The following is a 72,089-nucleotide window of genomic DNA, read 5'->3' as shown; positions in this document are numbered from 1 at the left end:
CTTGATCAAACTCAGTATTAAGATTGACAACCGCCTACTGGAATGCCGCCTAGAGAAGGTCAGCATCCCGAACCTCGCTAGCCTCACTAGATCTAGTCTGCCATCTCCTGGTGCCCTCACCCCAGCCCAAATCTATGCAGCTTGGCCAAGCCCAGCCTCGTCTCTCTGAAGCAGAGAAAATTGACATCGAGTCTGTACTGTGGTGAACTGGGACACTTCACATCAAGCTGCCCTGTGAAAGCTTGGTCTGTGTTTCCAGTCAGGAAATGGCAAACCTAGACCTGGGCCTGCCCAAGGGCCTGGGTTGGTGTCTTCCCCCTCACTCTGGTATTTCACACTAACACAGGTCTGCCAGGACTTTGGCAACAGCCTTCCAACTCCTGTTCATTTTCCTACACCCCGCTATGTTGGAGGTTAACCTAGAAGTTCTAGTGCAGTGGTTCTCAAGCTGTGAGTCACAATCTCAAAGTGGATTACAAGTTTGTTTTAATGGGGTCGCCTAGACAAAGACAAATGACACAATAATAATAGTAATAAAAGTTATTTTATTTTCTAATGGGTCACTTTCTCTACTCAGGCACGTGTCTGTCAGAACTGTCTGAAATGGTTACCTAGCAACTGACTCAGCACACTGTGGTTGAAGCTAGTTTGAAAAGTTGCTTGTAGAAATCATTTTAGCAATGGACCATTTTCTAAAGAAAAGTGGTGGAAAGGGGGGTAAGGAAGGGGAATTGATTGCCACTTGCAGCAAAAGAAGAGCTGACAATGAGGAACCAAACAGTGAAAAACTAAGAAATTGCAATTATGATTTGAAGTATTTGGAATCGGGATTTATATGGACTGTTTTGAGCAGGACCCACAGCCACAGTGTGTGGCAAAGTTCTGGCAAAGGAGAGTTTAAAACCGTCTAAAATGTTGCGGCACTTGCAGACACGGCATAGTTCTCTTCAGACAAAACCACGCTATTTTTTTTTTCAACCAAAAGCTGAGAGAGCTACAGGCCAGAAGACAGTACTGAAAATGGCAGTAACTGCAAATGAGAAAGCTGTTGCTGCATCTTTTGCTGCGTCACACTGGACAGCTAAAACTGGGAAAACACACACTATTGGAGAAACTTTTTTTCTGCCATGTGCCAAGGAAATGATTTTGAGTATGTTGGGGCAAAGTTCAGCAACTCAACTTGATTAGATTCCCCTGTCTAACCGACACTATTGCCAGGAGTATTCACAGTATGGCAAATGACGTGACTAAATGAGTGATCAAGCAAAATCCTTTTTTTTTCTCATTCAACTTGACAAAATTACAGACGTGTTGGGTGCCGCTCAGATTCTGACATACATAAAATTTGAGAATGATGAAAAACTCCAAGAGGAATTTCTGTTCTGCCAGCCATTACAACAGCGTGCTACAGATGAACAGCTCTTTGCACATTTGGGTGCTTTTCTCTCTGATTGGAATGCTTGGAACAGCAATGCTGTGTAGGAATTCGCAGTGATGGTGTTTGTGCAATGAGTGGAAAAAACTGTGGGCTAGTCACCCGAGTGCAGGCTGTTGCTCCGCAAGCAGTTTGGACTCACCATATTATATACAGAGGCAAGCCCTAGTTGCAAAAAAAAAAAAAAAAAAAAAAAGCCACCCGTTATAAACAAGTTCTTAGTGAAGCTGTTCGCATAGTTAACTTTATCAAAAGTAGCTCAACACATGTATGTCTGTTTGGAGTTTTGTGTGATGAGATGTGACAGGAGCCGAGCATCATCAGTTACTTTAATACATCGAAGTTGGGTGGTTGTCTCAAAGAAAGGTTCTCAATCGTTTGTTTGAGCTCAGAGAGGAAGTGAGAATTTTTCTTTCAGACAAAGATTCCCCACTGGCTGAAAAGTTTGCAGATACCAAGAAGCTTGCTTTACTAATTTACCTGGCAGACTTTTGTGAATGCCTAAATGTTTTAAATACCTCATTTCAAGGGCACGATGCTTCCGTCTTTTCTCTCAGTGACAAAATTGAAAGTTTCCCTGTGGTAAGCTCATGTGGCCAGTGGCAATTTTGAAGTGTTTTTTTTGGCTTTTAGGTTTTTTTAGTGGGATGACTTTTTCGATGAAAATGCCTTGCCAAAGCATGACTTACAATCTATTATCTTCAGGCTCCTGGAAAGCCATAAACTACAGTTTCGGGAGTACTTCCCTGAAAAGGATTGGAAAACAGAGGCATGATTAGAAATCCCTTTAATGAAGAAGTGACTGCAAGTGCTATTATGTCACTTACAGTAAAAGAAACATTTATGGACCTTTCTTGTGAGGAAACATTGATGCTGAGATTCTCTAAGAAACCTCTTGCTGACTTCTGGATTTCTTTGCTGTCATCTGCAGCATTGAAAGCACTCATGCTGTTTTCATCCACCTACCTGTGTGAAGCTGGGAACTGCAGCCAATGGGAGCTGCAGGGGTGGTGCCTGCAGGCAGGGGTAGCGCGCAGAGCCCCCTGGCCCCTCCATCTAGCAGTTACAGGAACACCCAACCCCCTACCCCAACCCTGAGGTCCCTCCCACACCCAAACTGCTTTTAGAAAGGTTAATTTTTTAGTATACTTTTAGAAAGGTTAGTTTTTTGTAACCTCAACTGAACAGAAAACTGATTAAATACTGTAAAAAAAATAGACACCCCTAAAGTATGGCCTAAAGATAGAAACTGCTTGAAATGAATTCTTGTTAAATTGACATTGCTTGAATGACTGTAGAAGTAAAAGACAGATAAGGTGGGTGAAATATTATCTTTTATTGGACCAACTTCTGCTGGTGGGAGACACAAGCTTTCGAGTGTACACAGAGCTCTTCTTCAGGTCTTGGGAATGTACTCAGAGTGTCTCAGCTAAATACAAGGTGGAACATTCTGAAGGCTCCCTTATCATATGAAGGATTGTCAGGAACAACAAGCCCTTGGCAAGTCAATAAATTAGCTTCATCAACCTGGATATTACAGAATTTTTTCATTCCATATTTGCGGATTTCTTCAAGCTCCTTCATCAGCCTCTTGCTGGCCACCATGAAGTAAAAAGTCAGCCATCCTATCCATGATGCCAAAACAGAACCATGAAAATTTGTAATAAACCAATGCCATCTACTGGACATCAGTGAAACCAGCTGAAAAAAGCTGAACCATCATCAAATTTGGAGCACATTTGGCCGTCATCTAACAAAATACTAGGGGTATCCAGGGATTTCCCTACACCCCACCCCCTGAACTCTCCCCTCCCCCCCAGTTTTATGAACTAATTACATGCAGTGTTGCCAATTTAGTGATTGTTTGGACATTTGAATTGAAATTGAAACATTAATACACACTTTAAAAGCATATAAAGTGTATGATAAAATACATGTATCTGAAAAAGTATAATAGATTTGAAAAGTATGAACATAGACTAGCTTCCTTATACAGCTTTTGTTTTTCTGACAATGTCAGTGCATTCATTTCGGTGATGTTGGCCAACCTAATAATTTCAAATGATGATTTGTAAGCAAAGTCTAAATGAGCTCTTCCTGACAGCTAGTGATGAGCTGCGGACTTAGGGGGAAAGGCTTCATGACCAGATTATATTTACATTCACACCTAGGTATCCAGCAAACTAAGCTGTGTTGCCCAAGTGATAGATTTTGGCTGGGGTTGGGTTACAAATCACTTGAATGTGTGTGTGGCGGGGAGGGTAATGAAATGTTGTTATTCTTATTTTATGAGTAAAGTGCAGTAGAACCGTACTTAGCCTGTGCTGATTGAGAGCATCAAGAGAGAGGGTGGGGCTAGGTGTTTTGCTTGAGTTACAAGTACTATTTGACCTGCCCCTCTCCACTGTTTAAAGACAGAGCTGATTAGGCTCCATAGGTAGTCTTTGTTTTGTTAAGTGACCACTACAGCTGGAATCACTGATAATCAGGTCTAAGTGCTTAGACCTGCTGTGACACAGTGTTTCTATGGAAGAGACGGCCCAGTCTGCACTAGCGGCAAGGTTCCCCGCACTGAGAGCTCAGCTGAAATCACTGAGAGCTGGGTGGAACCTCAAGAGACCAACTCGCAGGGGTCACGGTGGCAGGTGGTGACAGTGCAGGGCCATTGGCAACAGAGCGATGGAGTGAATGGTGGCACAACAAACAACAGTGGCCAGAGCGAACAGTGAGCAGCTGGAGGAACGAGCAAGGTGCCTTCTTGCCCCCACCTGGGAGGTAAACTCATGTGAATTCTGTGAATGTGAAACTCTGAATTCTGATCTCCACTGACCAAGGACAACACTGGTGAGTGTTAATGAGGCCATTAAGAATGCTGAAGACACAACACAGTTCATGCGAACAAACATGGCTGTGGCATCATACTTCCTATTTAAGCAAGAGATACCACATAACATTGGCCTCCAGTTTGTAGTAAGTGCATTGTCACTTGTTCATCCTGAAGTTGAACACTGGTTCCGAACAAGACCAGCAAATGCACACTATCTTTCTGCAAGAAACTCAGCTGACAGGCTAGAAGCATGTGGTGCAAAAGTGAAAGACTCAACAATTGAAAAAGTGAAGAATTCTCTCACCACTTCAAAACATTTGCATACATGGCTCATGAATGCACCAATGCAAACAGGCATCAAGTATTAAGTCATTGTGTATGTTATCTTGATGTCAGTGGTAGGCCAGTAGATGCATTTCTAGATGTTCAAGTTATAGAAGACACATTGGCTGCATCTGTGACAACCCACATCTTAGAAGAGTTAAATGCTTCTCAACTGGACCCCAAACAGATGGCTGCTTGTGCATTTGATGGAGCTGCAAACTTCTCAGGTAGACATGGTGGAGTACAAGTTTTGCTCAGATAAAAGTGTAACCCTAATGTCTCCTATACACACTGCAGGGGCCATCTACTCCAACTAGTGGTGGTACAAGCTGCAGACTCTTCAAAAGACATTTTAAAAGCTATAAATTTAATGTCTTCATTATATTCTTTTTTCAGCAAGAGTCCAAAAAGATTGAATATCTTGGAAAATATAGAAGATACACTGGGACTGAAGTTCAAATTAGTCCAACCTGGGAAAACCCTCTGGCTTTCTCATGAGCAATCCTTGGCTGTTGTTTTAAAATTACTCCAGCCATTATTACTGACTTTGGAAAGTATATTCCAAGATGCGATGGATCTAAGTAGTGAGGCTGGTGGATTACTTTTGCTACTACGTTCAGAGAAGACTATTGCCATTCTCTCTCTTGTAAGTCTACAGTTGAAACCACTTGGATCATTAAACAATGCCATCCAGGCATCTGCTACAACAGTAGTAAATCTTTGTCGAGCAACAGAAGCTAAATTTGGATCAGAGAGCTATCCATTGAAAAAGAACTGGAAGAAGCAAAGACTTCAGTCAGAAGTTGACTAAGGAAGGCATTTATATTGAATCCTTAAGTGCAGAGGACAAGAAGCGTTTGTTAAGACAACTGAAAAAGTACACAGACTTGATTCTTAAAAATCTACAACAGTGACTTCTAGATTCTACTCAACCTCCATGTAGCTTTTACAGATCCCTGTCCTATAAACCACTGACAGTTGAGTGGAGTGAGGCACTACCAGCATTGGGGCTTCCATGTGCTCAGGACATAATAGAGAATTTGAACACAGAGTGGAATATCATACGACGAATGAATGAAGATTTGACTTCAACTTCTTTTTTAACATCCCCAGTGGCTCGACGCAATCTTTATGCTATGTTTCCTGGGATGAAAGAAGCAGGAATTCATCTCTTGCTACTCCCAGTCACAACAGCTACAGTTGAGTGTTCTTTTTCATCATTGAATATAAGTTTGTGTTCTGAAAGAAGTCGCCTTCTGCATGATCATGTGACTGAACTAATGAGCATATCAATTGAAGGAATGAAAGTACTGGACACAGGAGAAACCACCAAAGATGAACACACTGCATTCAAGAAGTTCATTAACAGAGCTGAGAAAAATTATAACAAGAAACCAAGAAGGATGTAGAAATAGTGCTTCATAGAAGGCTTGAGTAGCCAACTTTAATTTGTGTGATGATTTTAAAACATGAGTTAAATCTAATAAAATGGTCATGAAACATTTTTCAGTTTTTACTATGGTGCCATACAGCCCACCTTCACCCTCACGGTCTTACCACTCATTGGCCCCGATTTCCTCCCTCACCCCCCATAAATTTGAACACCCTCCCCTAATTTCAATTCCTGGGGAAAACACTGGGGGCATCTCTCCCTCCAACCACATCTATCCCCTGAAGAGGATATTTAAAAAACCTAAGAGGACACGAAAAACTCTAGAAGAGCACGCCTCTGCAATTGCACGTCATTGCAACCTGTCCCAGAACCCTGGGGGGGGGAAATGGGATGGGGGTGGCTACAGTCTCCAGAAGCTGTTCACTTGCCAAGTGTCTGGACAAGGGAGACTGAACTATCATTTCAGAAAAAGCAGATAAAAAATGATGAACCTTAAAAGCAATTAAGTGAGCAGTACCGTCCTTCACAGCATGCCACAGCACCTGTGTAAAAAAGGAGAAGGGGGAGGTTTTAGATAGTGGTGTTTTTTCAATATTAAAGTATGCTTTGAAGTTTGTTATTGGCTCTTTAGGCTCTAGAAGTCCCACTAAGAAGTTATGGGATTTAGCTAAAGATATAGTGAAAGTGCTCTGCTGTAACTAAAGTCCAGGTTGCAAGTAGTGCAGAGAAGGACTGTGAGCAGGCAGTAGGCTCTGTGGACGTCCCTAGGCTGAGGAGAGGCCCTAACCACTGAACTACTGGAGGCCCACAACCTTTGTTGGAAAATTCCTTTGTGTTGTCATTCCACATTTTCTTTTTTCAAGACAATAAGCAAAGCCCTGAGGCAAGGGCTATGAACTGACTTGGACTGGCTGGTTATTTCTCCATACTGGTGAGCCAGCCCATTCGCCTACATGTGGTCAAGAAGATGGGCAGATACAATAACCCCTCAGGGTGGGGTGGAGAGAAGAGGAAACTGCCTGTCAGGAAACATGGAAGAGATAGCATGACTTATCAGTGATGCAGGAACAACAGGCATTCAAGCAGGAGCAGCAGTGATGGTTTCAGACCTTCTTATAGCAGTATCTGAACAGCAAGCCACAGAAGCCTGGAACTCCAGACCAACCCCACAGAAGTGGGGAAGTTTTGCTGGTGGTTGGTCCCTCATGCATCCCACAGGGTGTACCGAGGTATTGTTAAGGAACAGGGTGAAGTTAGGAGGAGGAAGGACGTTGGGAGCAGGGGAACTAATATCTCTGTGCATCAGGCCCTGAAGGAAGAGAGCCAGGATTAAGAGAAATCAGTCCGGCTGGGGGGTGGGGGTGGGGGGTTTAAAGGCCCAAAAGAGTGGACAATAGCCAAGAGGAGACAAGGAGGGGACAAGGAGGCATTCTTCTGATGCAAGAAGGTGAACCAGATTAGAGACCCCAGATGCCAAGTGACTGAAGGACTATTCTAATGTTGGCTACCAGTGGGTTACTGTTTGACTGGCAGATAAAAGACTTAAGATGCTATAATGCTGAAAGGGGCTGGTTACTGGAAGGAGCCTGACTGGAGGAACAGGCCTCTATCACAAGTACTCACCCAGGGAGCCCTGACAGGGTCCTCTGGGATTGGCATGTTTTGTACCTCAGGTACAGACACAGAGAGGGCTGCACTCTTAGGCCTTGTCTACAAAGGAAAGCTTTTTGATATAGCTTTAGTTTTTTTCACCATGAGCTGCCTTACGTCCAACACCACAAACTATTTTTTTATTTATCTGGCACCTTATCCCACTTTAATCAATGAGCTTTAGAAGTGACATCTATTTTCGAATGAATTATACAGCTGTAAGGTTTGTGTGGCTGCATCACTATTTAAAATTAACTATGCCACTTCAGGCGTCTTCCAACTGCTATCACACTCACCATTGCCTTCACATTGGATTGACCTGTCTGACTGCCTGTGTGCCTTCCACAGCTCCAGGGTCATCTAGACTTGGCATCATCTGTCTGTTTAAAAAATGCTAGCACACACTCATACCTGCCCATTTGTAATTCAAGGTCATGTCAAGGTCACCTGCCAAGGGTTCATTATAGCAATTGCGTCCATATTTCTACACGGTCCCATCCAGAAGTCTTAGATTTCCTTGCTCTTTAGGGAGAGGAGCATGTCCAGTTCCATCTTTCCAAGAGTCAGTGCAAACATTTATGTGTACATATTGCAACAAGTGCTGGAAATTCCCAGGATATAGCCCAGTGTGATGCCAGAGCTAAAGAACTCTGGCAGAATTACAAAAACATTAAAGACAAAAACAAGACCTCAAGTAACACTCCCACTGCATGTACTTACTATGAGGAGCTAAACCAGATTATTGCCAAGGAGGCCACCACAGAATCCTAGTACAGTAGACACTTGTTTGCAGCCACACCTTGTAAGAGCAACTGCCACTTATGAGCAACATTTCCCCTGGGAACACTTTCTCTACCATGAATTGTCCACTTTGGAACAGCATCATAGCTGCCACATAAGAGCAATATTTGTAATGTCATGACATCACATCCTCTGCTTACTTGCATCATTTTTTGTGGCAAAAACAGACAAAATGCCAAGAAGTCTCTCACTGAAAGAAAAAGTACAGATAGTCCAAGACTGTCAAATGCCAGGGGCTACTCAAAACCAACGTGCAGTCAAGTGGGAGTTGCACAGATTGGCTGTATGCAGAATGTGTAAGCAGCAGGATAAGCTTTTGGCTAAATACAAAGACAGACAGTTTAATAACTGCCGTAAACACGGGCATGAAGGAAAAGTCCCTGATGTCAACCAGGCTCTCTTTATATGGTTCAAGGAAAAGAGGGCACAGGGAGCACTGCTTGCTGGACTCGCAATCAAGGAAAAAGCCCCTCAGCTTGCCGCTTTACTTAGATTGAATGATTGGTTGATTTACCAAATGGAAGAAACACTTCAATGTTGCTTACAAAAAAGAGTCTAGCAAAAAACATTTGGTGGACAAACCAGCAGCTGAGCAGTGGCAGTGTGAAAAACTTCCTCACATTCTTGAAAAGTTTTCCCTGTTTGACATCTACAATGCTGACAAAACAGCACTTTATCTGAAAGGGCTCTGCGACAGAGGACATGTAGAAAAAAAAAATGAAAAGCTAAAAGGAGGGAATGCTTCAAAGGGCAGGAAACTGCGCTCATCTGTGCCAACATGGATGGGAGTGACAAATGCCCACCGTTTATGATCGGGAAGTCAAAATGACCCACATGCTTTCTGAAGGATTTCAGTAAACTTCCCCTCAATTTTGTCAGCTCAGCAAATGCCAGGATGACAGGTGAGATTTTCATCAACCGACTAAAAAAGTGGGATTGTCAGCTTCGCTTGCAGCATCATAAAGTATGCCTTTTACTGGATAACTGCTCTACACACCTATTGATTGAGGTGTGATTAAGAATATGAAGGGACATTACCGATCAAAAAATCACAAATTGGATTTTTGTAGCTCTTGATGCAGACCCCAACACCAGCTGTTCAGACAGTCCTGAAAACTTTAAATTTGCTAGCTTGTGTTCATTTTGTTGCTGAGGCATGGCAAGATGTAAAAGCTGACAACAATTTCCAACTATCTCAGGAAAGACAAATGTGTTGTGTCGGTGGAAAGTGTGCAAGACAAGAATATTGAAGAGTCTGATGATCCCCTAAATGATGTTCCACTTCCAGTCAACATGGAAAAAGAGGACTTAGTAGCTGCTGTGGCTATGACTGAAGATTTGCTCACATTCAGAGAGCTAACTGTTGAGAAATTATTGAGCGCTGCAGCAAGCATAGGCACCAAATCTGTGGCTGCTCAGGGGCACAAGCACACACGGAGAAAAAATAGGGGGTGCTCAGCACCCATGGAGCTGACTGGGACTGCTGGTCTAGGGGCCCTGGCCCTGTACCCCCAATCAGTTATTGAGTGGGGTTGACCCTGCACCCCCAATCAGCTGTTGAGGGGGCAGGCTCTGTATTCCCCCTCAGCTGTTGAGGGGGCTGCCCTGCCACTCCCTCCTCTCTGCCCCTCCATTGCCCTTAAGGCAGGAGGGGGCGTAAAGGAGTAAGCAGCAGACAGGAGATGCTCAAGGGAGGGGGTTGTGACACTGCATCCCATATTCTTCATAGTTGTATGAATATAATTATGACATAATTATGATGCATTTTGTACAAGATGGGGCATGTGAGATGTCATTGGAAAAGTTACGATTTGCTGAAAATGATTATCCTATTTGTATTCATGTATTGTTTTTGTATCTGAAGTTATGAATATTGATTAGGGATCTGTATTTCAAATGGGCTTACTCTGGAAACACCCACAGCCAGTCTTTCAGGTACAACAATGAAGAAGTCAGATGGGGCTGATGGCCCATCAGAAAAGACAATGGACTGTGGAATAGCTTAACCTTCTTGTGGGCATTCTGGCCAATCTATAAGCAATGGCAGCTATAACATTGCAAGGGCATGTGACCAGACCACATGTCTCTGGACTCCAACTTGGGATGTCAGTATTTTTCCACAAACTGGTCTGGGAACCAAATTTTGAAACAAAGGGTTCCTGCCCTATATTAAAGCTATATAAGGCAGGGAGTGACCATCATCTGTTGTTCATCACTCCCCACAAAAGAAGACTCCTGGAAACACCTGAGAAACAAAGACTGATGTGGGGGAAGTGCTGGACCCAGGCTAAAGGGATTTCTAGCCCATGTATGAAAGACCTGGGAATTCCAAGCTATAAAGCAAGTACAACTTGTCCCTTAAGAATCTGCAGCCTGCTAGTATCATCAGCCAGGGTGAGAATTTGCTAATTCGTATCCTATCTTTCAGGTTTCTTAGATATTTTTTTGTTTATTTATTAGGTAATCTGCTTTGATCTGTTTGCTATCACTTATAATCACTTAAAATCTCTCTTTTGTAGTTAATAAACTTGTTTTTGCTTTATCTAAACCACTGAGTTGGAGTGAAGTGTCTGGGACATCATAGTTCAAGGGGCAAAGGCTGTTGCATATTCCGTTCCATGGGGGGCAGGAGAAGAGAACTCTATGATCTTACACTGTACAGTTCTCTGTGCAGCACAAGACGGTATAATTTTGGGTTTATGCTCCAGAGAGGGTACATGTCTGGAGAGCTGAGAATTACCTTGGCTTTAGCCTTTCTACTGTTGGTTCATGCACTGGCCAGTTAGAGAGCCTGTACGTAACTGCAGCTGGCTGTGTCCCTACCTGTGTGAATGCTGGTGGAAGTGTAAGACCAGGAGTGGGTCTGCAGCTTGTCACAACAGCACAGGGAGAGGGAAAGGGGTCAGAGGGTTCAGTGGTACCCCAGTTTCAGACAGCACCCCAGAGGAACCCATCACAGGAGTCTCAGGGGTGAAGGCACAGCACAACTGGGAAGAGGTGGAGTGGGTGGTTGTTTTAAAAGTTATTTTAGGAATATTCTGCTGTTTACAATGCTTGCATGTGTTTAGTATAAATATTTGGTTTCTAATAAACTGTGTCCGGTTTCAAAGTAGCAGCCGTGTTAGTCTTCATTCGCAAAAAGAAAAGGAGTACTTGCGGCACCTTAGAGACTAACTAATTTATTTGAGCATAAGCTTTCGTGAGCTACAGCTCACTTCATCAGATGCATCATTGGGAACAGCAGCAGGGCTAAGCAACCTCCTCTCCCAAGGGAGAGCAATGGCCGACGCGTGGACTCATGGACGTAGATTGGCACAGCAGGATTGGGGTCGTTATTCAGCGTTTCTGCAGCGTCGTCCGGCATACGTCCCCCCCCGGGCACCCAGGGATGGACGGGCAGGCGGCCAGGAATCGCTCTCGGCGAAGGCCCGACCCTCGCTCGCGTTCTGCCCCAGAATTTTGCAGGCCCGGAAGCTACCGGAGGGCCGCTCTCTCGAGCAGGGCTCAAGCACCCCCACCCTGAGCAACCAGGGTGCCCAGGCTCTCCTACGCTGCCGGCTATTTGCCCTCAGCCCCTTGTAGCCAGTCACTCCTCACCCCGCCTGTGAGGAACCACCGCATGCTGCCCTCCAACAGCGCCCCTGACGCCGAGTCCCCCCCGCTCAGCCCGCCCCTGGCGGGGCCCCATATACCGAAGTCCAACCACCCCCTGAACGACTAGTAAAGAACACTCCGCTAAGCTCCCTGTATTTATAGGCCCGGGTGCACTGCGCAAGCGCATAGCAAAGCCCCAGCACTCTCGCTCACTTCCTGTTGCCCTGGGACCGTTTCCGGGTCACTCGTCGTGGCCACGCCCCTTGGTGCTAGTGTGGTGCGCAGCGTACTGCCGCAGCCTCTCGTTCCCGCCGGAAACTTTTCTTCAGGAGCGTTGGTAGCCGAGCGCGAGGGACTCCCCGGGGGGGCGGGGCCATGGCGGGAGGTGCCGGGCTGCGAGGCCGCCGCTGCCGCTTTGCCTCCTGGCTCTGGCTGCGCCCCTGCTCCGGCCGCTGAGGGTCCCTGGGAGCTAGAGCCCCAGGCATGGCCTCCCCGCCGCTCCCGGAGGCGGGCGCCGAGCTGCGGGCCCTCCAAGGGAAGGTGGAGGTGCTGGAGGCGGAGCTGGGGTGCTGTCGGAGCCAGCTGGAGCAGGTGCAGAGGCTGCTGCGCCACACGGAGCGGCTCTATCGGGAGGCCCAGGAGAGCAACGGGGCGCTACAGACACAGGTACCGACCCCGTCTCAGGCCGCTGCGGGTCCCTCCCCTCGCCACTCACCGAGCCTCCCCCTGTCACCCGGGCACGCCCTCCCCTCACCTCTGGGGCTGCTCCCCTTCCCGCACTGGCGCGGCCCTTTCCTTAGCAGCCAGACGCCTCATCAGTCCCTGAGTATTCAGGGTTTTCCCTCAGAGATCCGGGTCTGCATGCCCAGCCCCATGCTCCCTCTGGCTCTTGACAGGCTGTGGGTCTTGTTAGTCTCTCATGTCGCTGAGCTGTTTTCCTCAGCTGCAGCACCAGACAACCATAAGCTCTAACATTCTCCAGTTCACAGAAAGTCCTACAGAGATATTTGATCTAATTTAGCTTCTCAAGTTGAGTGCCCAGCACTGGAACTTAGTTCCAGCATTTTTGAAACCATCACTTACAAGTACATTCTATATAGTATTCAGACTTACAAACCTGGTTCCTTAATCGAAAGGGAAGATTACACTAGGGAGAGGCAAGAGAAGGAAAAAGATAGAAGACAGCCTGGTAAAGATTTGGGGCAGTATGGGTCACAGAGATTTTTATAGTGTTGATACATCACTAGCTGTGGTATACTAAAATGATAAACATTATCCTTTAGGGTCACATGAAAAGTGCATGTTTGAATTTTAGTCTTGTACCTTACAAAACAGTTAGTGGTTTGGTCGCTTCCTTCACATTTCCTTCTTTAATCAGTATAATTTTAATATGACCGGAATGTCATCTTTGTTATGACACCCACTTGTCTAATACGTGGGAGTCTCAAGAAACTAAAATCAGTTATGGTATCTATGATAGACCTAAATAGTTGTTTCTGTACAATATATGCAAGAAAATAGAGCAGTACAGTTTTCTGAGATGGATAATTATAATGGCTTTGATTTAATAGTTTTTATAATGCACGCTTTTTCCTGCAGGTCGAAGAGCTGAGTAAGGAAGTCCATGATAGGAAGAAAAAAGAGAGAGAGACATCTAGTGTAGAAGTGCAAACTGAAGACTATGATTCTTGGCAACAGTCAGGTAACCAGTGGAAATTGCACTGGAAGCAGTGGAAAGAAAGATCCTTAACACTTTCATTAATCAGTTAAATTAGTTCACTGACTTAACTAACTCCCTAAATATTGTTCTCCATTTCTTATTAATTTGAAGTTTATTTTATATGCGCATGTAGCTCCCCTTCCTGTCCTGCATCAAACACAACTTCTTGTCATTGCCTTTAAGGCCTTTCACTATTAAGCCCTGTCATTGTCTGTGAAATAAAACTGCTGATCCAGGCTTTGTACTGCTGGTGATTAGTTTCAGTTGTCCAGTTTTCTGCTTCTCCTTCAAGCAGTCATGCTGCCTTCTATGCATGCAGAAATACTTCTTCATCAAAATTTGGAAAGCTACCTGTGAAGAACTGAGAATGTGATTCTACAATTTTTGAACTCTGTGAGATTATGAACCCCATGTGTCTGTCAGATTGCAAACTCTGTTTTGAATGTGCACCCTTCGGTCCTTCTCCAGGTTGTGTTTGCCTCCATGTTAGGTTGGCATTGGAAAGGCTGGTGACAAAAGAATAACAGTGGGGGGGAGTTGACCATTAAATACCCAATAGTTGCTAATTTGCTAAAAGACTGGTCCCTGCACGGAAGAACTAGTTTAATGGGGGAGGTCTCATTGGTAAGTCACCTAACAGGGATTTGTGCTCATGTGAGGAAGCTGGCAAGGGGGTCGCTGGACCTGGGGCTAAAGGTTTTAAAAGGGTAGAAACTGATTGCTCAAGGGTCCATTTTGTCAAGTTCAGGAGGGAAAAGGCACCCCGCATATAGAAGCCTCATGAGGAAGGAGGGCCCTGTCTGCTTTCCAGAGTCTGGATGGCCCAAGGGACTCGGACCACAGCCTAAAGACCCCAGGGGATCCAGAGCAGAGCGGCTTGGTTTTCCCCTCCGAGCAGTCCTAGTCAATGATTGGGAAGGGGCACTTACTAGGATCTAGGGTACCATCCCCTTATCCTCTTTTAAATCCCCCTTTAAAAACAACCTCTGCTGCGATGCATTTAGATAACTATTGTCTGGCATTGATTAGGCAAATGTTGAGTTGCGCTTTAAGCTTTTCTACTAAAGACAGTTCATTTTATTATTGTTTCATCATCCCAGTCCATTCTGTTTTATCCACTTATTATGTGCTGTCTGATTTCTAGATTTTGAGCTTCCAGGGCAAGGAGCTCAGCTCTTTTTGTTTGTTTTTGTTTTGTTTTGTTTGACTTCTCTGTGCAGTGCCTAGCACAATGATAATGCTGATCTTTAATGGAGGCTCCTAGACACTAGCATAATAGAAGAATAAATAACAGGATTACTTGTGCATACACTTCAGCAGTTGCAGAAGTACACTTAAGAAAGTTTTCATTTGCTCAACAAAAGTGGGGTAAACCCAAAATGGTGCATACAACCTGGAAATTGAGGCTACTTAGCCTATTTGTGAAAAGTGAAGCATATGTATTAGGGTCGTCAGGCTGATTTGTGTAAAATGTTACTTTGCTAATTTATGCAATTTAAACTTTTTTCTACAGATTATTACAATTATCAGAATTATTGTAACAACATTGATGCTCAAGATAACGCATCTGAACTATCACTGCAGCAGAACCATGAGAATGAAGGTCCCAATCCTAATTCTACAGAGCAGACTCAGGCAGGTGGTGATATTCATTCACACATTGGTAGCACAGAACTTGCTGAATGTGGACAAGGGGATAACTTAATCGAGAATTTACAGGTAGTAGAACTGTGTGTTTTGAAATACTTTTGGAGTCCTTAATCTGACAACATGTCTATGATTTTGAAAGTCTAGCTTCAGTTCCAATATTACTGTCTGAGATAGCTGTTTCAGTGATCCAGTACTGAAGATTGTTTATAAATTTTTCTCCTTTGTGCAATAAAACTAGGGTCCCAGTTCTGCAATCAGGTCCGCCAGTATGGATCTGGGTGCAGGATTGGGGCTAGGTTGTAAAGGTGTATGCACATTTTAAAGCAAGAAAATTTTAAGAAGCACAGAATTTAGATTAGGAGCTATAATTGCAGCATGTTTTTACACAAAGAACATCCTTCTAATCTGCATTATGTAGAACCATAAACTCACAACATCATTTATAATTTTTTTTTTTAAAGCAGTCACATAACCTTGTATCCTCTATGGATAGTAGTCCTCTGATTTAACCATCTCTGTAAAGCTGGAACCAAATGAGATTTTTTTTTCTTTTAAGGAACAATTTAAAGAAAGTGTGTGCGTGTGGTAGCATGGGCCTTGCCTGGCATGGCCTGGAAGCATGAAAAGTAGCCCAGTCAGAAATATTTGCAAAACGTGTGCAGGTAGGTTGGAGGTGTAGCTGGAGAGGTATACAGGAGTGGACAAGGAAATTGAGATTGCAGTCAGAGGTACTGCATTGGAGGCGAGTGTGGGAAGAAGCCCCAGACATGTGGGGAAAGAGAAAGTGTAGCAACCTGCAAGGGGAAAAAGGGATGCTTTTAGATGCGTTGAAGATAGATGGAATTAATGGATCGAACAGTGGTAAGGCTCTGACAGTGAATAGGAACTGCAAAGGAGAAGGCTCTTGTATCATTAGTTGTGAAATTGTGGGAAAAGCCTGGAAGAGAGGGTCCGTATTAGAAGATGGGGGAAGTAGCAGAGGAGAAAGGGAGAGACATAAGGTCTGAGGTATCTTATCTAAGGCCATGTCTGCACTTACAAGCGTGCAGCAACACAACTGTACCAATACAGCTGTGCCACTGTAAGATCATTTGTGTAGCCACATTATGCCAACAGGAGAGAGTTCTGCCATTGACATAATAAAACCAGCTCAATGAGCGGTGCTAGCTATGTCGGTGAGAGACATAGCTTATGCTGGCAAAACTTACGTCACTCAGGGTGTCATGGTTTTTTTTAAAGTTTTGCCGACATAAGTGTCAGTGTAGACATGGCCAAAGAATTGATACTCACCATAGTATCTGAAGTTGGCTGCAACTAGTATACACAGTTTAAAAACAAAGCAGTTATTTTTTAAATGGATCCTGAAATGAATGGGGATCAGAGGGGAGTTTGAGAAAAGGTGTGTGTTGTGGTTATACTTCTTTTGTATGCTTGAGAAGGTAGACAGTAGCATTATGTGCATGCTGGAAACTGGAGAGCTAGAATTTGAAAGGTTCTAGAGAAAGGAACTTCATCAGTTAATGGGAGAGGGGATGAAACCATGAATGGGGGATCTCAGCAAAGGTGGACTCAAACCAGTGATATTGATGTTTGTTATAGAGTTTATGGTCACTTTCTATTAGGGGTACATTTATAAATAGTTAGATGATCTATGAAAGTTTTAATAAGTGATAGATACTGGTATAACAGAACATATTCTAGATGGTTATATGCAACCCAGTGACCTGGATATCAGTCTCTAACACATACTACTCATGTCTATAACATACTTATAACCTCTATTACTGATTTATTAACCTTTTATAAACTAAGAAATGTACCCTTCATATAGTGTGTGACTCTATTTATAAATTACTCAGATAACATGGTGATGAGCACATAAATGCATAGGTAGGCCTATATGGGCATAGTTGCAGTGCTCATAAGGATTATGTCGATTACTTTATTGGATTGAAAGTACTTACACTCAAATCTTCTATCAGCAGAATAGGTATAGCATGGGCATTTGGCAGTGCCAGCTCTCCCACTTCTCTATGCTGTCAGTTTGCCTTACCCCCTGATGTAGGTAGACTATATATCGGGATAAGAAATGAGTTCACTCTTTGCCTGTCAGTCTTGCACCTCTCAAAGTATCTCAGTTGTGGTGCTGGTTTTGCAATCTAGTACTTAAACGCTGAACTGAGAACCAATGTTTATTTTATAAAGGTCACTGTGGGGCCAACAGATGGTAACTTTCTTCACTACTGTCAGTAACCTGAGTCACTTTTGAATTGAGTAATGAAAAATGAAAGGCTTTGGGTGGAGTTCTGGCCCCACTGACGTTAGTGGGAGTATTGACATTGTCGTCAGTGCAGTCAGCATTTCAACCTCTTTTTCTCCACTAACAATCCTCTGAGACCTCCATATCCCTGAGGCACTAGATTTGTATCAGTTCATTAACATTGATATTTCTTTAAAATGCTGAAGTGTGTGACAATGGAAGAATAAAAGCTGACCTTTCTTGTAGCAGGCAACTTACTTTTTTTATTATCTGATCTTAGGAACCAGAAGATACTTCATTAGCAGAAGGTACATTAGCAGAAAGCTTGAGAGCTGCTGCAGAAGCTGCTGTATCACAGACTGGGTTTATTTATGATGAGACTACTGGATTGTATTATGACCATAGCACTGGATTCTACTATAATTCGGTAAGTTTCTTTTTCAAAATTGTTGCTGTTTTACATATATGGATCTGTTCTATTTGCCTGATATAATAAAAGTTGGAGTAATAAAGATTGATGGAATCAACAGAGAACTAAGACCTGAGCTGATTTTATAATTTAAAGTAAATATTGAGTGTGCAAATATCCTGAGAAATAATTTGAAAAGAAAAGGAAAATTTCATCTCCAAGCACGTTTTTTTCTAAACAGAGTGACAAAACTGGAGTAACACTTGTTTTCAGTGGTTTAACTCTAGACTGAAACCAATGCAACAGAGGTCAGATGCTGCTAAATATTTTTCATGGGACATAAAGCTGTTTAAGTGGTACACTCTGAGAAAAAATCACACAAATGTGTCCCTTGATGTGAACAATATAAATCATGTTTACCGTGTGCTAAGGAACTCTTAATAGTGTTTTCCATAATTTTTGCATTATTAAGTTGATGGTGTTACGGTTTCTGTGAACCAGTTGAAATTCACTGTAGTTCAAAGATCAGTGCAAACACTTACTCTCAAATTGTCAGGTTCCTCATACATGCAATTGCAGTGTTTTGTGCAATCATCCAGTTCACATATGCGGTTTTAAAAGTGCAATTGCTGAATGATGATAAATGCCAGTATGAAAAGCAAATGTAGGCCTTTATCTAGTTCCTTTCAGACCTTGTGTACTGTTAACATTTTTGTACTATTAACAAAGATGTCTCTTAAGGAGAAAATTATTTCTGTAGCAAATTATTCTACAATAGCAAAGCTTCTGTTGGAATCTTTATTTTAAAATTAGACTTAGAAACATGAGCTTAAAAATAAGTCAAATTTTGAACAAAACAGATTGTAGTAGCCTACCCTGAGTCATTGAGATTTCTCTGCTACCAAAAGCCTATTCAGAGAAAGTGTAGGAAACCGTTCCATTTAGCTGGATGCTCTTATGATTAATTGAAAATAATTTTGGGAGAAAATAAAAAAGAATATCAAGAGTATGTCTACACTACAGATTACTTCAGTATAATTTACATTGCTCAGGGGTGTGAATAATCCACACCCCTAAGCAACATAAATTATACTGACCTAAGTGTGCAGGCAGGAGTTATTAAAAGTCAACAGAGAGCTTAGAGCTTCTTCACCAGAAGTGCTGGAGTGGTGCTGTTGTGCCACTGTGATGATGTAGTGTAGACATAGCCAAAGACCTCAGGCAAAGTGGATCAAACTGCTTCAAGAGTTATTCAGCTTCAGCAATATAGATGAGTCTTCATTTATGAATGTGGATGTCTTTTTCTTTTGTAAGGCGTCTATTTTGCTATGAATGTAAAAGCATACATGTTAATCTTAATGGAAGTCCTATACTGAAGGAAGACTAGACTCTTAAATTTGCAACACTGCATGGGCAAACTCAGTCATATGCTTTAGCAATGTATGTAATGCTCATGAAAAGTGCTATACTGACAGCACTAGAAAGTGTAGGACAGCTACAGCATAGACATTGGTTTTACAAGCTTTCTAACACACTCACCATTTTGGCTCAACCCTGCACCACCTGTTTTATTCTCTGCATCTAGGGATGCTTATTCCTAATGTTTTATTTTTCAGTATTGTTAATGTGTTATTGATGTGATAGGATGCAATCCTGTAAACATTTGAAGCCAGTGGGGCTACTCACAGAAGTAAAGGTAAGCCTGTGTATAAATGTTTGCAAGATTGGGATCATAGGGTCCAGCCTCATTCTGCATTACAGTTACTTGACCCTTTACTTGTGTTTTCTTGTCTAATGACTGTCACTATAGTAATATGTAATAGAATTTAGCGCATTGTTACATTTATATGAACTTCACGCACAGTTCTTTATTAATTTGATGTTTCACTAGGCAGTACATAAATCTGATTAAAGGATGCATTTTGCTTTGTTTTTCTTTTTAAAGGAAAATCAACTTTATTATGATCCAACCACTGGAATTTATTACTATTGTGATGTTGAAAGTGGCCGATATCAGTTTCATTCACGAGTGGATCTGCAGTCTTACCAGGCTTCAACCACTCAGACTAAGGATAAAAAAGGGAAAAAGAAAAGAAAAGATCCAGAGTGGATTACTGCAAATGAATATAAGGTAATTTATTTCAGATTTGTAAATATTTATCAAAGGCAAAAATTATTTTTCTGTGAGCAACTTGTGATTGTGTGGATTTTGTGAACTGAAGGAATGATATGTATCCAAAATGTCATCAATGCATCACTAAAAGTTAAGAATTAACACTAGAAAGTGTTAAAATAATTTTATGATTGAAGGGGCTAAAGTGGGGGCCTTAAGTCAGGACATCTTTGTTTTTCCGAGTTTGAACTGTAATTGCAGCGCAAAGTATATACAACACTTTAAACTCTCACATGAGCCATAACTCTGCAGTAGATACGTACAACAAGGTGAATTGAGGAAGAGAGTGCTTTTATGTTAAACACTAATGTTACCTTAATGTGTGTGTTTTTAAGTTCTTTTTTTGTGTACAAAAACGTAGGAAAACTTTAAGAAAAATCAATGTGAATACCTTTATCCCACAAGCCCATTCCATTGACCTCATCTTGAATCTATAGTCATTTGGATCCAATCTGATCTTCATAGAATTATTTTAATTAATTTTATATCCCACCTTTCTATTCCAATACCATTTGTTCAGGCCATCTTTGTTATCTACTGTGTCAACTGAACTATTGCAATATACATCTTAATACTTACACACTGATTTCAGTGGCTGTTTATTAAGAAAAGTTTAGCTCCTCTTTGACTATATTTTGTCTCCCAAATGCTAAAACAGTTTACTGTGTACTACATTATAAGTAGACATTTTGAACTTATACTTAGGCATATTATCATTTTCAAGTTGTGGTACAAGTTCTGTTGCCATTGATGCTCATAGCAGAATTAAAGAAACATCTCCTGATGCATACCAGTATTTGCTATGTCAAATGATTGTTGCAGAGGAACACCATTTGAATTGTAAATTAAGTTTTTTCTACTACTAATTTAATGATACATGTTGATTACCTCTGTTCACAGTGCTTGCTAGTTTGCATTTCTAAAACAGAATGCGGTGTTATCTATTTTCCTCCATGAAATTACATGAGCATCTCAGATTTCAGACAGTCATGTTGTCTAAAACCTAGAATAAACAAAATTAATGCTTTTTACTGTAGGGATTTTCAACCTTCTTGAATCAAGTCCCCCAACTAGCATTATTCTTTTTTACTTGGAGCCCTTCCCACTCACCCTACCCTTACAATAGTGAGTGGGATACTGCCACCTAGTGTTGCTAATGCATTTGTTCAGAAGGTATCAGGCAAATTACTTAAAATGCAAGTCAAATGGTACTATAAAAAAACACCCCATCCCTGTATTAGTGCTGCCGATGTCAGTCAGCGTGAGAAGTTTGGGCTTGTTTGGTATTGGAACTAGGATCCATGCAAGGTTCAGTGTTTGAAAGGTCATCTACTTGAAGATGTTTTCTGTACTTTGTCTTCAATGCTGTAAGTCTGGAAAACCCAACTTTGCATGGGTATGATGAAGCAAAAGGTAGAAAGAGTAGAGAGCTCTGGGAATTTCTCTGTAATTGAAAGCCAGAAGTTTGAGAGAGAAAAAGTGCCAAAATGGTCCTCCTGTCTGCTGTTGCATTTCAGCTCAGTTTGTTGTTCTTCTGCCTCCCCTGAAAGATGGCTTTAACCTACAAAAATGAGCAGATCATAAGCCCAGGCAAATGAGCTGCAGTCTTTCAGTCCCGTCACATGTTCAACAACGGCAGCTTGTAAATCATCATAATTAGGCTTGAAAGGATTAGATTTTTATCAGTAAATGTCAGTTTTACCATATACACACATACCAATGAAAAATATTTCTATCAATAATAATTGAAATTTACAGAGAGGCAAAGTAAGAAAATGGCTCCTTGAAAACTTATTAGAGTTTGGTTTAATGAATTTACTTTGTTTATTTTGACATCATGTTGACAACTCATGTTTTAATGATTATAAAGCTGGAATATCAACATCTGTCACTAAATAACTCTTGTTTGGACCCCCCATAATTTTTCACAAGTGTGCACATTTAAATAGCTAAAAGTAAAAGCTTAAAATAAACAGACGTTAGCCACTACATTATAAAAGAATAAAAATCAAGTTCTGCCAAGCCTAATTGCCACCCCACAATCGTAAAGGAAATCTGAAAATGTGGGAAATGTTGTAGTTTCCACTTGCAAATCAAGAGGCTCACATGTCCTGTTTCTGAATAGAATTTGTTAATTTATCTGATAGGAGGAGATTCTTCACTTGCATAGATGCATTTAGTGAATTCAGATGGTTGAAAACTTTAACAAAGTAAGCAAATAGAGGCAGCCAAGGGCAGTCATGAAGGTCTTTGCATCAGTTAAGATGATTTTAACCCCTTCACATAACTCAAAAAGGCGAAGTATTCTTCCTCTTGATAACTACCTTTGGTTTGGAGTAGTAGGTGGTGATTATTGTCATGCTGTCTGGAGTGGCTCACAACCATGACAACCAACCTCAGGGCTGACTCAGAAAGCAGGGCAGAAACCCCAAACTGGTTGTATGCTCTATAATTAGATTTCACCAACCCAATAACAAGGAGAACTCAATTTGCTCAATATAACAGTCTTACTGTGAACTGTCACTGCAAATCCCAAGGCAGCAAATGAATATTATCTAGCACAGTGGCTCTCAACCTTTCCAGACTAGCGTATCCCTTTCAAGAGTCTGAATTGTCTTACAGACACCCAAGTTACACCTCACTTAAAAACTACTTGCTTACAAAATCAGACATAAAAATACAAAAGTGGTCACAGCACATTTTACTGAAAAATTGCTTACTTCCTCATTTTTACCATATAATTATAAAATAAATCAATTGGAATATAAATACTGTATTTACATTTCACTGTATAGTATAGAGAGCAATACATATAAATGATTGTATGAAATTTTAGATTGTACTGACTTGGCTAATGCTTTTTATGTAGCCTGTTGTAAAACTAGGCAAATATCAAGATGAGTTGATGTACCCCGTGGAAGACCTCTGCGTACCCCCAGGGGTACGTGTACCCCTGGTTGAGAACCACTGATCTAGCATTTCAGATTTCTGTTGCCTGGTGTATGTTGAAAGGGGTTGGCAAAAAAGTTCTTCAGAAGTGACTCAGTGCACAAAACTGACATAAACAAGCAGTTGTACAGCTCTAGCAATATCTGTTGTCTTCTCAAGTTGGATTGCATTGTATTGACTCATCTTAATATATTTCAACACTTGATGTTTCACACCACTGAGTTCTGAAATTCTGCAACTCACTGTGTTTGACAATGGAATGGCACCATTCTGCACAGCTGAGCTTTCCCCAGACATAATGGAACAAATCTCCTTTGCAACTGGCAAAATCAGTGTGTCTGCTGTGGTTTGAGGCTTATTAGTATGACACGGCACAACAAGCTTTCAGATGCTTTGCAGGCAGTGTAGCATGCTTACTCATAGTACTTTTTGGCTGCTTTAATGCTTTGAGACTTCCTTTGAAAAAGTCAGGTGGCTACCATTTAGTCCACGATGTTTCATCTCAATTTGCAAGATTTCAAGCTGCCATTAGCCAGTACATCACCACAGACCATGCTTTGTGGATGGGGTTCATCTGCAGGGCCAATAAATGTAAATCCTGTTTCCAAGTAACTTTCTTCATATTTCCAAACTTTTTGTTTCTTCAAAGTTGAAGCACTAGTACAATCACCATCTCTTTTCACGCCACAAAAACTGATCCATTTTATGTACTGTACAAGGCAGCTATTTCTAATGATTAAGCACTAGAAGAACTGCAAAAGTAGATGCTCCAAATGCCTGAAGGAGAGGAAAGGTATAAACCTCAGGTCTCCGGCCCCCAACTACTTACAATACCAGGTGGCAACCCCAGAAAATAGACTCCATTATCTGTTTGCAGTTATTTCCCTGAGCTAAATCCGAAGATAGAGTACTTAACCGTATCCACAAGACACTCAGGCCTAAAGTTATGAAAATGGCCTCCAGTTCTGTGGGTGCTGTTATTTACACCTGCAGTTGCATACACTTAGTAATGATCTGATTGTACCTGTAGGTTACTTCACCAGGCATTTGAAGGGCACAGACTTCAGGTTCCTGGCTCTACTCGTCCAGTTACCTACAACACTTGGTGGCAACACAGGGGTTCAGCCCATTGCCTCCCCTTTCTTAGCCTTAGGTCTGGCAATGCCCAGGGCCTCTGGGCTTGGAGAGCTACAGAGGTGCCCACATTGGCAATACCTGGAATTGTGGGAGGGGGCAAAGGGCGGGCGCAGCTTCTTGTACAATAAAGGGCTCTTAATGGTAACTCCAGCCACTCCCTGCTCCATTTCAGCCTCTGGGTAGTAGCAGCATTAAGGCTATAGGCTGTGGAGGGGAATACCCGTAATGGCTAGGGCTCTGGACAGGGATTCTGGGAGTGGGGGGTTGAGTAAAGGGCTCTGGCCCTACTTCCATGCAAGCCACACACCCTTAACCTGCAGGCTTGATGCTTTGAGCTCTCCTGAGGGATTGGAACCTTTAATGGCGTTGCAACCAAATGCGCCAGGTTGCTTTGCCATTCACTCAAGTTTGGCCTGGCTGTCCTTCCACACTCCACGTGGTAGCAGTGATCCAAAGGCATGTCATGCTCAGTAGTTACATAGAAACATTTCAGTTGTTTGGGAGAATTGTTAATAAAATAAAAACATTTTGTATCAGAAAGCAAGGGAAAATTACCTTTGGGGGGAAGTGGAGTGGCAGAATTTTATTCAGTTAATGTGGATCTGATAATTTTTCATAGCAAACTTGGAGTTAATTTGTTTGGAACAGGCGCTTAAAATAGTGTTGCTTTGTCATAAGGGTCAGATCCGTATTGCCTAAAATATAGTGTTACAAATAATGGTCTTAAAGTGTTTTACTTTGTCAGTAAGTACATGTACACTTAAATTCTGGATCGTTATCTAGCATATATCATACATTGCTACTAGAAACAGCCTTTTATTTACATTCTCTGCTTTTTTTGTAAGAAAAATGTTTTTTTCACAAATAACTTGGAGGGTACTCTAGCTGAAGCAACTAAGATATTATTTGCCTTGCTCTCCTTCAGACTCCCTCCAGTTTTCAGTTTGAGAGACAAGGTGGAGAAGGATGAGACTTCCTTTTTTAGGCATCCTGCTGTTTTGAGAGACCTGTCCAAAGTATGCACAAATTTACTGAGTATAGTTGTGCTCCATCTTTATTAGAAGACCATCTCCATTAAGGAACCAATTTTTGTTAGACCCCTTTGGTAGCTTCTTAATACAGGTTTCACAGTACAATTAATCTCTAGTTTTCTTTCATTCTAGGTGAAGAGGCCGCTAGTTGACCCCCTTTACAGCGCTAGTGGAAGTAGTTCCTTACCTAGAACAGTTGCCATGAGTAAAGTAGATTCCCACTCTGGAATATCAGAGGCAGCAGGCCATCCCAGTCTGAAAGCATGCATTTGGCAGCTAGCACGGTTGAATAGCACAGTGAACTCTTAGGCTTGTGGGAGGGAAGCTAGTGAAGGGGGCATTTGAAAGTAGTCGTATTTTGTACAAATGTCCAAATCAGTAGTAATGTGAAAGCATAACTCTACTGATGCCACTTCTCCCCCAGTATATTACAGATGCATAGCTTAATTCAGCTAATGACAGGCTGCAAGATTGAAAAGTCATAATGGTAAATGCTTGTCTGTTGGGGGGGGTGGGAGGGGGGAAGAGTAGACCACTTAGTTAGTTCTGAGTGATAAAGTGTTTCACATATCTAACAATATTTACAAGAATAAGACACCATAAAAGTTGTTAAGGCAACCCTTTACCCTAACTAGCAAAAGCATATCAACACATCTTGGTGCTTTTCCACATTCCCCTTGTTGTCGCCCTCCACTTCTGCTGTGTAATCATATTCCATATGGCCCCTTGGATTGAATGAATTTGATTTTTAGTCAGATATTTTATATATGAAATCTTGTTAGCAAGTGAAATCTTGTATGGAGGTTGGATGGTATAGTCAAAAGGCAGGAGTAAACATTCACAATTTATGATGTGGTCTATGTTAGATGCTTTTTAGCTATGTACCTTGGTCAAGCAGGCAAATCAGTTTACAACTTGATTGGGCAACAAGATATGCATTAACATGAAAAAAACCCAAAGTAGATAAGATAGGCAGTGCACAATTTTCTTAAATGTAGATGTTGTATCTTTATGAGCACAATAATTAAGGAGAAATGGTGTTTCCAAAGTTAACAGCAGTTACTTTTTGCTGTTTTGTAAATACAAGCAAATGGCAAAACATAAATAGAAAATGAAGTGTAAAAATAGTCTTATATTCAAAATTTATATTGAAAATAGTCACTGAAAGGTTTTTTGACCATTTTTATATAATTACATAAAACTTTATTATTGTGGTGTTCTTAAGCATCTTATCTAGTTGAGTTGCAATACTTCCATTTTCCATCTTATTATGTAAAGAAATGTATTGAGTAATAAGAAAATTTCCAGCTTGTGTAGAAATTGACAGCACTTGTTACATAAATACTAGGGAAGATTTTCCTGTTGTAAAACTTACCTTATAATTAATTAGCTGCTGCTGTCATAAGTCATTAGTTCATGTCCATAAGGTATGTGGTGTTTCTTGGCAGCATTGCATGTCTAGTCTTCTTTTTTTTTTTTTAAGGCATAAGAGAGTCAATTTATAGTAATTATTTTAGCATTTTAAAGATGTCTTTTTAATCTGAAAATGAACCAGGGTTGTTTGTAACTAGTAATGTTTTATGGTTCCAGTGTTGTATCTTATGCAGATAGCTTTGCTACTAAATCTTGCTTTTGAACCATTATCTTTGCCAGATACCTTACTTTAAATACTATTTGAAAAAGTCATATCTCTTGTCCTGCACGCCAACTTTATGTATCCGTATATACAAATTTAGATCTACTCCGCTTTCCTGTCACTCTAGAGATCAGAGAATATATTTTGCATAGTCAAGGGATGTTGATTCATGTCTCTTTGTCTTATAAAGCATTCTTTTAAGAGAAAAGCAATTTAAATTTTCCCAACTTTATACTGTAATCAGTCCTATCGCTTGATATCAGGAATCCTAAACAGTGTATTATAATTAAATTATGACAAAACATCAGGCACAGCCAAGACAATGAGGTTTTTTTTTCTCCAGGGTAGGTAATAGAAACTTACAGGTTGCCTACAAATATTCATTGGACTAGTAATGTTAGTTATCTTGAAAATGAAATTATTATTTCTGGTTATTTCACAGTGAGTTACCAATTACTTTAAAGTGCAGTTTTACTCTGAAAAGTGACTGAAAAAAGCAACTTCTTACTCAATAGACCAGGTCCATGTTTTCAGTCATAGTTAGCCAGTAACGTAAAGAGATACATTTTTATTACAGTTTACTTTACATTTCTCTCTTGCAGAGTCAATATAGCTGGGAGAATGAGCTGGATTTTATTTTCATTTGCACATCGTTAACAGAATTGGTAACTTAAATTCTGAATACAGAATCTTTATTTCTGGTGAAACATAAGTCAGAAGGAACCCAGCTTGACTTGCAGATTCCAGGATGAGTTAGCAGATTTAAAAAAAATACAGGAAGAGAAGGAATTTTTAATTAGACGGTTTAAAACTCCTGTACAAACAGATTAGCTCTCAAAGGTTAATTGACAAACAACAAACCTAGAGCTGCATCCATCCTATATAACAATGACTTTTCAGAGTTGAAGTGCACTTTAGTTATTAGCTTATTAAATATAAACAATTTTGTTTATAGTACATATTTTTATATAAGTATTAAAAGAGAGGGTTCAAAATACAGAAAGTAAGGAAATTCAGAGTTGCGACAGTATAGGTTGAGTTACTCTAGGTATACTATGACATACAGTACTAATACAGTAGGTTTTTTCCACAGACGTGATGAATGAATTCTTACCAATTTATTCCATTTAAACCATTTTTCTTCAGAGTTCAGTAGTTAATCTAATAAAGGCAGTAAATTGACTAATTTCTCTCATTTATTCTTCTCAACCACATTTCTTTTAATATTTGTTTTTGCAGCCACAGTGATGAAATACATTTATTGACTATAGTCTCAAAAAATCTAAACACGCATCAGTTTATTTTCAGCAAGTCAGGACATTTTCCTAACACCATAGTAATGAGCAATATATTCCCAACATTTGAAATGTTCCTTAAAGAGACACATACGTGTAGGCATACAAAAGGTTAACTGTCTTTTTTTAAAAAAAAAAAAAATCCCACACTTTTACATATGTTGGAGAAAAAAAATTACATAATAAAAAGCCAAAGAAGGCTTCTACTAAAATATTATGCTTTTATTGCAAAAAATATTGAAAGAATTTTTTGCATCTTTAATATCACCTATAACACAAAGCTGTTTAATTTTTGTATAAATAACAGAAATGTATTCTAGTTCCTTTTAGATCTCCACAGTCACTTATTACAGACATTTTTTTCTTTGCAGGCATGAAACTGAGAATTTTGCCCAAGAAATTTGTTTTTAATAGATAATCCTAACGTCTGTCTCTGATAGGACACAGAATCAGATAAACTTAGTTCTTGACCAATAAGGGCTTGGTGCAATACATATTGAAGTCAATTGAAGTTTTTCTTTTTACTTCAGTGGGCATTGGATCAGGTTTCTATTTCTTCTGGCTGTGAGGGGTTGAAAATGAATAATATTGGGTGAGGATCCTCTTCATACATGGAAAAAACTTTTAAAAGTAAGTGAATTTGGGAGAACAAAAAACAGAACCTTTAAAAACTGAACAAGGATTGAATAAATGATAAACATAGGTCTCTGATACTATAACTAGAACCATGGGTTCCACACAGGTGCAAAGATGATGTCTCTGTGTGGCTCTATTTGCTGGATTGGGGCCTGAGCGACTACACAAACTTACTAATTTGAGGCCTGTTGGCTGCATCCAGTTTCTTATGCAATTTGTTCATGAAAAATACATTAGTAGCTTTTATTTGATCACAATAGAAACTAGTTTTGATTGTGTCTGTGTCCTACATTTTTATCTTGATGCCATGCTGATTCTACAGTTCAGTTCTCTGACAGAATTCAATAGGCTATCTCAAAACCAGATGCATCTTTGCTATCTCTCGAGGAGACAGCATTTAATAGCAAGTATTTCCCATAGAGCTCTTGAAACAGATGATATTTTTTACAGTGTGCAGTTTACTATTTGCTGCTATTCATCCTGTCTTTAGGTACATCAGTTGACAGAAACCATGGCTAATCTGAAGATTTCTTCTTTTGAATTGGCAGCTTCTGGTGAAGGTAGAGTTGAGACACCAAACATGTTAGTCTGTGGATGTTTACCTTTAACCTTGATAGATTTAAAAAATTCTTAGTAGCTGGGTAGTTGCTGTTTAAATGTTTTTTTACCTGGAGGAAATAGGATTAAATTTATTGCACCTATTTGCCATAAATCAAATCCGGTTTTTAAATTATTTTCTAATTGAATTGAAATGTACAAATCCAGACATCTGCAGAAAACTTTGACAAGCCTTCTGTCTAAATTATAGTTGCCAAAAGAAATATTAAGCATCCTGCTACATCAATATATGGTGTCTTGACTAACCAAGAATCACCTTTGATGTTCTTATGGTAACAGTCACATTTGTGCTGCTTGCTCTGTAAAGGTGCCTGCCAAAAGGACTCGGGTGGGGTTTTGGCCCCCACCCCGACTTTTTTTTTTTTTTAATACATTGAAAACTCGGCTTCTGGGTTGCTGGAAGATGGTGATAACTGGAGAATTAGTGGAATGGTGGCATCAAACAAGTGGAAGCTTAGCTATATGATTCTCCATGCCTTGTCACCAGGCTGGGAATGAGCATCTTATAAATCCTCCAGTAGAAAAATGAGAAATCTGCAGTTTACGTTTCTCTGAATCTTAAGGAATTGACATTTGTCTCAGCTTTTGCAAATGAAGTACTGGTTCTTTCCTCTAAGCAGTGGTTATGTTGAATGAAGTCTGATTATTAATCTAGTACATGTGTTCAGGCACATTTACAGGGACGTTATGTTCTGCATCAATACTACAACTGATATATAATGAAAAGGCTTCTTCTGCACCATTACTCTTTTGTATGTCATTGCTTTTGCATTTTTTCAGATGCCATAAGATGCCTTTGTACTTTAAGAATGAATTGAAGAGTGTCTCCAGGTTTAACATTACAGAGCACCAGAGCATGAAGGAAGGAACAAAATTTATTCCTTTTAAGAATGAAAAGGTGGAAGCTGCCATCTTTAAATAAATAAATAAAACCCAGATCTTTACAAAAATATTGGATTAACCAACAAAACCATAAATATCCCATGCGTCCTTGATTCCTAAATGTATTTGTTGCTGTACCCAAAGCGTGCCAGGAGCTTTATGAACAAGTATAAAGTCATGTGCCTTTCCCAAAGAACTTAGTCTGAGTGTCTGATCCTGTGCAGGGATTTACAAGCATGGACCCTTATGCTCACAGAGTTCCATTGTCTTCAATACTTTGCTTCAGCAGTAGTCTACACATGCATAAGGATCCATGCTTGTAGGTCACTTTGCAGGATCAGGACTAAGTTAGTGTTTGTGAGGGCTCAGCATCATGCAGGATCAGGTCTCAAATAAGAACTTTTCAACAGGGGTATTCACTATATATCATGAATAACATTGCACTTTGTTTTTGTACATTTGAAACAACCAGTCAATAAATTCTTGACCCTGCTGCCATGAATTTTAGTAATAGCAGAATTGGGCCAATAAATTGTAAATTAAAAATGTAACTGTAAATTCACTTTTTTGTTGGTTTAAAGATGATCTGCAAATATCTACACTTACTTAAATAAACAGGCTTTCTATTAAGTACTGAATGCTCTCATTTAAAACAGCTGAATTGGGATGTTTCAGTACATTCCTAAAGCTGACTTTGCTTTTTTCTTTTACATGGCATAATGTGCTGAAAGCCATCTATACTTGGTGATTTGAGGCAGTTAGTTGGCATGTAATACTACATTTTTGTCAGGAGGAGGGGAAGATTGCCCTTAGATAAGAATTTGTTAATGTATGTATATTCAGTTGCTTTCCTTTTTTAAACTGAGTAGTCTGTTACTGCTGAGATCAGAAGATTGTATAAGTTTTATGTTTATATTGGCATTGATACTTTTAAAAAAAATAATATTGCTCAGGATGCCTGTCATGCTTTTTCTTAACGTTTGATCTGCATACAAGAATTTAAAATGTGTATTGCAGTTTTCATCCAAGAGTATCTAATCTTACTGGCCAGGAAACTGTCTATTTTCTAATATACAACATCTGAAGGGATGCTAAAACAATATCTTCACATATTTGCATAAATACTAAAGTGAACAATTTGTGTATAAACGTCTTTATGATTTAATTGACCAAAGAAGCTTCTAACATAATTCTCTCTCAGGCACTTGTGACCTGTGTAACCTCTTCACCAAGCAGGTTGCCACATTGCTAATTACAATTTTAAATAAACTTTAAAAACTCTGATTCCTAATGACCCTCTCATCTTGTCCGTCCCTAGCTGCTGGAGCCAGCCATGGCCACTTGAAGCACAAGCATCCTCAGGAAGGGCTGCATGGAAAAGATGGTACAGTCTGAGCTGTATCAATCTTTTGTGCCTTGTTTATGTGGGGCTGGAACAGGAATGATTTGCATTCATTCCCTCCCTCTCACCACAGGCAGGCCTACATCTTCTCCACCCAAGGAGGAAGACATGGTGTTGCTGAGGCAATCAAGTGAATCCCTCTTGGGGCTGGTCTACACTATACAGGTTGACACAAGGCAGCTTATGTCGACCTAATTATGTCAGTGCCTACACTACAGCCTTCCTCTAACCGTTCTAAGTGCCCTACTACACTAACATCATAACTCCACCTCCACGAGTGGCGTAAGGCTTACGTTGGTATAGTTAAGGCAATGCAATGTCTATGTAGACACTGTATCCATTACATTGGCGGTCTTGTCAATTTCACAGCAGGAGCCATGAAATTGACAAGAAAGCCAGGCAGGGAGAGCCCAGCTGTCCTCTGCTCCCTGGGGAAATATGCGGCTTCGGACCCTGCTCTTTTCCAGGAGCCAGGCAACCTTGTGAATTTCACAGCTTGGTGAGCCTTGGGTGGTGCAGGGGTGAGAAGGCCCAGCCGACTTCACCTAGGGAACGGTGAGGATGCTCACCAATGACCCTAGGAGGGTAGTGTGCACATGTACTGTGGTGGCTGTAAGTCGACCTAATATCGGTCAACATAGGTTTGTAATGTAGACACACCCTTTGATGCAGAAAGGGGAAAATTTGTGCTCTGAGAGACACCCCCACCCTTCCTATGCAGATCTAAGTGATGCAGTGTGGTGGTCCTTTGGTTGGAACAGTCTAAGGTTCTTCTATAATTGCTGTGTAATGAGAATTTAATGTGTGTTGAGTGGAAAAGCTCTTTGAAAATGTTTTAAAGTTCTCAAACAGCTAAATGTGCATGTAGACTTAAATGTTCTTCGCTGCCTAGTTGGTTGAGGCCAAGGCTGGGAGGCAGGAATTCTTGTGTTCTAATGACAGTTCTGCCATCGACCAGCTGTGTGGCCTTGAGCAAGTTACTTTACCTCTCTATTCTTGTTTCCACATTTATAAAATGAAAAGTCAACCTAATGAACTACTTTCACAGGGTTTACATTAAGATTAATTCATGTTTATATAGTACCTTGAAATCTAAAGTGCTATTTATAAGGGATAAATAATCTTTTAAAAAAATACTTGAAAGGCACTTTTTTCCATTGTTTATGTGCTCTGTTTCAAGAGTATTGGATTTATTGCAAAACATCTATTCTGAGTTCAGGGTTCCAAATAAGTAAATAATTTGGGATCTTAAATATTTTTCATTTACTTGATAAAGCTTTTCTGTTCACTTAAGTGTCAGGGTTGATAGATTCAGAATTATGACAACAGTTTTTCTTAAATACTCTGGAAAGTTTGTAATTCTTTGTGCTGATTTAATATTTTGTCTTCCTTCACAAGACCATCAAAAATTTCTCAAAATCTAATGAATGTCATAAGCCAAACACTGATGGACAAACATGCAATAAAGCTGTGTGTGTATGTGTAATAGAGAAAAGTCTTTCAGTAAGGAAATAGATTTTTAGTATGAATCTTCTGTGGCGTTATAATGGGAACTTAAAAAATTAAACTACCTCTGCAGTGTCTTTTAATGAAAGGCTTTATTAAAGATGCAAGTTTGAAAGAAGAAAGGAAGGAAGGTCGATCGGCGAATATAGCAGGGAGTTGCAGACATAGGGAGTAGTGTGAAAAAAGAGAAGACAGAAATAGCGGATGAGATGAAGAACAATTGAGGAAGCTTGGAAGGAGCATAGGAATTGAGTGAGGGGGAAAGAGAAATTAGGAGAGAGGAGAGCAGACATGTATTTTGGATGGATTTACACAGGTCTTTCTTTGAAAGTGAGGACAAGGATCCTGAAGCTTGTTGTGAAGAAAGAGGCTGTCAGTGAAGGGATTAGAAGAAGAGAGTGATAGTTACAACATCAGGAATTGAAGATAGCCAAACATCTTGGATATACTTGAAATGGGTGAAACGTGTCATCTGGAACCTCTCTCTTGCATGCACATACAAGTTTCTTGATTTAAAAATCTCTTGACACTATTTATATCTAGTGAAGGATTTAAATCTGTGTTGTTTATAGATTAAAATAATTCAGTCCCTAAAGACATGTTAAATTCCTCAAGTTTGATTTCTATAAATCCTCTCCAGGATTTGGACACAGAAGAGCAGAAATCACCCAGAAGTCTGAATTGCCTTTCCACCACTGAGCAAATAAGTTCTACTGAAGAGGAGGAGTCTCCAAATGCAAGAAAGAAGGCTAAAGTGGACATTGATGTAAGAAACAGACTAACAGCCAAAGAATCAGTTATCACAGATGGTATAAATTCACACCTTAACAGAAAAACACAAGATACTGTTGCATTTATGGATGACAGTAAAATAATAGAGACAGAGAGTGAGCCAGAAGAAGGTGAAATTACTGACTCTGAATGTGAGGAGTATAGCAGTGAAGATGAAGTAACAAGTGAAGAGAGTGTAAATTCAGAAGACTCTGAAAATGAAGGTGAATTATTATGGCTTTTATATACAGTATTTTTTGTAGTTTTTTTTCAGAAGTCCAGTAAATAAATAAGAACAAACTGTTAAGAAAATGAGTGACTCATAAAAATAAAACTGAAAAGGGATGACTTGAGGTAATTTAGCTTTAAAAACTGCAGTCTTCACTGAAATATAAAAGCTTAAGCCAATATTTATTGTGTTCTTTCCACTCTTTCCTTCAAATATTGTTAGGACTAAAAACAAATATGGATTTTGTTCTTGTAAAAGCTGTCATATGAGTATATCTTTATTTTGTGATATTAACATGATACTGTCTCTGCTTACATAGACTGAATATTGTTTGTGTAGAGAAAATTGTAACAGGAGCTTTTAGACCTGGAAGCAATGCCATAATATGTACATGCTAGAGAGTGTAACCTATATATACTAAAATTAATATCACAGTCCTATGCTTATAGTAATTTCTGGGATCAATTAGTGTATAGAATTTCTGTTACTGATAAATATTCTCCATATAAATACCATATAATCCACTGAGGTGAAGCTCATCTACGCTGCAGAGGGCGAGCACAATTCCTCCAGACCACTTTAAGTCCTACTTTGGACATGTTCAAGTGGCTGTTGATGGAGTAGGTGTACAAGGAGGCCTCTATACCCCCTTTGAAAGGATATGTCTACACTACCAGCTAGATGAGTGATTCCCAGCTTGCATAAACATACTCGCATTAGCTCTCATCAGAGCTAGTGAGCTAAAAATAGTAGTGTAATTTCAGAGGCATGGGCAGCAGCAGCATGGGCTAGTCACCCCAAGTACGTACCCAAAAGGTTCAGGTGGGTTTGTGCTCAGGGCTGCCCTGACTGCCACTACCCATGCTACCGTGGCTGCACTACTGTTTTTAGTGTGCTAGTTCAGATGAGAGCTGGCATGAGTATATGTATGCGACCTGGGAATCGCATACTGAGCTTGTAGTAGTCCTTGCCAAAGTGTCTACATTGTTGGCTCTAGATAGGATAGTACAGTCCCACTGCCAACCTCTAATCTGTGGAAGAGGTCACAAGATCTGCCTTTATGCAGATCCTCTGACCCATAAACATTACCGAAAAGTGCATGGAGGAGCTGCAGTTGTTTTTCAACCCACAGATTTGAGTAGTAGCTACAAGGGCCCTGTACTGCGACCCCATGACCTGGCTACAGTTAGGAAATGTTTCTGTAACATCCCATTTCTTCATTCGGGTTACCCAGACTTTATGTAGATAAAGTGAACTCCATCCTAACTGGTTTAGAACTCTAGTATTATTATTTAATAATTAATCCTATGTAACTGGTATGATGATATATTACAGTTGCATTTAAAAGCATGACTTCAGAGGTAAGTTTTGGATTTCAGTAAACATCAGAATTACATGCATGGTAATGACCATCATGTGCTTTTGGTATAAATAAAGGCATCCTTAGAACATACTAGTCTGAAAAATGATTGCAAAAATAGCATCTTGGTAATCCGGTGGTTCTTACCTTGTGTCACCTTGATTAATTTTTCTCCTTTTATTCATAAAAAAAATGCTTTTCTAACTATCAACTCTGCAAACTCAACCTAGGATCTGAAAGTCAAGCTCAGTTCTTTCTGGCTTGTGCATCAACACCAGACTAATAAATAAACTGCAGGCTGATTTCTGTCCTTGCATCTGTGCAACCCAGTATCTTCAAATTGTGCCTTTATAGATTCATAGATACTAAGGTCAGAAGGGACCGTTATAATCATCTAGTCTGACCTCCTGCACAACGCAGGCCACAAAATCTCACCCACCCACTCCTGCGAAAAACCTCTCACCTGTATCTGAACTATTGAAGTCCTCAAATCGTGGTTTAAAGACTTCAAGGAGCAGAGAATACTCCAGCAAGTGACCCGTGCCCCATGCTACAGAGAAAGGCGAAAAACCTCCAGGGCCTCTTCCAATCAGCCCTGGAGGAAAATTCCTTCTCGACCTCAAATATGGCGATCAGCTAAACCCTGAGCATATGGGCAAGATTCACCAGCCAGATACTACAGAAAATTCTTTCCTTATTTACACCTGTTCAACTTCATTAAAGACCGTGCTGTTGCACATGTATATCTGAAGACACATAATTTACCCCAGCAATTGGAATTCAGTTAACAGTTCTCTTGATGCACAAGAAGGAACAGAATACAGCTCATTCTCTCTTAACTGCGATAGCTCTGTAGTGCTAAAAAGTACTCAAAACTAAACTTTAGTTACTAAAGCAATCAGATATGACTCTGGATACCAATAAGGAGCACATTTGTTGAATAAGATTATATTTTAGATAGTTCCTTCTCAGAGTAGAACGACATTTTAAACAAAATGTAAAAGTAATCAAAAAAAGTAATCAAAGTAGCCCATTCCAACACATTGAGAAAAAATATTTCTGACACTTTGGTCTGGAAACGGACAAATAAGCCTTTTGAAGAATGGCTTAATCAAAGTTGCTCTGTCAGAACTGCTTGTACATTTCATTTGCTAAGATTGACACAGGATTGTGCCGGATAACACCAATCAATTGCAGTTGAGGTATGGCTAAATCCTTTCAAAGCATCTGAAAAGTTAGAGGATTGTGATATCACAGTTGTAGACTTTGCTTTTTACTAATACTTATTTTTTATAAATATAGATGAAGAGAGAATTTGGCCTCCATGTATCAGAGTAATTGTAATTAGATCACCAGTATTGCAGACTGGATCACTTTATATCATCACAGCTGTTAAAGCTGCTACAATTGGAAGGTAAAATTGACTGGAATCTGTGCAGTCCTGGCTCATGTCTGACATTGAAAATTTGTGTGATGAGTCACTAGGTTTGTGTCCATCTTCTTCTACATTAGTAATTCTGAAGTTTTGGTATAGTAATAACCAGTAGATTGCAAATGAGTGCAGTGTGATTGGCTGCAGTGAATTCAGTGAAATCTATTATCACCTCCCGAAAGGTGATAATGACTTTGAGGCCACTAAGTGCCTCTTTCACAAGTAAAAGATATATGTTAGAAATTCAGATTGAAGCATATCAGATATTTATGATGGAACCCTGGTTTCACATTCCAGTAGAGTTGACTCAACTCTTCATCTCTGAAATACATAAATTGAGTTTATTTTGCTGTGGGTGTCTTTTGGATGAGATCTTCAAAAAGTCCTGTCTGCTCCTTGTGGATATCGGAGTTCTCTTGGGTGTATTTTATGCAAGAGTAGTGATATTATGTAAGAGCATTGTTGTTTGCCAACATTTCTCCTCCCTTTCAGTTGTGTAGTGTGCTGTGTGGTAGTGGCATTTCGATGGTGGGATATGTATATAGGATTTGATTCCACAAGCTCAGTAAATGGACATTGTAGTATACAACTTTGTAGAGACTGGAATAGCTGGAAATTCCCCCTAACTCTAAACCTACATCCTGAGGTCCTTTACTATCTGTACAGCCACTGTTCAGTTCCTACAGCAGGCTCCTAGATTGTGATGACCGTCCGCTACACAGGAATTTTGGCCAAGGGATCCATGTAGTTTATAGTTCCACTAGTCATATCCCCTGTCTGATGCTAAAAATGCACACTTGTGCCCTAAACACTGCTGTAGAGACCCATTGAAGAGCACAAAGGATGCAGGATTCCCCCATGTGGTCTCTCCACAACCAAAGCCATTTTCATACAGGCGTCATGTGTTTGTGTGGGATCAGCATTTTTCCCTAAGTCTACAGATTCAGCTTAATTATATGTTCATTGTTTGCTGCATGGGTTAGTATATATAGATGTAACAAGGTACATAACACAATTCTCCCCATCATATATTGCATCACAATAGCTTTGTCTGTAAAGCTTCTTAATAGTTCAGAAAGGAAACTTGATATTGCGATTTGTACGAAGTGTGGTTCTCACTGATTATATTAAAAAAAATTTCTTTAAGAAATTATAACACAACCAAATTAGTGTGACGTATCTTAAATCTGTCTGGTACCATGATGTAAGTTACATAATTATGTATGACAGAAATCAAGTTAATTAACTATTTACCTGTTTTACAGAGAGAAAGATATGCAGCATACCCTCCAGATTCCTGAAGTTGGAGTCAGTAAGGTAATTCTTAAATTAAGTTATTTTTGTATTGATAGATCAAGAAATTTAAAAGAACCGTGTCAGAAATATAAACCAAAATTTTAGTGTGTGTTTAAGAGTCTTGCTATTAAAAGAAGTGTTTTTTTTTAAATGAACTTGTCTTTAAGCAGAGGAATGTTTTTAATAATTTCCCTGCAGTTTTGGAAACAATACGTCCAAATGGATGGGAAACAAAGTAAAACTGATCAAAACCAGGAATTTAATTTCAGTGTCAAAGTGCAGTGAAATGAAAAACTTAAAAATTCACAATATAAATCTTGATTTTTTTTTAAATTCTTTGCATTTAAATAGCTTGTGATAGTAACACAGGAAGGAACTTATTAAATACAATTTTAATCTTGCATTTCCCATTTATTCAAAAGTTTAAAACCTATTACAGCGGTGGGTAATGGAATATTCTGGAAACCTAATTAGGACTTTTTGCTGGTCATATCAATATTCAGATCCCCACAGATGAGTTGAGATCACTAGCTTTTCATATGTTCATCTAATTTATCTTCTAGGTAATTGTTATGTAAAATGAGCTCTGAAGGGGAGAGGAAATTTAGTAGAATTCTCTTCTTTGATACAGGACAATGGAAAAATATTTTTTCCAATTAAGAGATTACCAGAGGCTAATACGATTATATTTTGTTATATACTCACTTTTATTTCACTAACTACCTCAATAAGAAAGTACAGTCCTTAAATTTAGCAGTCTTCATCAAGAAAAGCAGTATGAAGTGAGGACATTTAGGCTATATAAACACCCTTTACACCTGTAAACAGGCTTCAGACAGAACCAGGTAAGTGGGGCCCTACCAAATTCACAGCCATGAAAAATTTACCATGGACCGTGAAATCTGGTCTTGTGTGTGTTTTACCCTACACTATACAGATTTCATGGGGCGGTCCAGCATTTCTCAAATTGGGGGTCCTGACCGAAAAGGAAGTTGCGGGGGGGGGGGGGGGGTCACAAGGTTATTTTAGGGAGGTCACAATATTGCCACTCTCACTTCTGCGCTGCCTTCAGAGCTGGGCAGCCAGAGAGGGTTGGCTGTTGGCCAGGCACCAAGCTCTGAAGGCAGCACCGCCCCCGCCCCCCAGCAGCAGTGTAGAAGTGAGCATGGCAATACCATACCATGCCATCGTTATTTCTGTGCTGCTGCCTTCAGAGCTGGGTGGCTGGAGAGTGGCGGCTGCTGACTGAGGGCTGAGCTCTGCAGGCAGCAGCTCAGAAGTAAGGGTGGCCATACCATAGCATGCCATCCTTACTGCTACGCTGCTGCTGCTGGCACTGGCACTGCCGTCGGAGCTGAGCTCCCAGCCAGCAGCTGCTGCTCTCCAGCTGCCCAGCTCTGAAGGCGGCAGCAGCAGTGCAGAAGTAAGGGCAGCAGTAACGCAAGCCCCCCACTACAATAACCTTGCAGTCCCCCCCACAACTCCTTTTGGGGTCAGGACCCCTACAATTAAAACACTGTGAAATTTCAGATTCAAATAGCTGAAATAATTAAATTGATTATTTTTAAAATCCTATGACCGTGAAATTTACCAAAGTGGATCGTGATTTTGGTAAGGCCCTACAGATAAGCTATTTAAACAAACTAGGTTCTACCAGTTATCCTTTGCTTCTGGTCCCTGAAACACTTTTTACTGAATCTGTTCCCTGACCATCACTCCAGTTAATCAACAGTACCATTTATCAGGATGCCAATTAAGTGGTTTCTACTGAAAACAGTGAAATTCCTTTTTCTACTATTAGTATCATAGGGCTGGAAGGGACCTCCTGGGTCATCAAGTCCAATCCCTTACTATTGCAGGCAATCTCATCATATAATCCTGTTTGTAAATATATCAAGCTCCATCTTAAAACTAGTTAGATTGTTTGCCCCCACTACTCCTATTAGAAGGCAGTTCCAGAACCTCATTCTTCTGATGGTTAAATGATTGGTGACCATTAATGATCTTTTGGGAAGGTATTGTTCAACTCAATACAGAGATGCCACCCCTCCCTATTTTTTTGTAATCCTAATTTTTCATGTAAGTATGAAATTATTAAATAAGTTTAAATCTACAAATTTTGCTAGATGAACTATGCACACTTTATTTATATAGAGAAAAGTGTGGGTCAGTCACTCATCGCCACTTGGGTTTGACCAACACAGCAAATAGTGCCACAGTGGCATTCTTCACCACTACCCCAGTGGCACATGTGCAGACTGTGTAGTGAGGGTCTGATAGGAGGCATGCCACAGTCATTTTTGAACCTTTTGGGGGCACTGTTGGATTCATGGGCCAAGCCACAGGTTACATGTTGCACTTTAGCTGTCCTATGTGAGCCCTGTTGGACATAGAGTGTGCCAGCAGGCTTCACGTTGAGCATCTGGAGTGTAACACGCAGCTTGTGGCTTGAGCTGTGAATCCAGCAACGCAAACCCCACTGACAATCACCGCAGCTTGCATCCTATCAGATCCAAGCCCAGGACTGGCCAAGGTACTTAAGGGATTTAGGTGGTATTGGAGGGCAGCTTTCCTAGGGCCAACCCTACCATTCTTCCTGCTTGGAGTTGTGGGGTCAGGGGCACAACAAGGGAGGGCCCAGGGAGCCAGGGCCCCCTCTTGGCCATAGACTGGGAGGGGAGAGGGATCCTGGTTTCAGAGGGGAGGGGGCAGAGGTTGTGGTTTCTGCAGGAAGGGGAGGAGGAGGATAGAAGGAGAGGCCCCAGTCACTCTAACATGGACAGAATTGCATCTGAAATTCACTGCAAGTGTTCAAATGCTACCCCAGACCCTCTGCCTGTATTTGGCTTTGGTACTTGCTGCTGGTCCAAGCAATCTCCCTAATTTTTTTCATAAACATCCCTAAAATTCTCAGAACAAGATTAGCATTTCTGTCAAGAGCTTTTATTTCTCTGTAACACCATAATTTGTTTTTTTAACTCCTCCTAGTGTGAATAACCAAATTCACCAATTTTTTGTGGACAGTTGAGTTGTTTTAAAATACCTATCATGCAAGAATCTCAAACTGCTTTAATATCATAACACCCATGAGGTCAGGGCTTTTTCTCATTTTCATGGAGAAACTAAGGCAGGGAGGAGTTAAGTGACTTACCAGTGGAACTATAGAAAGTTAGTGGCACTAAGCTGTTTTCCTCCACCTGCAACACATAGCAGCATTTTGTTGCTGTGTGGATCACTTTCACATTTACATCCTTTTTTAAAAAAAGATTAAAATAAGATAATCAAAAAGCTCCAGGGTTAGTTAGCATCTTTAAAATAAACTTTAGTTGAATTGTGGTTTATCCTATTCATAGAATCTAGAGACCGAAAAGATCTGAGGTCATCTTCGTCAATCTCTCTGCCGTTATAGGATTGTTCCCTACTGTAAATCTGTACAGCCCAATCAACAAATACAGTTGTGCTGATAATATGGAATTTAGTACGCCAGAAATACTAGGTTTTGTTCATGCACTCCTCAGTTTGGTCAAGTCAGAGAGCCTGTGACAGTGTGACATGACTTACAATACCAGAGGTATGTTAATAGACCACTAAAATACATCCTGGAATATTAAGATAATATGTAAACTAAATGCTATGCAGTAGAAACATTCTATTTTATCATTTTTCTAGTTTCATGCAGAAGTATATTTTGACCATGAATTGCAAAATTATGTTCTTGTGGATCAAGGCAGTCAGAATGGCACAGTTGTTAATGGAAATCAGATTCTACAGGTGAGCATTGCAACTTACTGTGATTAGAAAACTAGGTACTTATATTGCATTATAGAAAAGTATATCAGTCACATAGTAATTTTAAATGAAATTCTGACTTATAAATCACGGATGATTTTGCTGAGTGGTTTTTCTTCTATGCATTGATCATTTCTTTGCTTCTGCTCAGTTTTTAGGTGTACTTATGATACATTTTCCTATTTATTTTGGATTAGGAATTATGAGAAATTTGTTCCAGTTAAAAATGCAGTTAGATTACCGAGATACCAATTTAAATATACTGAATGACTCACATATAAACAATATTCCTGGAATACATGTAATGGTGAATTTTATCAGTTATTCTAATAAATACAGTTGACAAAATTGTGTAATTCTTTTTCTGTAGCCTAAAACAAAATGTGACCCCTATGTTCTGGAACATGGGGATGAAGTAAAGATTGGAGAAACTGTGCTATCCTTCCACATACACCCTGGCAGTGACACCTGTGACGGATGTGAACCAGGACAGGTCAGAGCACATCTTCGCCTTGATAAGAAAAAGGAATTTTCTGGTAAGTGATGACATTGTTGGATATGGTATTGACAGTAGCTCTTACAAAATTAATTGAGACTGTAAAATAGTTACCCTTTTCCCTAACCAGATAGTTCTGTTTCAAATAGCTATAAAAAAAGAAAATGGTCTGCTGTCAACTGGGTACATTTCTGTACTATGTAGTGTGTGATGTATTTTCCTCTCAATACATATACATTAAATACATTAAAACATTTTGGTTATTTAGTAGCATTGTGTTCTTGAAATTAACTTGTAACAGAAATACAACATTCTGATCATATTGTTGCAGCTAGCAATTTTTGTTTAGGATCTAGGAACACACAAAACAGAAAGGAATCTTAAATCTATTATATCCAGTCGTTATACTCAGTTGTATTGATCATTTTAGCAATTGTAGAACACTAGTTAGAACAAAATATTCTATAATATTAATTCTGTCTATACTTCAAAACAGTATTACTTAATTATCCAATTAAATCTGGTCTTGTGGTCTCCCTTTAGGTCCAGCACTGAGCAAAGAAGAGAGAGAATTAGTCAGAAGAAAAGCATTAAAAAAAATACGGGTAAAATATGGTTTACAGGTAAGTTCACAATAAGTGTTTATGAAATGCTTGAAATCTGTGGAGTTTATATTTACTCTGTGATTCCTAGTTTAAATCATAGATTTTAATAGGGAAAGTTTTCAAATATGCAACTTCTTTAAAGTATGTTGGTTTAATGAGAACTTCTAGTCTTACAGGCAGTAATTATAGCTGCTATTTTACAAATATATTTTAAAGAGGAAGAGAAGTAGGTGGGGGAGGTGGACGTTCTTTCATAAAGGCTCAGAAAAAATGACCAATTGTAATGATTTGAGAATAAAGCCAGATTCCTGTCCCTTTGAAAATGAGATATCCTATGATTTTCTTACTACAAGCTGGGAAAGGGGCGCTGCAGTTCAGCACAAACTAGAGTTGGAAGGAGAGAGCCTGAAGAATAAGGAGGGAGAGAAAGGAAAAGCAATGGAGAAGAAATTATGGGAGGGAGATACAGTATTTAAGAAAAAAATTAAATGTCTTTCTTCTTTCCACCATCCCATAAAGAAACACTTGGAGTGTTCTGAAGCTTAGTTGAGGGTTCTAGTCTCACTTAAGCAGTTTATTGTAAAAGATGCCATATATTTTTAATCTGTTCTATTTTTTCCATGTTATAGTACAAAATTGTTTGAGGGGGCATAATACCATTTCAATCAATAGTGTAGCGTATGTATCCATACATATCTATATGCTTTAAAATGTGATGCATATATTGTTCACATACTGTGTATATGTTGTGTGTGTGCATGTATTTACATACACTGGTTGTATTATGTGTATATAATGTGTATATGCATATGTGCATAAGGATATTTTAGAACCCAGCCTTAACATGGAGTCACAACCAGTCCCTCTCTAGTGCACATTCATGTGGGGAATAGGATGTCTTCAGGGTCCCTTTACTTTGGCAGCTAATCAAATGTCACCAATACAATCTGTATAAGTACAGAATTTCTTGTTCATTCTGTAGTAATTGACACTAATGGGCAGCAAGATTTCTGGGACACTATTTAGAGATATAAAATTGTAATACATGAAATTCCCAATGGTTTGTAAATATGGTTTTGTGCTTAATATGAGGAAATTGACTCTTCATGTCAGGAGATCACATGCATTTAATTACGGCAGGAACATGGTACTATAGAGAGATTATATGGTTTTAATTAGACTGGCATAAAACTGATATACTTGCTAATAACACATTATCATGTGGTAGTGACATGGAACTACTGAAGGAGAATTTTATAGTATTTGGTCATGAGGTTTTGAATTAATAAAATATGGTGAAGCTATTCTAGTTGTTTGCGGAAAAGCAAAACAGGCTTAGAAAAAAGGAGCATTTAAAGTCAGTCACTAATATCTTTCCCTAATGGAATTTTTGTGTATGTAAAGAATACAGACTATGAAGACAACAAAGCAGTGAAAAATCCAAATTACAAAGATAGAGCAGGAAAACGCAGGGAGACCATTGGAAGTGAGGGGACATTTCAAAGGGACGATACTCCAGCTTCAGTCCATGTGTAAGTGTGTAAAATCTTATTCTGTGCTCTGCTAATGCATAGCAAACCTTTCATGCACGTTCATAGGTGGTGATAAAGTGAATTTGTAATGGTAACCTGATTTGATATCATTTGGGCTGAATGTACAGTGAGAGAGCTCAGATTACTGCACTGACTCCCAAATTCACATTAGGCCACCATTAACGCATGCGCGCACACAGATTTTAATCTAGCATTAAGTTTACTCAAGTGCATTTCTTATCAGCAAAATAAGTTAAAGTCAAGGAAATAACCAGTTACACTACATTAGTATCTACAGCAACCTCACTTCGTATGCCTTATAACTAGGGCCTTACCAAATTCACGGTCCATTTTGGGCAATTTCACGGTCATAGGATTTTAAATATAATTTCATTATTTCAGCTATTTAAATCTGAAATTTCATGGTGTTATAACTGTAGGGATTCTGACCCAAAAAGGAGTTGTGGGGGATCACAAGGTTATTGTAGGGGGGGTTGTGGTCCTGCTACCCTTACTTCTGCACTGCTGCTGGCAGCGGCACTGCCTTCAAAGCTGGGCAGCTGGAGAGAGGTGGCTGCTAGCCAGCAACCCAGCTCTGAAGGCAGAGCTGCCACCACCAGCAGCGTAGCAGTAAGGATGGCATAGTATGATATTGCCACCTTTACTTCTGCGCTGCTGCCTGCAGAGCTGGGCCATCAGTCAATAGCCACCACTGTCTGGCCGCCCAGCTCTGAAGGCAGCAGTGCGAAGTAAGGGTGGCATGGTATGGTATTGTCATCCTTACTTCTGTGGTGCTGCTGCAGGGTGCTACCTTCAGAGCTGGGCACCCAGCCAACAGCTGCTGCTCTCCAGCTGCCCAGCTCTGAAGGCAGCGCAGAAGTAACGGTAGCAATACCGCAACCCCCCTAACCTTTAGACACCCCACCTCCACCCTGCAACTCCCTTTTGGGTCAGAACCCTCAATTTGAGAAATGCTGGTCTCCCCTGTGAGAGCCATATAGAATAGGGTAAAAGCACACAAGACGAGATATCATGGGGGAAGACTAGATTTCATGGTCTGTGATGCATTTTTCATGGCCATGAATTTGGTAGGGCTCTACTTATAACCCATTGTAATATGCACACTTAGATTCCTCACCTCCAACATATAGTCACACACAGTGCATACAGCCATTTCTTCTAAATCAGAGGTTCTCAACCTTTTTCTTTGAGGCCCCCGCAACATGCTATAAAAACTCCACAGCTCACCTATGCCATAACTAGTTTTCTGTATATAAAAGCCAAGGCCGGTGTTCGGGGTAGCAAGCAGGGCTGTTGCCGGGAGCCCATGCCGCAGGGGTCCCCACAAAGCTACATCGGTCAGGCTTCAGCCCTGGTGACAGGGCTCAGGTACCGGGCCTTCAGCCCCATGCAGTGGGGTTTTGGCTTTCTACCCTGGGCCCCAGCGAGTCTAATGCTGGCCTTGCTTGGAGGCCCCCTTGAAACCTGCTCAAGGCCCCTTAGGGGGCCCCAGACCCCTCATTGAGAACCACCTTCTAAATCACATTCAGTTTCACATGCTTAATTACGACAAATCGTAATCTCACCAAGATTATCATTAAGAGCGGGTTTTAGAGGAATTGAATGTATGCATTCGTGGGGGGCTGTATGTGGAAATTAAAAGAAGCTTGTTGTGGCAAATAAACTTTTAAGAATTTATGAAGTTTGGGTAATAAAATAGGTGAATTGACATTGCTCTGGATGTTAATGTAGACTTAACTGGCAATATCCCTGATTTTAATTATGGTTGCACTTATAGAATATACACTTGAGCCAACCCTAATTTTGAGGCAACAAAGTTTTTTTTTGTTTGCTTTTGTTTTTTTTGTGTGTAGACATTTCTTATTTAAAGAGGAGATTAATGATAAACTCAGGGCATAAGGAAGACCAGGATAATAAAGGTTGTCAAATGGGAGAACTTGCAGATAGGGCACTTAGGATTGGTGGGCAGAGGAAGGTTTTGATGGTGGTCATGATGGAATCAGAGGATGGTGGTTTGGGATGGGGAAACAAGGGGTTTGGGACGTGTAGGGTTTGCAGTGATAGTACTGGGTGTCAAGCTGCCAGGGACTCAGACTGTACAGTGAGGCTCTGTGGAGGCAATTCATTTGGAGAACAAGAGTTACTACTGCTAACTTTTTTACACTTCTGTTCATGAAAATATAGCTCGCCAAGATTGTAATGGTCCCTTCACTTAAAATGGCAATTTTCGCAAAGGGTGACTAACTCTTTTTCGCTAAGCTAGTGTATACTAAAAGTCACTTCATTTCTTGAAACAGATTTTGTCAATGCCAACAAAAATTCAAAGTTTAAACTTTTGCATTGTGTTCAGCATAGTCTGGAGGCAGACATGAACATGTTCAGCCCCTCATACTTGCATATCAAGTAATGGCAAGTGCAATTGCCTAGTTTGCAGGAGCAGCAGTTGTGCGCACAGTTGAAAATTTGACCTCAAATACTAGGAATAAAGAGTTAAAATTCTGTTCATCCTTCTCATATTAGCTAACTTTACTTTCCTTTAAAGTGAAATCAGTGATAGCAACAAGGGTCGTAAAATGCTGGAGAAGATGGGATGGAAAAAAGGAGAAGGGCTAGGCAAGGATGGTGGCGGAATGAAGAATCCGGTAGGTTTCTGTGACTTTTGCTTTGCAAGTTACACAAATACAAAAATGCATTTGCACCGAAAATGCTAGTTTCATTGTAAGTCATGAGGAACTTACAGGATTTCAAAGGACTGGATGTGGGGCATTTCAGCAGGGCAGTTACTTTAAATTATAATCAGGTATTTTGAAATTATGTATCAGTAGTTACAGTGCTTCACTGGAAAATGTTAGTGGCGTATACATTGTTGGTTGTTAGGAAATTGAGGTTGGGGCTGGGGTACAGATAACTGAACTACGGATAAGCTATCTTAATGCTTCAAACAAAACCTAGAGGAAGACAGAAGAAATTTCCTTTTTGTTCTCCCTTTTATAGGGAGCATGCAAATATTTGGGTAAGATCCTCTGCTGTGCCCCACAGTGGCATAGCACAGAACTTGCAACCAGCAGAGGAGTAGAAAAGGGCTAAGGTGGTTTTAAGCCACCTTTGCACCCTTCCAGTTTTGGGTTGCCATGGAAGAATGCAGACTGGGGAAATAAATATGGGGTTTGGATTTTAGAGTGGTAGGTGCTATATTATGGAATGAGAATCTGGCACTTGCATGGAAATGTAGAGGGTGGACTGCACCTCACATTTAAAAAATACGCTAGTTGCATACATGCTAAAACATCCTCTTACATTTGTTTAGATTGTTCAGCATCTAAGAAGTTCAGGGTTTGGGTTTTTGTTTTGGGGGCAGATCACCTCTAAAATGAATTGGGTGAGTAGCAGGCTTTTATCAACATGAAATCAGTGTTCATGATTTGGGTATTTTATTGTTAAGTCAGAACATAGCAGGTTTTTAAATGTTGCAGAGCTTGATAGGTGTACAGTAATATTGAAGTATTTGTAATATGGAATCCATAGCACTTTTCAATGTGTTTGACAGATCCAGCTTCAGATACACAAGATGCATGCAGGCTTGGGTACAAGTAGACCAGCTTCCGTTGAAGATGTTCAGATCATCAAAAGCAAGAACAAAAAGAACTGGGATAAAGCAAGAGAGCGGTTTGCTGAAAGTTTCCAGGAAGCTAAAACACAGAAAGATGCACCCAAAGTTATGCCTTGGGTTAGAGGGACAGCAGAATGAAAATACTCAGTCCCAGAGCAGGACAATTCATGTATATAAAGAGTGGGTGAGAGGTTTTTTTTATTTTTTGCTAAACTAGAAGTTGGGTAATAAATAATATACCTCTGTGAAGAATCTCTTCAAGATTCAGAGATGTATATTAAGATTAAAAAAAGGTGTGAACACTAGTGTAAACCAAATAAGACTATAGTTAAACACACTTTTAAATAAGTAAGCAGTGAATAAATCAGACTGATGCCAGTTTTGTTTAGAAAGATGTTCAAATGGAAGTACTTGAATGTGATGCTTGTTAAGGTAAGGAATTTTCTTTAAATATTTTTAACACAATAGCCCACTGAAATTAAAACTATTTTCTGATTTGCTTTTAAACTGTTTTTCCAAACTTATGAAGATTATTTTTTTAATGTTCTAACCAGCAAAAAACCCACAAAACAAGGCAAGGGATTTTTAAATGTTGCCTTTTCCTCTCTTGTGAACATTTGGTCCAAATTGCTGTGAAACTTAGCAAGAGGTACATTACAACTAAATTCATACAATTCAGTACTGATCACATGCATCTCAATTTACTCTTCATATATGAAATTAAATTCCTGATATTTTTAACAATCCATGTCTACTTTGTATTTCTAAATACTGTGCTCCATGAAATAAATGTCCACTGTTAGTAAAAGAATAATATTCAGAGGACAGTTTGTAGTAAAGTCTTATTTTCTTCTGTGAAGAATTTGTGAGTGAATCTGTAACATACCATTTAGAAGGGGTATGCTCAGAAACCCACTATCTAGGAGTATTAAAGTATTTATTAGCCTCTTCAGGCTGGCTGTTCTGATACACCCATTGCTGGCAATGGAGTTTATGCCAGGGGGGAAAAAAATCAGACTTTCCGTGCACAAGGATTGAAAATCTGAAACTGAAAACTTGATATTTATTGAATGTTCTTAAACACAATAAATGAAATATTGTCAATTTAAATTGTGTGATTCTTGACATTAACTTATGAGTATGTTGGATGTGGGGGTTCTCCTTTAAAATTAGGACACTTTCCTAATATCTCTCCATTCAGGTTAAAGGGACCTGATATTGCTGTCACAGGAAAGGAGACCAGTAAGCAGGCATAAAATCCACCTAGTTTACCAGGATTAAACTGTCCAACTGCAAGCAGACTGCTGAGGCCAGAACAGCTGCCAGTCATTCTTCTTAGCATTTCTTATCAGAGTCATCGGAGAGTGTAATAAGAAATAACAATGCTTTGATTACTATTTAATGTTGTAGTTTAAAGCCTTTGTTTAATAATCTGAAAGCAGCTACTGAAAAATGCCTTGCCCAAAGGTAGTATTTTAAACAGTTATGTCTAGAAGTGCTTAGAATGGCTATAGCAACACTGTTCAATTTTGTATTAAACTATCTTTGAAGAAATCAAAATATTAAAATTAGTCTTTGTACACAATATAATATAAATCTACAGGTAAACTGAAGATATCACAATTACCAATACAGTTTAGTGCTAACATTTTCTTTTAAGACCATTCCACAATAACAAATTAACATAGAGTCATTTCTGAAGGCGTAGCTCCAGAAGCGTGACTTGTATTCCAAGACATTCTTAACCTTTTGTTATAGTTAAGGGGGAAGCTTAGTTCTCCAAGTACCAAAAAAAAAAAAAAACTGGAAAAATGCAACAAGATTTTGTAAAAATATTTAAGAGATTTTGATCTTACATGAGGAAAGTATTTTCCTTGAAAATAAAAATGTATGCTTGCCCATGCATATGCAATAAGAACCGGGTGAACCTGCACCACCACAACTAAGGAATTACAGATACTATATTTCTCTGCTGCTAGCAAATATTTACTTTTCAGATCAGTGGTTCAAGCATACAATCATGTTCAATGAGTTATGTCCACAAACAGGTGTGCTTGTCCACTTCAAAGGCCCCTTGAAAATTTTTCCTTTGGTATCTGATCCTACAGTTGTCCTCTGTCAAAGCTGAGATGAATACAGCACTGCCTTTTATTTGCCTGTTTCTTCTGGCATCAGGTAACATTTTCTCACATTTTCTCTCACCCCCTGCCTCCAGGGGATGAGGAGGAAGGTAGTATATGTGAAGCCTCATAGCTTGGTAAAGGAAAGAGAACTATAGTGGGCGGAAAGAACAAATGAAAGACAATGCAGCATTCTTGCAAATCTAGAGTCTTGACAGAAGTATCTGATTTAATATTTAATATCAAGTTCTGGGTACCATTGCAAAGACTAGTCAGATTTACTGTGAAAAGACAGTAGGGTAACTTAAGTATTCAGTTGCAATAGAAGCATTAGTTTTCCCTCTTGGATTGCCTTTCCAAAAGTTTGTTAGAACCTAAATCTTAAGTATTAGTTACTACAGTTTTAAGAACTGCTGCACTGCCAATATTTTGTAGATATTTAATAGGTGTCCCACAGTTTGCTTTGATTGTACAAGTCAAAAATTCTTCAAAGAGCGTTCAAATTGACTAAAAGCTATTTGAGTTAAATGCAATTTTACAGAGTAATAGCTTTCTCTCTACTCCTCGTTTGGGAGAAGAGTTGTGCGTAAAGATATGACCATGAAAACATATCTAACAGTATTGTGTAACTGTCCATTTTTTCTATAATGGATCATCATTTTCAAGTACTGAATGAACGCACAGAAAAATAAAAAAAAGGAGTACTTGTGGCACCTTAGAGAATAACCAATTTATTTGAACATAAGCTTTCGTGAGCTACAGCTCACTTCTCTCTAAGGTGCCACAAGTACCCCTTTTCTTTTTGCGAATACAGACTAACACGGCTGTTACTCTGAAACCTGACAGAAAAATAAGATACTCATACCTGGGTGAACGTTTTTCATTAAGTGACCATCACACTGCATGCAACCTCTTTGTCCTCAAAGGAAACTTGCACAACACCTTCAAAGACAAGTTTGGAAACTTAATAATTCTGCTAGACATTACCATGGACCATTACTAAACAGACACACTGGTTTTATGGCTCATTATGACAATCTGTAACATCCTACGGCCTGCTAACCCTTAATTGCCCACTCCATGTTAAGTTGTCTTACAGCAGGTGTGCTCTTCCCTCCTCTTCTGCCCCATATGCTTAATAGTCCCAACTGGTATTTAGCTCAGACGTGCTGGTTACCTTCCCCAGACCTGAAGAAGAGCACTGTGAAGCTCAAAAGCCTATCCCTCCCACCAGCAGAAGCTGTTCCAATAAAAGATTATTACCTCACTCACCTTGTCTCCAGCACTTTAAAGATAATTTTCAAAAATGTCAGTTGAATAAGTCAATGTAGGTTTCACAGATTCCAGAGTCTGAGTTTTCATAAGAACCTGTTGGAGTATTACTCTCATATTTGGAGAAGAGCAATAGCAGATAGAAATAGGCTGTGTTAAATAACCATCTTTGTCTAAGTGGGTCTCAACTGGCGTAGATGTACCCCTGAGGGTACCTAGTGGGGTACAGTACATCAGCTCATCTAGTTATTTGCCAAGTTTTACAACAGGCTACATAAAAAGCATTAGCGAAGTCAGTACGAACTAGAAATTCATATAGAAATGACTTGTTTATATTGCTCTGTATGAGCGCTGTCAATTACAGTTAACTAACATGATTAACTCAAAATTAATCATGATTAAAAATAGTCTTTATTAATCAGTTTAATTGAACAGTTAAACAATAGAATACCAATTGAAATGTATTAAATATGTTTTGATGTTTCTACATTTTCAAATATATTGATTTCAATTACAACACAGAATACAAAGTGTACAGTGCTCACTTTATATTTTTGATTAAATATAGCACTGTAAAAATGACATAGTATTTTTCAATTTACCTCATACAAGTACTGTAGTGCAATCTCTATCATGAAAGTGCAATTTACAAATAGATTTGTTACATAACTGCTCTCAAAAACAAAACAATGTAAAACTTTAGAGCCTACAAGTCCACTCAGTCCTACTTCTTGTTCAGCCAATCGCTCAAACAAGTTTTTTTACATTTACAGGAGATAATGCTGCCCTCTTCTTGTTTAGAGTGTCGTCTGAAAGTGAGAATAGATGTTCTCTTGGCACTGTTTTAGCCAGCGTCGCAAGATACTTACGTGCCAGATGTGCTAAAGATTCATGTGTCCCTTCATGCTTCAAACACTATTCCAGGGGACACGTGTCCAGGCTGATGGTGGGTTCTGCTCAATAACAATCCAAAGTAGCACAGACCAAAATGTTCATTTTCAACATCTGAGTTAGATGCCACCAGCAGAAGGTTGATTTTCCTTTTTGGTGGTTTGGGTTCTGTAGTTTCTGCATCCAGAGTGTTGCTCTTTTAAGACTTCTGAAAGCATACTCCACACCTTGTCCCTCTCAGATTTTGGATTGAGTGCTGTAGCTATCTTTAGAAATCTCACAGTGGTACCTTTGTTTTGTGTCAAATCTGCAGTGAAAATGTTTTTTAAAACAAATATGTGCTGGGTCATCATCTGAGACTGCTATAACATGAAATATATGGCAGAATGTGGGTAAAACAGAACAGGAGACACAATCTCTCCCAAGGAGTTCAATCACAAATTTAATAAACACTTTTTTTTTTTAAACGAGCGTCATCAGCACGGAAGTATGACCTCTGGAATGGTGGCCGAAGCATGAAGGGGCATGTGAATGTTTACATGCCAGATATGCTAAATATCTTGCAATGTCAGCTACAACAGTGCAATCCAAACACCTGTTCTCACTTTCAGGTGATTTGTAAATAAGAAGCTGAGCTTTCTTTGATCCCTGCACCAGGGGCACTGATCGAGGGACTCAAGGCATACCTCGCTGGTGGAATGGGGCAGACCCTCTGGGGTAGCTCTGGCTCAAAGTGAGGTTCCCTGACTGCAGGACAAGTCCCAGTACTGGTGGTGCCAACTACATTATCAGCACTGAAACCTGCCCCATAGCCCCAAGGGCAGCAGCTGGCACCCCAGGGGGTTCACCCAACATTCCCAGGCTGCCCGATCTGTGTCGGGAGCCTCAGAGGCCAGGGGCCTCAGTATCCCGTCCCCCTCTGGTGCTTGAGGCTTCAGGGGGTAAAACCTCACGGGGCCAGGAGGACCCAGGGAAGCGAACTGCTGGACCACCAATGGACATGGAGGTTCCCGCAGCATCATCCTTGTTGTTGCCAGACGAGGCTACCACGGGGCCCACTCTCCTTGTTCCTCAGGAAGGTGCCAAGGTGCACCAGGAACTTTTGAAGAGGGTCTCTTCTAACCTGGAGCTTCAGGCAGAGGAATTGGAAGAGCCCTCGGACTCTGATGTCCTATGTCCTAGGCCCTACCCCTTCATGAAGGGGTCTCCAAAAATCACTAATGCCCTGTGGCAGACACCCTCTTCCCTGGCCCTGTCTCTAAAAGGGCCAAATGTAAGTACTTTATGCCAACTAAAGGGCATGGTACCTATACTCCCACCCAGCCCCCAATTCTCTTGTGGTTGAGGTGGTGAACAACAAGAAGAGGCAGGGACAACCTAGGGCCACCCCCAAAAATAAAGACTCAAGGAGGCTGGATCTTTTTGGGCAAAAGGTTTATTCGTCTTCCAGCCTTCAGCTGAAAGTAGCTCACCATCAAGCCCTCCTTAGCCAATATGATTTCAATAGGTGGCAAGCCATAGCCAAGTTCAAAGGGTCACTCCCTCAGGCTTCCCAAGAAGGAGTTCCGAGCAATCCTCGATGAGGGCACGACTGCGGCCAGGGCGGCCCTCCAGGCAGCACTGGATGGTGCTGATGCTGCTGCCTGCACCATGGCTTCCGCTATTTGCATTCGGCGAGTCTCTTGGCTACTCCTCTGGGTTGTCCACAGAGGCCCAGAAGTCATTGCAGGACCTGCCCTTCAATGGCAGGGCCCTATCTGCGGAGCAAACAGACAGCAAGTTGCATAGCCTCAAGGACTCCCACACCACCCTGAAAACCCTGGGTGTCTATGTCCCAGCCCTGACGCGTAAGCGGTTCAAACTGCAGCAACCTCAGGGTCAGGGGAGCCAGCCTCAGCAGGACAAGGCCCATAAACAAGCCAAGGGCTACAAGCGCCGCCCGAACCACCCACCTCCACCCTCTGCCCAGTCGGGCTCAACCCGTAATAAGAAGGCGGCCAAACGGTCATTTCGAGAGTATGCCCAAGGGTGACCTACCAGACTATTCCCCGGATCCACCTTTCCCAGTGTTTTCCAACCACCTTTCCTCCCAGCTTGGACTGCTATAACTTCGTACCACTGGGTCCTCACCACAGTGGAACAGGGTTATACTCTCCAGTTCCTTTCTACCCCCCTTCCCACCCACCTTCCCCGTCCCTCTTCAGGGACCCCTCTCATAAGAGTCTCCTCATGCAGAAGGTAAAGGGGTTACTACAGCTGGATGCGGTGGAAGAAGTTCCTCTCAAGTACAGGAACAAGGGGTTCTATTCCTGGTACTTTTTTAATCCTAAAGACCAAGGGCGGTCTACAGCCCATCCTGGACCTGCGAGACCTCAACAAGTACCTACAGAAGCTAAAGTTCCGCATGGTCTCTCTGGCTTCTATTATCACCTCCCTGGATCCGGGAGGTTGGTATGCCGCCCTTGACTTGAAGGATGCATACCTCTACATAGCGATCTTTCAAGGACACAGACGCTTCTTCTGGTTTACGATGGGGCCCCACCACTACCAGTTTATGGTCCTCCCATTCTGCCTGGCAACAGCACCAAGGGTGTTTATCACATGCATGGCGGTGGTAGTGGCTTACCTCATGCGCCGGGGTATCCAGATCTACTCGTACCTTGACGACTGGCTTGTCAAGGGCAGTTCCAGGTCTCAAGTCCAAAGGGATGTTGCAGTGCTTCAAGCCACATGCCACTCTCTGAGCCTACTGGTGAATGACAAAGTCAACATTAGTGCCAGTGCAGAGGACAGAGTTCATCGGCGCAGTCCTCTACTCTACCTGTGCCAGAGTGTTCCTGCCGCTGGAAAGGTTCCACATGATGGTGAACCTCGTCACGGAAGTTTCCACGTTCCCTCTGACTACAGCCAGGGTCTGTCAGCGGCTGCTGGGCCACATGGCAGTGTGCACTTATGTGGTCCATCATAGCAGGCTCCAGATGCGGCCCCTGCAACAATGGCTGGCGATGGTCTATTCCCAGTCCTGAGACCCCCCTGGAAAAGGTAGCTACCATTCCCCAGGTAATACTCACCTCGCTGATGGTGGACAGTCCTTGAAGGGGTTCCATTCAACAACCCTCCTTACACCATCAAGTTGGCGTTGGATGCCTCGGACCTCGGCTGGGGGGTCGCATCTCGGCAACCTCCAGACACGGGCTGTGGTCCCCAGAGGAGGTGTGGTTACAAGTAAACCTCAAAGAGCTCCAAGCAGTCCGGCTGGCATGCAGAGTCTTTTTGCCCCACCTGTCAGGGAAGGTGGTACGAGTCCTGATGAACAACACAGCCTTAATGTTCTACATCAACAGGCAATGGGGAGTGCACTCGTCAGCTCTCTGGCAGGAGGCGCTCTGTGAGACTTCTGCATCAGCCACGAAATCCACCTGGAAGCTTGTCACCTTCCTGGCAAAAGGAATACACTGGCAGACTAGCTCAGCAGAGACTTCTCCTCTCGCCACAAATGGTCACTCCATCCAGAGGTAGCCTGCATGATCTTCCAAAGGTGGGGAACTCCCCAAGTGGACCTGTTCGCTACCAGACAGAACAGGAAATGCCACGAGTTTTGTTCTCGACAGGGTCTGAGCCAGGGCTCTCTCTCTGATGCCTTCCTCCTGTCATGGTCAGGGAGCCTAATCTATGCATTTCCTCTGATTATGCTCATCAGCAGGACCCTTGCAAAGATTGAGAGGCCAGGCGCAGGTTATCATGATTGCCACAGCATGGTCTTGCCAGCATTGATTCAGCATGCTCAGGAGCCTGTCAGTGGCCCCACCCTGGCCCCTGCCCAACTGACCGGACCTGCTGTCACAGGACCACAGTCGGCTCTTATACCCCAACCTTGCGTCCCTCCACCTCTCGGCATGGATGCTGTGTGGCTGAACCTGGAGGAGCAGACCTGTTCAAAAGGACTCCAACAGGTCCTCCTGGAAAGTAGGAAGCCCGCAACTAGCCTGACTTACCTGGCCAAGTGGACGAGGTTTTCCTGCTGGGGGTCCAAATGGGGCATCTCTCCCTCATGTTCCTCCATACAGGCTGTCCTGGACTACCTGCTCCATTTGAGGAACCAGGGCCTGGCACACACTTCCATTAGAGTGCATCTTGTGGCCAACTCTGCTTTTCACCCGCCGATCCAAGGACAGATGGTGTTCTTCCATGACATGACTGTCAGATTCTTGAGAGGACTGGAGAGACTCTTTCCGCAGGTGTGGGCTCCCATCCCACAGTGGGATCTTAACTTGGTCCTCTCTAGGCTCACTGGCCCGCCCTTTGAACAACTGCGTTCCTGCTCCCTTTCCCATCTGTCATGGAAGGTTGCGTTCCTGGTGGCAGTGACGTCAGCAAGACGGGTCTCGGAAATTAAAACTTTGACCTCAGAACCGCCGTACACGGTCTTCTACAAAGATAAGGTCCAGTTGTGGCCCCACCCAGCCTACCTGCCAAAGGTGGTTTCCGCCTTCCATATGAACCAGGACATCTTCCTTCCGGTGTTCAGTCCCAAACCGCACAAGACCAGTGAAAGGCATCTTCATGCACTGAGCGTCCGGAGGGCCTTGGCTTTTAAATTAGAACATACCAAGCCTTTCTGTAAATTGACTCAACTCCTCATTGCTACAGCGGATAAGATGATGGGTCATCCAGTGTCCTCGCAGAGGATTTCCAGTTGGATCACCTCATGCATAAGGACCTGTTACGACCTGGCAGGGGTTCTGCTGCCGCCAGTTGTCAGAGCCCACTCGATGAGAGATCAGGTATCTTTGGTGGCCTTCCTGGCACACATCCCTGTAAAGCCACAACATGGTCCTCTGTCCATACATTTACCGCTCATTATGCCATCACTCAGCAGGCCAGGGATGACACTGGGTTCGGCAGAGCTATGTTGCAATCTACACATCCGTGAACTCCTACCCACCTTCAGGGGTACTGCTTTGGAGTCACCTAATATGAAATGGCCATGACTGGTAACTGGTGTTCTTCGAGCTGTGTTGCTCATGTCCATTCCATGACCCGCCCTCCTTCCCCACTGTCAGTTTCCTGCAAGAAGGAACTGAGGGTGGGGGGAGCTGGCAGCGCCCCTTATATCACGCCATGCGGGTGCCACTCCAGGGGGTGCCAGAGTCAGTCCCCTATGGATACTGCTGAGGGAAAAACTTCCAGTGGCAGTGCATGTGGCGAGCTAGGGTGACCAGACAGCAAGTGTGGAAAAATCGTGACGGGGTGAGGGGTAATAGGAGCCTATACGAGAGAGACCCAAAAATCAAGACTGTCCCTATAAAAATCGAGACATCTGGTCACCCAATGGCGAGCACAAACACCTAATATGGAATGGACATGAGCAACTCATCTTGAAGAACACCAGTTACAGAAAAGGTAACTGTCTTATCTCCTGCAAATGTAACCAAACTTGTCTGTCTGAGCAATTGGCTGAACAAGAAGTAGGACTGAGTGGACTTGTAGGCTCTAAAGTTTTACTTCGTTTTATTGTTGAGTGCAGTTATTTTTTGTACATAATTCTTAAGTTCAACTTTCATGATAAAGAGATTGCACGACGATACTTTTATTAGGTGAATTGAAAAATACTATTTTTGGTTTTTACAGTGCAAATATTTAATCAAAAATATAAAGCGAGCACTGTACACTTTGTATTCTGTATTGTAATTACAATCAATATATTTGAAAATGTGGAAAACATCAAAAATTAAGTAAATGGTATTCTATTACTGTTTAACAGCTCGATTAATCGCAATTAATATTTTAAATCACTTGACAGCCCTACTCTGTATACCGTACACTGAAATGTAAGTACAATATTTATATTCTAATTGATTTTATAACTATATGGTAAAAATGAGTCATCAATTTTTCAGTACTAGTATGCTGTGACACTTCTCTATTTGTCTGATTTTGTAAGCAAGTAGTTTAAGTGAGGTGAAACTTGGGAGACACAAAACAAATCAGACTCCTGAAAGGGGGACAGCCACTGGTTTAAACAGGCTACTGTATCTAGTTCCCTATTCAGTGCTTAGTCATAATTCACTGAATTGAATGGGACTATGGCTTAAGTAGAGTGCTAAATAGGGCTCTTGGCTAGAGAATCTACTCCCTTAAACTTATCACTATAAAGAATATTTTCCAAACCAATTAAGCTCAAGTAAAACAGTCATCCAGCTATGCAAGCCATATATGCAAAGGCAGTATTGTTTCCCCTCAACTTAGGAGAGGAACATGGGTTGCTTTTGCACTATTTTAATCTTGGAGGCTATAACCAGTAAGAACCAGTACAGGATATAACTGCCTTACCTTCTCAGTCCTCCATAAATATTGATGGTCTTTCTAATGTTAAGAAGACCCATTTCATCATCACCAGTTACATAAGTTATTTTTCCCCAGCACCAGGCATGAAAACTGACAAGTAAGAATACCGAGCACCAATAAATTTCACTGGAAGCATTACTTTGCACATCAGTCAGAATGCTTTTTCTAAAGCCTGCCATAAAATAGTGAAAGAGTAACACTGAAGAATATGGAAATATCTGAAGACAGCTATTAGACAAAACTAGGATGGAGGAAATTAACAGCACTACCATTATTCACTTGAAACTCAGGACAGCACCCCCTTCTGTGTATTTTTGGATCCATACTAGCATTTCAGAAAAGGCTCAGCAGTGTCGTATACTTGCAAAGCATTTTTCCAAGACACATACACAACACAGAATACAAATCCCTATGTATTCAGGCAGCTGCCCCAATCAGCTGTATCAGATACCCATTACTGACTGATCTTAATGGCTGAAAAAGTAGAGAGACTGACACCAGGATGAGATGTGGGAGTAGAGCATCTGTTTAAGAGGGGATGAACTATGATTGTAGAAAGTTGCAGACCAATATATTTTCTGTTACAAGAATGTGTATACATGATATCCTCACATTGCCAAATAGGATCATGCAATCAAAATTTCTGCATTCTTGTTTCCCTATGGTCAACATTTTTGGTGCAAATACATGCTGAGACAGACAGAAACTGTCTCTTCAAACAAAGAAGGCTCAGCAAAGCACCTAGACAGAGGGCTGTGAAGGGTGCCGATTTATATAATAAATAAAATATTGGTTTAGAACTATTATGTCGTGTACATAGATTGCTTATGTAACTACATGTTCTACTGCTGTTATCTTCACCTTCCCCCCTAGTGTTTGTGAATACTCACTTGTTGCATCTTGTTTTCCAATTAAAGTGTAAGGAGCTAGGACCTGTCATCTAACAGCTTTGTACAACACCTGATACAATTGTACCTCAATCCTGATGGACCTTTGGGCACCTCTGTAATATAAACAGATAATGAATTGTTAGCGAAAAATACCTTTTTGTCCAGACATACTGTCTCTTGGAATGTTTCATTTTAATACAGTACTTGGGGTGCATTTCTTGGCTTTTCTGTAGCTTTTTAGGCCTCTTCAGGCCTGTAAAAACCAAATTGTAGAAAGTAAGCAAAGAGCACAAAATGCTATTTAGCAAACAAGACTAGGATGCAAGTCTAATAATGAATAAAAAGGAAGTAAAATATATATTAAAAAAAAGAGTAACCCAAACATGGTGTTCAATTCTGTACTGCTGAAGCCAATTGGAAAACTCCCCTCTATTTCCACTGGAGCAGAAACAGACCCTAAATTTTCATTTATTTATTCCAAAAAGGCAGCTGTGATGAGTGCTAGCATTCTACACTTGAGATGATCACATGACCCAAACCAGTTCTAACTGAAATACCAGTACATTTCCAGCAAAGAATTATTAGCCCAAAGGGCTAAAGTTGTAGTCAGTGGGCATTTATACAGACTGGCCACTTCTCACAATTTTATCATCAGTCCCATGGCATTTGGCATTTTTAGAGCTCCAGCTTCTGAGGTCAGGTGAGATTACACTAGAACAGCAGTGGGCAAAATACAGCCTATGGGCTGGATCCAGCCCCTCTAACATTTCTGTGCAGCCTCCTCTGCCACCTCACAATCTCTGAGTCCGAGCCACTAAAAGTCCCGCGGGGCGCTCAGGCAGGCTGCCTGCCAGCTGTGGCCCCATGCCGCTCCTGGAAGCATCTGGCTGCTGCTAGCACATTTCTGCCTGCCCCTGGTGGGGGGAAGGCAGCTCAGTTCATTGCCCCTGCCCCCAGCACCATCCTCACAGCTCCCATTGGCCAGAAACAGTTTCTGGCCAATGGGAGCTGCGGGCATAGGCACCGACTTCTTCTGGCACTGGTGAGTGCTTGACCCCCCGCCCCTGCCCCCATTCCAACCCCTTTCCCAACTCCACCCCATCCCTGCCCCTATTCGACTCCTTTCCCAAATCCCCACCCAGGCCCTGCCTCCTCCCCTGAGTGCGCCACGTTCCTGCTCCTCCCCCCTAGAGCTTGCTACAGCTGTTTGGCAGTGGCAAGCGCTGGGAGGGAAGGAAGAGTGGAGATTTGGCGCGCTGGGAGGAGGTGAAGTGAGGGGGCGGGGAGCTTGGCTGCCCGTGGGTGCAGAGCACTCCCTAATTTTTCCCCGTGGGTGTTCCAGCCCCAGAGCACCCATGGAGTCAGCGCCTATGGCTGCGGGGATGGTGCTTGCGGGCACAGGCAGCGCACGGAGACCCACCCTCCCCGCAAGGGTTGCACAGAGATGTGCCAGCAACAGCCGGCCACAGCCACTTCCGGGAGCGACGTGGGGCCAGGGCATGCAGGCAGGCAGCCTGCCTGAGCCCTGCTGCGCTGCTGGCTGGGAGCCGCCTGTGGTAAGTGCCTCCTGACCAGAACCTGCACCTCACACCCCCTCCTGCACCCCAACCCCCTGCCCCAGGTCAGAACCCTCTCCTGCATCCCAACGCTCTGCACCAGCGCAGAGCTCCCTCCTGCACCTAAACTCCCTCCCGCACCTAAACTCCCTCCCAGACCCCGCTTCCCCTCCATTAATATAGTAGAAATGTGCAGCCTGTGATGACTTACCAAAATTAATGGAGTGGCCCCCCTGTGAAAATTATTGCCCACCCCGCATTAGAATCTCGGCTTTCATTAATATATATATTTCTAGCCTTCATGATGCTAGATAAAAGCTTGAAGATGTGAACCCTAGAGGTCACATACCAAAAGGTATGGGGAGGGGGGAACCCTTTTTTTAAAAAATCATGATTTTAAGCTAATCATGACTTTTGAATGCTTGCAGTTGGCAATGCTGCTCAGTGGCAACAGTTTTCCCAAATCTTCGTTGCAGTTTTCACAGCTGACTAGGAAATTTAGCTTCACAATTCCCATGAACTTCAAAGGGAACTGTGCAGCAAAATCCCCATACCTCCTCTTGAAATTGATGTTAGGAGGCTTCGAAAATTTCAGCTCTTAAATCCATTCTCTATATTAAGATACACTTGTAAACAATCCAACTGAGTTTTTTTTTAACATTTTAACATCTAAACTTCGAGTTTTTGAGGGTTACTGGCGCAAGTTGTTGATCCAAAGCTGCTTTCTTGTCCTGAGTTGAATATAGCAGCGTCCTTATACAAATTTCATTTGCTCCATTCCCAAATAAAACAGGATCCAGCTGCAATCTGCAAAAAAAATCTCCCTAATCCCACCAGGCCGCAGGTCCCCTCCCTTGGCAGTGCACAAGATTCTGAACTCAGTGAACTCCAATCGGAAAGGGAGTGGAAACGCTTCCTGGTTTGCGGAATTACAGAGCTGCAGCCCCTTGCTTTCTGCACAGCAGACTTCAGTTTACATTGTTCAAACGACTTAAGGCGTTGGTGCAAACCTAGCTAACAACACTGGCGGGTCTAAGCAACTCAGAGCAGGCTGCCGCCAGGACTTCAGAACTCCCCACAGGCCACAGCACAGCACTCTGCACATGGTCCCATTCCACTCTCCTTGCCCGCCCCGGGGCTCTGCAAACTCCCATCGGCACGGCTGGAGCGCTGACCTGCACCGGCAGCCTTGAGCTAACCCGGGGGGCGAAGAGACCTGGCAGGCACCCTGTGCTCCGCAGCTGCCGCCTGGAGACATTTTCTTTTGCTTAGCAAACTGACACGTCACGTGCTGTGCGCCTCTTAAAGGCACAACGCTTAGTTCCTGATTTGTGCTGACCACACCAGCACCTCTAAAGGGGAGCTCCCCACGTCATGTAAATGCTTTGCAAACAGCGTAAGGTCTCCAAACCAGCCACGGCCCATGCACAGCAGGCATGCGCTGAAAAATCTCAAATGCATTTATATTTCAAAAATCGCTTCCTCCTTCATCTACCTGACAAGACCTGGGTTTGTGGGTCTCTCCCCGCTTAGTGCTTGGAGTGATGTTTGCCAGGCTCCCAACTATTGCGGGAAAATCTGAGCCTCACGAGCCCAGGTCTTGGCAGAAAAGTAGAGGAGGGTTTGGTGTTTAAAGATGTAAAATGTTCTAAGAAAATGGGTTGGTAGTTTTTAAGTCTACACATCCCAGACGTGTTGGGGTCTGCAGTGGCTCACGCAGCTGTTCCACATCGGTCACTTGGAATGTTGTACTGCTGAAGAAAAAGCTTGCGAAGGTGCCCGAGTTCATTATCTTTGGTCAATACCTTTCACAGCCTAGATCAACTCTGCATAAAGCAACTCCAAGCGTGGCTGTATGGGAGCAGGTGCTGGCCTGGGGCTCGAGAGAGCTGGGCTCAAGACCTCATTGAAACTGAAGATAGCAGGAGCAGACACAGAAGCAGCCTCAGGAACAGAGGTCCCCTGCGGGGCATGCCCCGCTTGGGGGGCACGGGGGAACATTTGGGAGGGGTGCAGCTGGGGCCCAGGCCAGCCTCCATGGGGGGCAGGGATGGAGCACCACCCAGCTCTGCTCCTGGCCCCAGTCTCAGCCCCCTTACTCCTCTCCGCATGTTCCCCCTGGATCCACGGCCCCACTCTGGGCCCCAGGAGGGAGGCTAGGGTTGCCAGGTGTCCAGTTTTCAACCAGAATGCCCAGTCGAAAAGGGACCCCAGTGGCTCCGGTCAGCAGTTAAAAGTCCAGTCAGAGGTGCAGTAAGGCTAAGGCAGGCTCCCCACCCTAACCACCTGCCCCAGCCCTGAGCCCCCTCCATCACGCCAAACCCCGCATCCCTGGCCCAAGTCGGAGCCCTCAGCCCCTCCCACACCCCCACCCTCTGCCCCAGCCTGATGAAAATGAGCGAGGGTAGAGGAAAGCGAGTGGCGGAGTGAGTGAGGACGGAGCCTCGGGGCAGGGCAAGGGTGTTTGGTTTTCTGCAGTTAGAAAGTTGGCCACACTAGAGGAGGTGCAGACAGGAGTAAGGGGTGGCAGGGGTTCACCCTGAAAAGTTTGGGGACCACTGTTCAGGAGGTACTGTAGCATTTGCGGAGGAGAAAGGTAGGGCAAATTGTTTTTCAACTCTCTCCAGACGTACAACTGAGTGGCATGATCTCCCTTGCTTCCTCTATGGGAGCACTAGGATCCATGCAGTACCAGTGGCATTGGAACCGTTTTTATAGTGGGGATGCTGACAGCCATTGAACAAAACTGTAAGCCCTATATATGATGGAAACTATTTCAAGCCAGGGGGTGCTGCCACACAGCCCCCCTCATTCTAGCAGCCCTGTACAGTACTCCCTGGCACTTTGTGGACTGGGAGAAGAAAGCAGTGTTCCCAACTCACAATGTTATCACAAGTCTTGCCATATTTGACATTTTTCTAACACCCAGCTCCTGGATGCTTGTAATTAGGCGAGCGTCTCCACTTTAATGAAAAAGAACGCTTTTAGCCCTCATGATTGAAAAGCTTCAAACTGTGACCCACGTGCATCCCAAAGTCTTGGAAACCAAAAGACAAATAAAATGAGCCCCAGGTTTCTTTGTTTTTTTTTAATCTCATGATTTTTGAGGCCTGATCCATGATTTTTGAACACTTGGTGTTGGCAATACTGACTGAGAAAAATTCCAGGGAGGAGCCAGCCCAAAGAACAGAATCAGCCTCACCAGGTGCTGCAGCAGGGACTGGTAATAGTGTCAGACTTCTTTTCACAGCTTTCACTCTGGACGTTCTTTCCCCCTGGCTGCCTGCTCCAAACCCCTTGCAGTCTCTTCACCTCAGCCTCACTCCACTTGCCCTCCATGCTTATACTCTTACCAAGAGAAATGGTGGATTCGCTATTTCTTGATGTCTTCAGCTCAAGACAGGATGCCTTTGTGGAAGACATGTTTCAGTGATACCCAAGTTACTGGGCTCAATACAGGAGTAACGGGGTGAAATGTAATGGCCTGTGATAAACAGGAGATCAAATTAGATGATCTAATGGTGTGTTATGGCTTTAAAATCTATTAATCCCCTACCCTGATCGCTCATCCCCTCACTTCAACATCCCCTCTCCATTCCTTTGTCTTGCAGTTTAGCTAATCTCTTCCCCCCTAAAAAAGTTTTTTTTTAAATAAAATTGTAGCACTAACCTGAAATTTGCCACCTTCACATTGTTCTGCTTGTGTATTATCAACTTTCCCCCTACCCCTTGTCTGTTTTGTCTCTTTAGACTGTAAATTCAACAGAACAGTTTAGCATTTCTATGGTGTCTAGCACAATGGAGCCCCATTCTCGGTGAGTCTCTAGGCACTACCATAATACAAATAAAAGTAATAATAACAGTAATAATTTTCTGCCCTGTGACATTGGGCAAGTCACCTAATCTTGCTGCCTTACAAAGATGTTTTATTTTGGCGGGGGGAGTGTATGTTTGTTTCTGTCGAGGGCCTTGAGATCCAGGTTCTCTGCAGAGTTTCCTGATAGATTGTGCGAAAATGGAGATTATGGTTGCGAGCACTGTTTGATTATTATGAATTTTTATTGTGGGGGCCTTTACAATGTGATAATAAATTATCTTAGGGAAGGAAATAGTGTGTGCAATGGATTTGGTTTTGTGTGTTTTTTTCCGGGGCACAGATAGTTGTGTGAGCCAGTTCTCTTCCCATCCCTTTAGGATTTTGGATTTGAAGAACTTATTAGGGAATGGAATGTATAGCTGATAGGTAGATGTTTTCTGAGAGGGTTGTTATTTAGTTGTATAAATACTTTTTTTGAGAGCTTCCAACTGGTTTTTAATATGGCAACGATTTGGTTTTGGAATTTATCTTTTTTTGAGTTGTACGATATGCTTCATAAGGCAATTGTAGGTGCTTTAGAATAGCCTTAGTTAGTCCATTTAGGTAGTGTTAAAATAAAAATAAAACAAAGAAAAATATTGTATCAAGTGTTTGGCCTTTTCTAGACAACTTGAAGTCCTTGGGGAGCATTATGGGTTAATATATTCCACCGGTGTCATGGATTAACAAATCCCTCAATGGGTTTTGATAGCCCTTCAGATATATCTAATATTCTCTATATGGAGCACTCCTTACAGGCTCTGCCACATCCTCAAATCCTAATTAATTTTTATCTTATTTTATTTTATAGAAAGTACTGAGTAAAAACTGAACAAGGATTTCAGAATTTGGTTTGAGGATTGTAATCATTCTCTGCTACAGCAGCTGCTTTTTTCCTCCAATATTTTAGCTGGTCTCAAAACTAAGGTTAGCCATTTTGTATCTGAGAGAGATTTTGCTTTCTCCCTCGCTGTGTATACCTGCGGAGGAGACTGAGGGAAGGTTCTAAAAAGATTTACACTGAGATTCGATCTGTATGCTATTTTCTTCGGCAGTCCCATAGCTTGTGCTCAAAGCACTGGCTTTCCTCTAGACACTGTCTGTGGAAAATTCTAAATCCCAATAGTCACCATTTAAAATTACATTTTAGATTTGAAGCTTAGTGAAATTGTTTTTCACCATTAGAAATAATGATTAGAAGGCTTGATTCAGTGTCATATATTATAAGGTTTGGAAAATGATGAAGCGTGCACATATTTAGGAACACTGTCAGTTTCAATTCTCAGCACCCTTTCAGCCTTCTGTAATAGTTGACATAGTATTATTATTAGCTGCCACAATTAATTTAGGTAAGCTGCTGTGAAGCTTACCTTTCTTTGTAAGGATGTGTTCTCCTTGGGACTTTAACTGTTATGTTATGTAATTTTGCTCTCTTTTTTAGTTTTTAATTTGTTTCTTTTCGGGAGGGAAAAGATTATGCCACGTGAATGTGACAAAAATGGGTCACGTATATGGGATTTGAAATTCTGGAAGCTAAACCAGCTTGCAGATTGGGTGCTCCAAAACAATAGGAGCCAGCTCCTCAGCTGATATAATCAGCTCCAATGACTTCCATGAATACATGCTGATTTACACCTGTTGATGATCTGGCCCCAAATGTTCATAGACTAATATTAGTAAATAAATAATAAACAGAGCCGACGAAATACACACCCCTGCTAATTCTTCATACCACTGAAGAGACTAAAATATTTGTTCCTGGCATCAGAAGAACAACATGACCACAGACAAGAAAATCCCCCCATCTCCTCATCCCCCCGCCCCCACCTCCTTGATTGTCTAAATCACTGTAATTCGCTAAGGAAGAACATTCTATTCTTACATGTTTAGAAGCCATGAAATGTTTGTGCACCTAAATGAAGTGTTTGCCCCCTGCATGGATTCGGAGATTTTGGAATGTCAGCTGAGAGCTGCGATAATCATAATGATTTACCAGGTCACAGTCCAATTACAGAAATGTTTACAAGAGTCAGCGTGGGGTCTGATTTTCAAAACACTGCTAGTCTAAGATTGTGCAATTCTAATTTGAATGATTACATGTTTTAGTCTTTTAAATACAGTTAAAAATAGTCCAGAGCTTTAAAACAGATAAAGCCGACACCTGAAGTGATTTGATTTTGATTGGCTTCATAAGCACATAAGAATGGGCATACTGGGGCAAACCAGTGTTCCACAAGTGGTTGGTGCCAGATGCGTCAGAGGGAATGAACAGAACAGGGCAATTATTGAGTGATCCATCCCCTTTCATCCAGTCCCAGGTTCTTGCAGTCAGAGTTTTAGAGACACCAAGGTAACGTGGTTGTATCCCTGACCATCTTGGCTAATAGCCATTGATGGACCTATCCTCCAGGAATTTATCTAGTTCTTTTTTGAATCCTTTTGGCCTTCACAACATCCCCTGGCAACAAGTTCCACAGGTTGACTGTGCATTGTGTGAAGAGGTACTTCCTTATCTTTCTTTTAAACCTGCTGCCTATTAATTTCATTGGGTGATCCCTAGTTCTTGTGTTATCTGTAGGGGTAAATACTTCCTTAGTCATTTTCTCCACACCAGTCATGAATTTATAGATCTCGATCATACTCCCCTTTAGTTGCCTCTTTTCCAAGCTGAACAGTCCCAGACTTTTTCATCTCTTCTCATACGGAAGCTATTTTTGTTGTCCTTCTCTGTACTTTTTCCAATTCTAATATCTCTTTTTTTGAGATGGGGAAACCGGAACTGCACACAGTATTCAAGGTGTGGGCACACCATGGATTTATACAGTGGCATTATGATATTTTTTGTTTTATTATTTATCCCTTTGCTAATGGTTCCTAACATTGTTAGCTTTTTTTGACTGCTGCTGCACATAGAACAGAAGTTGTCAGAGAACTATCCGCAATGACTCCAAGATCTCTTTTTTGAGTGGGAACAGCTAATTTAGGCCCCATCATTTTGTATGTGAAGTTAGGATTATGTTTTCCAATGTGCATTACTTTGCATTTATCCACAGGCACCAACTTTCCAAAGTGCCGGGGGGGTCGACCCCTGACTCTGCCCCAGGCCCCACTCCATCCCTTGCCCCAAGGCTCCCCCTGCTTCACCCCCACCCATCTCTTCCCACCCAGTTCTACCCCCTCCCCGAAGCGCGCCATGTCCTCACTCTTCCCCTTCCCCACCAGCCTCCTGCACGCCCTGAAACAGCTGATCATGGCAGGCAGGAGGTGTGGGGAAGGAAGGGGGAGGCGCTGATCTGCAGGGTCCACTGGTGGGCGGGAGGCACTGGAGCGGGAGAGGAGCTGATAGGGAGGCTGCCGGTGGGTGCTCAGCACCCACCATTTTCTCCCCCGCGGTGCTCCAGCCCTGGAGCACCCAGGGAGTTGGCACCTATGCATTTATCAATTGAATGTCATCAGCCATTATCCTGCCCAATCACCTAGTTTTGTAAGACCCCTTTGTAACTCTTCACAGTCAGCTTTGGACTAAACTATCTTGAATAATTTTGTATCATGTGCAGACTTTGCCACCTCACTGTTCACCCCCTTTTCCAGATCATTTCTGAACATGTTGAACAGCACTGGTCCCAGTACAGATCTTTGGAGGACTCCACTATTTACTGCTCTCCACTGTGAAAACTGACCATTTATTCCTATCCTTTGTTTCCTATCTTTTAACCAGTTACTCCAGGAGAGGACGTTCCCTCTTACCCCATGACAGCCTACTTTGCTTAAGAGCCTTTGAGGAGGGACCATGTCAAAGACTTTCTGAAAGTCCAAGTGCACTATATCCACTGGATCACCCTTGTCCACATGTTTGTTGTCTCCCCCCGTCCCAAAAAAACCCCCAATTCTAATAGATTTGAGGTATGATTTCCCTTTACAGAAGTCGTGGTGATTGTTCCCCAACGTATCATGTTCATCTATGTGTCTGATAATTTTCTTCATTCCTATAGTTTCAACCAATTTGCCATGTACTGAAGTTAGGCTTATTGGTCTGCAATTGCCAAGATCGACTGTGGGACCTTTTAAAAAAAAATTGGCATTACATTAGTTATCTGCCAGTCATCTGGTACAGAGGCCGATTTAAGCAATAGGTTACGTACTGCAGTTAGCAGTTCTCCAATTTAATATCTGAGTTCTCATATTTGAGAACTCTTGGGTGAATACCATCTGGTTCTGGTGACTTATTACTGTTTAATTTACCAATTTGTTCCAAAACCTCCTCTAATGACACCTCATTCTGGGATAATTCCTCAGATTTGTCCCCTAAAAAGAATGGCTCAGGTGTGGGTATCTCCTTCACATCTCCTACAGCGAAGATCAATGCAAAGAATTCATTTAGCTTCTCTGCAACGGACTTGTCTTCCTTGAATGCTCCGTTAGCACCACCATCATCCAGTGGCCCCACTGATTGTTTGGCAGACTTCCTGCTTCTGATGGACTTGAACTTTTTTTTTTTTTTTTTTTGCTGTTAGTTTGTGTCTTTTGCTAGTTCCTCTTCAGACTGTTTTTTGGCCTCCATAATTATACTTTTACACTTGACTTGCCAGAATTTATGGTCCTTTCTATTTTCCTTGGTAGAATTTGACTTCCAATTTTTGAAAAATGCCTTTTTGTCTCTAACTGCCTCTTTCACTCTGCTGTTTAGCCATGTGGCATTATTTTGGTCTTGACTATTTTTTTCAAAATTTGGGGTATACATATTATTCGAGCCTCTATTATGGTGTTTTTAAAAAGTTTCCATGCAGCGTGCAGGCATTTCACTGTTTTGACTGTTCCTTTTAATTTCCATTTAACTAGCCTCCTTATTTTTGTGTAGTTCCCCCTTTTTTAAATTAAATGCTGTTGTGCTGGGTTTTTTTAGTATTTCCCCACCCCACACACACACAAGGGTGTTAAATTTAATTTTGTTATGGTTGCTATTACCCAGCGCAGAGGTGGGCAAACTAAGGCCCGCAGGCCACATCCAGCCCACGGAACCGTCCTGCCTGGCCCCTGAGCTCCTGGCCCAGGAGGCTATTCCCCAGCCCCTCCCCTGCTGCCCTCCTCCCCCGCAGCCACACCACCGCACAAGCAGCACTCTGGGTAGCGGGGCTGTGTGCTCCTGCAGGGTAGCACGGCAGCGTGTCTGGCTCCAGCCAAGCGGCACGGCTGCCAGACATGCTGCTCTGAGTGGCATCGGAAGGGAGCAGGGGGTTGGATAAGGGGCACGGGGTCCCAGGGGGACAGGAAGCAGGGGGCTGGATAAGCGTGGGAGTCCCAGGGGGCCTGTCAGGGGGCAGGGGTGTGGCTAGGGGTTGGGGCAGTCAGGTGACAGGGAGCAGGGGGGGTTGGAGAGTGGGTGGGGTACTGGGGGGACGGTTAGGGGTGGGGGTCCAGGGAGGGGGCAGTTAGGGGACAAGCAGGGGGCGTTGAATGAGTCAGGGGTTCTGAGAGTGGCAGTCAGGGGGCAGGAAGTGGGCGGATAAGGGGCAGGGGCCAAGCTGTTTGGGGAGCCACAGCCTTCCCTACCTGGCCCTCTATACAGTTTTGCAACCCCAATGTGGCCCTTGGGCCAAAAAGTTTGCCCACCCCTGACGTAGCAGTTCAACTTTCACTTATATGCACCTCTTCTACTAGATCCTGTGCTCCACTTAGGACCACTGTTCCCTCTAAGCTGTGCACGTGTGCACATGCACACAGATTCTAAACCCCGTGTGCACAAAAATTTGCACAGAAGAAATTTTTTGCACACACGGCCTGTCAGAAATTAGAGGGAACATTACTTAGGACTAAATCAGATCCTAAATCAGTGATCAGGAACAGCCAGCATGGATTCACCAAGGGAAGGTCATGCCTGACTAATCTAATCGCCTTTTATGATGAGATTACTGGTTCTGTGGATGAAGGGAAAGCAGTGGATGTATTGTTTCTTGACTTTAGCAAAGCTTTTGACACGGTCTCCCACAGTATTCTTGTCAGCAAGTTAAGGAAGTATGGGCTGGATGAATGCACTACAAGGTGGGTAGAAAGCTGGCTAGATTGTCGGGCTCAACGGGTAGTGATCAATGGCTCCATATCTAGTTGGCAGCCGGTATCAAGTGGAGTACCCCAAGGGTCGGTCCTGGGGCCGGTTTTGTTCAATATCTTCATAAATGATCTGGAGGATGGTGTGGATTGCACTCTCAGCAAATTTGCGGATGATACTAAACTGGGAGGAGTGGTAGATACGCTGGTGGGGAGGGATAGGATACAGAAAGACCTAGACAAATTGGAGGATTGGGCCAAAAGAAATCTGATGAGGTTCAATAAGGATAAGTGCAGGGTCCTGCACTTAGGACGGAAGAACCCAATGCACAGCTACAGACTAGGGACCGAATGGCTAGGCAGCAGTTCTGCGGAAAAGGACCTAGGGGTGACAGTGGACGAGAAGCTGGATATGAGTCAGCAGTGTGCCCTTGTTGCCAAGAAGGCCAATGGCATTTTGGGATGTATAAGTAGGGGCATAGTGAGCAGATCGAGGGACGTGATCATTCCCCTCTATTCGACATTGGTGAGGCCTCATCTGGAGTACTGTGTCCAGTTTTGGGCCCCACACTTCAAGAAGGATGTGGATAAATTGGAGAGAGTCCAGCGAAGGGCAACAAAAATGATTAGGGGTCTGGAACA

General features: G+C 41.9%; 1 protein-coding gene, 1 long non-coding RNA gene and 1 other non-coding gene across 10 annotated transcripts; 1 reads left to right on the top strand and 2 right to left on the bottom strand.

Annotated features, from left to right (window-relative positions):
* The first annotated feature begins 12,270 nt into the window (after positions 1-12,270).
* AGGF1 (angiogenic factor with G-patch and FHA domains 1) lies at positions 12,271-49,579 on the top strand. 3 transcript variants are annotated; one of them, XM_073344178.1, is made up of 14 exons: positions 12,271-12,690; positions 13,624-13,726; positions 15,258-15,379; positions 17,935-18,081; positions 20,009-20,194; positions 33,969-34,323; positions 36,991-37,102; positions 38,386-38,437; positions 42,086-42,187; positions 42,576-42,741; positions 43,245-43,324; positions 44,711-44,838; positions 47,402-47,501; positions 48,407-49,579. In XM_073344178.1, exons 1-14 carry the CDS (start codon positions 12,508-12,510, stop codon positions 48,605-48,607), a joined length of 2,037 nt encoding a protein of 678 aa, XP_073200279.1. In that variant the 5' UTR covers positions 12,271-12,507; the 3' UTR covers positions 48,608-49,579. The 3 variants fall into 3 exon arrangements, with proteins under 3 accessions (XP_073200279.1, XP_073200278.1, XP_073200280.1); XM_073344177.1 differs by having other exon boundaries at positions 15,258-15,463; XM_073344179.1 differs by lacking the exon at positions 33,969-34,323 and adding an exon at positions 29,411-29,480 and having other exon boundaries at positions 15,258-15,463.
* Positions 49,498-62,818, bottom strand: LOC140911345 (uncharacterized). 6 transcript variants are annotated; one of them, XR_012158910.1, is made up of 4 exons: positions 59,991-61,020; positions 51,853-51,973; positions 51,455-51,531; positions 49,498-50,741 (listed from the first exon to the last, which is right to left on the bottom strand). It is a non-coding gene; the product is annotated as an uncharacterized lncRNA (long non-coding RNA). The 6 variants fall into 6 exon arrangements; XR_012158908.1 differs by adding an exon at positions 62,722-62,818 and having other exon boundaries at positions 49,499-50,741; positions 51,455-51,973; positions 59,991-60,243; XR_012158909.1 differs by adding an exon at positions 62,722-62,818 and having other exon boundaries at positions 49,499-50,741; positions 51,455-51,973; positions 59,991-60,103.
* LOC140912185 (small nucleolar RNA SNORA47) lies at positions 58,962-59,100 on the bottom strand. The gene has a single exon (XR_012159262.1). It is a non-coding gene; the product is annotated as a small nucleolar RNA SNORA47 (small nucleolar RNA).
* Positions 62,819-72,089: the final 9,271 nt, after the last annotated feature.

The sequence above is a fragment of the Lepidochelys kempii genome, chromosome 5 (assembly GCF_965140265.1).
Source record: "Lepidochelys kempii isolate rLepKem1 chromosome 5, rLepKem1.hap2, whole genome shotgun sequence".
NCBI lineage: Eukaryota > Metazoa > Chordata > Testudines > Cheloniidae > Lepidochelys > Lepidochelys kempii.
The sequence above is the reverse complement of the archived record's forward strand: the minus strand, read 5'-3'. Positions and strand labels throughout refer to the sequence as shown.

What these genes read in the sequence shown, in the direction of transcription:
- AGGF1 (XM_073344177.1), top strand. Translation starts at nt 12,508, where the DNA reads ATGGCCTCCCCGCCGCTCCCGGAGGCGGGCGCCGAGCTGCGGGCCCTC. An exon ending in CTGGATTCTACTATAATTCG is followed by an intron (nt 18,082 to 20,008) that starts GTAAGTTTCTTT and finishes TTCTTTTTAAAG; the next exon opens with GAAAATCAACTTTATTATGA. An exon ending in ACTCCAGCTTCAGTCCATGT is followed by an intron (nt 44,839 to 47,401) that starts GTAAGTGTGTAA and finishes TTTCCTTTAAAG; the next exon opens with TGAAATCAGTGATAGCAACA.